Here is a 60,948-nt window from a genome sequence, read left to right on the forward strand (position 1 = left end):
CGGTGCTTACTCAAGGGACGTAACTCGAACTTTATTTCTTTCTTGGGGCGTCTCTAAACCGAGTTTTCTTTTGAGGATTTGACACACGCATGAAATAGGTAAATTCCTCTCGATGGAAAATGTCCACCAGTTCTCATTAATGTTGTGGTCAGGCCGATTCCTACCTAAAACTATAAAGAGCATTTAATCAAGGGATATAGCTCGAACTTTATGTTCTCCCGAGGTCGTCTCAAAACCGAATTTACTTGAGAGTGCGTACAATACACAGGGACCTGACACATATAGAAGTATTCCTAACCGACGGACTATATGCAGACCTAAGTTGGCAATTTTTTCCAGGTCCCTATGGTCAAGTATATAAATTTTGATTTAAATAGAATATTTTAAAACTTTCTCCCATTGCTCCGGTAACTTGAAGATCGATATATACATCCCTGTATGGTTCCAGAGAGAGAGAGAGAGAGAGAGAGAGAGAGAGAGAGAGAGAGAGAGAGAGAGAGAGAGAGAGAGAGAGAGAGAAAACACACACACACACACACAAAAAAGAGACCAATAGTCTCGCAGGTCTCTGGCAAATTGATTTTTATGATTGGAATAGACTCTTCACATTTCATTTTTCTTTATAATGTCAATATACAAATGGACAATAACAACAGAACTAGAGGTCACTCCCAGAAAATTTTCAAAAAACGATGTCGACGGGATGCAAAGAAACACTTCTTTAGCTATCGAATTGTTGATCTCTAGAACAGTCTTCCCCAACATGTTATAAATGCAGAAACTGTTTATCAGTTTGAAATCCTGTTGGACAATTATTGGAAAAATAACCGGTTTATATATAAAGAACAATAATCTCCAAACGCTACATGTACATTGCACCGGACTGATATTATTTAATTATTATTTCTTTGTAATTTACTGGATATGGATATAGAGGCTTTCAGCCTGCGTCCATAATGTTTCCTAATAAAAAATCCTTATAAAACAACTTACAAATATTTAGTCAAATTTTATACTGTATAGCGGCGCAAATTTGCCAGCACAACTTTAACACGTACAGAGAATTTTGTGTATTTGACAAATATTAACAATGCATGCATAACTTTTTTTTTAAATCAAATATTTATATATTTTTGTTTTAATTGAACCCAGAGACAGAAAACTAAAAATACAGGGAAATATAGTTTATACAGGGTAGTCATGTCCGGTAACCAACTCCCAAGGGAGACAAATCTTACAAGCCTTAATGTTTACCTGTTGATACATATTTTGTATCTACATCTTTGCACAATTTGTATTAGTCATCTACTTTTTAATATACATGTATCTTTACTCGTTATAAATAATCGTGCAATTCGCCCGATTTCATTGGTTAATGAGCGAGATACTGTTAGAGAATGAAAATGAAAAAATACGAATGAGGACAAACGAGAACAACATATCTTGATCACATCAAAAACGATACCTTTGTTTAAAACAATTTTTTTTTTAGTTTCAAAATACAACTTTTTAGAACATATTTAGTTTCATAACAAACAAGAAAATAGATAGAATATTCAAAATTAATTCTTAAGCATGTTTTATGTTTGAAAATACAACTTATTCGGGCGGGGGGATGCGATACAACTTTGATTTTTTTTTTAATTTATGGCAAAAGATGACAAGACAAATGCTGACAAAAGCGGAGAAATAATGTCAAAAGAGGACAAGTGATGACAAAGGAGGATAAACGAGGACAAATGACATTTTTTTTTACCTATTCTTTGAACTGGACTTGGCCGAAAGTTGATCTCTATATAATTGATGGTCAATAGTCCAAATTATTCAGACGTTTTACCAACCCTTATTTATTGGTAGGACGCTGATCAGTTTATCGACACCAGGCAGACATTTTTACCTATAATGGTAAATTTTCTACCGACTACAGTACCACGGAGGGCCAGTATAATGTATAGGGCATCGGCCTCACCCCTAAGGGTTTTACTGCCTATCTATGGGTCAATAGTAAGTCAGAAGTACACCAGATAACGAATTTATCGGACCAAGGACTTTTTTATACCATTTTTTTATACACCAGGGACGTATTTTGTCCTATTCCATCAGTCTTCCTAGCGTTCAGGTAGAAATGTGGAAGGGCTTGACCATATAATCTTCAGTTCTCACACTCTACATCCTGTCTATTTTTGACCAAACGAATCTGAAAATTAATTGTTACAGTTCGTAGTGTTCTCTGTGAATCTTATTCCTTTTTTGTCAATGAGACTAATATTATATTTCCCTAACTGTGGATGCGACAAAGAAATTGTAAACCAATCAAGACGCATTTAGAGTTTATTCCACGTGTGGTATAAAACCTTATTACAGTGTCTATTTGAATAAATAAATAAATAAATATTGTGAATTAATTATAGACCTTTGTTTACTTGTTTTTATTGGGATGCATTTTTTGGGGTTGTGAAGGGTATTTTAAATGACAGTGGCGTAGGAAGCGGGGGGGGGGGGGGGGGGGGGGGGGGGGGGGGGGGGGGGGGGGGGGGGGCAATTGCCCCCCCCCCCCCCACTTTTTTCAGTGGGGGGGCAAACATATCTTTTTGCCCCCCCCCCCCCCCCCCCCCCCCCCACTTTTTGACATCCAAAATCTAAAAAAAGGGGATAAAACGCGAATTTATATATTCATTTCGATAAATATCTGTATATTTCCGAACCGATAATGTTTTCTTGAAGGCAACGATAAAAACTTTATCTTGTACATCCGGAACATTCCGACTTTTATACTAGTATATCAATCCTCAGACCTGTGCAACAGCCTGGTAAGTCAATATTTATATCTTTATAAGAAATTTTGCTCAACTTCATCACATAGATTCAATAAGTTGATGATAATTTGTGAAGTTAATTGAGTTCATAATGAGAAAAAAGACAGAAACACAACATGAAGAAGAATGCGCGGTTTTAACGTGAATAGAGTGATACTTATTACCGACAGGTACGAGGAAATACAAAAAAAAAATCGGCTCGCGCCTACGGCGCTCGCTTTATCACTAAATTACTGGCCCCCCCTTTCGATTGCAGATCTACAGGGGGGCTTCGCCACCCTGGGACCCGCTGGGCGGGCCCCCAGACCTCTCGCAAAAAGGAAAAAAAATCGGCTCTCGCGCCTACGGCGCTCGCATGATCATTTAATAACTGGATCCCCCTTTCGAAAACTCCTGGATCCGCGTCTGATCCCGAATTATTGGAAATGTACTATATTCATTTTCATGCTGAGGGCTTATATCCCCTTGACCCCATATCAGGGCGCTGCCCTGGACCCGCTGGGCGGCCCCTCGGAGCCCGCAAAAAAAAAAATCGGCTCGCGCGTACGGCGCTCGCACTATTACTAAATTACTGGACCCCCCCCCCCCCCCCCCCGCCCTGGGCGGGCCTGGTGATTCATGTTTTGCTATATTTAATATATATATTCTGATTTGCGTAAATAACTTATTTTATACTACATAAATTATCAAAACTATCATGGGATGTTGAAATGATACTTATTGGCTAATTTTGCGGAGATGGCATACGATTTGTTTAGTGTGTAAAATTTAAGGTTAAAAAAAATTTTGCCCCCCCACTTTTTGACGACTTCCTAAGCCACTGAATGAGGATATTCATGCGTCGATCACGTGCAATTGTTTGCATCCATAACTTGACCACCAATTCGATATGCAATTGTCTAAAGCAGTAGGAGAAAAATATTCATTCCCTACCTAGGGAGTGTGACCAAGGGTAGAAAGATTGCATGCAAACCTTCTGAACCGGAAGTACTTACGGAAGTACATTTTGAGTGACGTCACTTACAGTTCCTACGTTTTGAGTGACGTCACTAAGGCACCAACCATTTAACTTTAATTTTGAAAAAAAAAGTTTGTTGGCAGTTTTGACAGGAAAAAAATGTTTGTAAATTAGAGATAAAAAACGTTCTTTAAGATTATAAAGAAAGTTTGATGTGATGAATTAAAAGATTGAAAGAATCCAAAATTCAAATACTAGGTTATAATTGTTTTTAATATGTAATGCATGTGTAATTTGTGAATTTCTTCATAATTATAATTATATATTCACACTATTGTGAAATATATTCTTACAATAGCATAATAAAAGTGATTGTGATGTATTAAATTATTTTGTTTCAATCTGCATATATAACAACTAGTATTGCTTTTATTTTAGCAAACTTAACACCAATAACACTTAATTATCTCCCTTTACTAAGTGGGCAATCAAGATATTTTGCTGATATTTGACATATATTAGATCTGTATCCTTATCAATTAAAAGATGGACTACTGTACAGGATGAATGAAAAAAAATTGCTGCTGAAATGTTTTGACAAAAAAAAAAGTTTGCCTTTCTTTCTAGGCAGAAAAAATAAACTGTTTTCAACCGAGTTTGAAAATTCCAGGCCACCCCTGTGAGCCGTTAACATATGAAACCGCAATGAATTCTGGGAGAGATTGAGCTGCTTCGGTATATTTGGCTATAAAAAATATATTTTGCTTTGCTGCTATGTCCATATGCGCTCGTGAAAAATATAAAAAATATTAGCCAAACTCGTGAAACATATTTGGTATTACTGAAGACACTGTTAGATATCCTCTACATATAGTTGTCAATGTTGAAGGAACTGTACCAGTAAGGGTTGTTTTCCGATAAACGTCGACCCATGATATTAGTTCCACTTGTCCAAATCTTACAAATTTATTAAAGACAAGTTGAATGTCTTTGTTGTTTTACCAATCTTCATTTCCCCCAGTCTTCCAGGCCTCATATTATTATTACATTAACGTTGGAGACTGCACAATCTCTCCCATGGTACATGTTGTATTGGAGAAGACGGATTGTAAGTTTTCAGATATTTCGTTTAGACCATCCTTGCAAATGTTATTGCCGTTTATGTAATGTTTACCTTGGTAGATTCTCAACCGGATTTTTCAACATATATATGAAATACAAAATTCACGTCACCATTTTCTGCCAACGTTATAATATGACAACAACAATCGTAAACAATTGTACACGATTGCCACTTTTGTATAATTCATTGCATAAATATACCGAAGCAGGAAATTACCGAAATAAAGGGCAATAACTCTTTCAAAGATCTAAAGATTATCTTGGGATATAATGAATAACAGATTCTTTGATGTTTTCCAAATTATTTATTAACCAGGAACATTTCAAGTCACCTTAAACTTGCATGTAGTTTTGTCTCATAGCCAGATAAATTTCAAGAAATGATCTTGGCCCACAAGTAAATTTTTCACCATCTGGTCAAATTGAAATGTTTTTGTTTCCAGTAAATTTTGAAATATGACCACTGTCCATTTGCGTCTTATCCATCGTCTGCATTGATACTGCGGTCTTCCTCTTGACACTGGTCCTAATCCTTGCGAATTAACTATCACCAACAATGGTACTGTTGTTATCTGAAAGGACGCACCATCAGACAGAGGCAAAATTGAAAAGGCCAAGGGCACATCTAAGTCACAAGGTGAATATATATAATGTGAAGTTTGAGAAATATCAGTACTTCAAGAAATTGAGAGAACATGAAACAAGAGGCCCATGGGCCTTAACGGTCACCGGAGATTTGAAATATTTCAGTTAATTTAATTGACCCTTTTTGGCCCCGCCCATCAGCCCCTGGGGGTCAGTCAGGGCCAAAATGTGCATACCATTAAGCTGTCTTCCAATGCTGATAATATTAACAAAGTAAGAATGAATTCCAATAGAAATCAAACAAATTATAGTCAAAAATGTGATTTCCCAATACAAACTATAGTAAAATTTACCCCCCCCCCCCCCCCCCCCAGGGGCAAATATGTGACCTCAGGGTCATGAAATTCATAATTTTGGTAAAGCACCTTAAGACCCTTCCATCTATAAAGAGTATTTGATTCCACCTTATTTGGGTCTAGAGAAGAAGATTTTTTGAATTTGCAGTCAATATATTGGCCCTTTTAGCACTGCCCATCAGCCCCTGGGGGCCAACGTGTGCATGCCCTCAAACTGTCATCCCATGCTGATAATGTTAATCAAATTAGAATGAACTCCAATAGAAATAAAACAAAATTTAATAAAAGTCAAAAATGTGATTTCCCTATATGATCTATAGTAAAGTTTACCCCCTCCCCAGGGGCAAACGTGAGACCCCTGGGTCATGAAATTTACAATTCTGGTAAAGCACCTTAAGACACTTCCATCTATGAAGAAGAGTGTTTGATTCCACCATACCTGAGAGTATAGAGAAGAAATTTTTTGAAGTTTTAGTCAATTTTACCCTTTTTAGCCCCCCCCCGCCCCATTCCCAGGCCCCTGGGGGTGGGGACCATATAATTTACAATTTTGGTTGACCTTTAGCCATAGAAGCTTCCTGCCAAATTTCATTGAATTTGGTTTAAGGGTTTTGGAGCGGAAGTCGAAAATGTAAATTGTTTACGGACGCACGACGGACAAAAAGGTGATTAGAATAGGTCACTTGAGACTTTGTCTCAGGTGACCTAAAAACAGGAACAGAGATTTTTATTTTTTCAAATACACGATATAAAATGTCACGTTTGGTCCAGGTATAACTGGCTAAGACCAATTAACACACACTTCCGGTAAACACTGATTAAAACACAACTTCCGGCTGACATCATTTCCGGCCTATATCACTTCCGATCTCATTATTGCTGATCGAAACCACATCTGCGCGAAGTCACTTCCGACTGCCACCGACACTGTTTCCAGTTTCCGCTGCCTGATGTGTGTACCGACGACGCCAAATGTAGGAGAGCGGGGTAAATGCAGACAAGCATTTTTGATGTAGTTTTATTATATAATAATAGGAAATGGACATTTAAAAGACAAGCAATACAAAATATTTAAACATAATTCAACAAGATATAATGTATTACAGCGACATAAATGACATAGACATTGAACAAACATGTACATGTAAGCCTCAGGTACAATTGTACTGGGGTCAGAGAAAACTCGGGATATTCTGTATGCAAGCCTATATAGCTAAGGTACTGGGGTCAGAGGAAACTGGAGATATTCTATATGTAAGCCTCAGGTACTGGGGTCAGAGGAAACTCGGGATTTTCTATAGGTAAGCCTCAGGTACTGGGGTCAGAGGAAACTCGGGATTTTCTATAGGTAAGCCTCAGGTACTGGGGTCAGAGGAAACTCGGGATATTCTATATGTAAGCCTCGGGTACTGGGGTCAGAGGAAACTCTGGGTATTCTATATGTAAGCCTCAGGTACTGGGGTCAGAGGAAATTAGGATATTCTATATGTAAGCCTCAGGTACAATTGTACTGGGGTCAGAGGAAACTTGGGATATTCTATATGCAAGCCTATATAGCTAAGGTACTGGGGTCAGAGGGAGCTCAGGATATTCTATAGGTAAGCCTCAGGTACTGGGGTCAGAGGAAACTCGGGATATTCTATATGTAAGCCTCGGATACTGGGGTCAGAGGAAACTCAGGATAATCTATATGTAAGCCTCGGATACTGGGGTCAGAGGAAACTCGGTATATTCTGTATGTAAGCCTCAGGTACTGGGGTCAGAGGAAACTCGGTATATTCTGTATGTAAGCCTCAGGTAATGGAGTCAGAGGAAACTCGGGATATTCTATATGTAAGCCTCAGGTACCGGGGTCAGAGGAAACTTGGGATATTCTGTATGTAAGCCTCAGGTATATACTCAGGTATATATGTATTCCAAATAAAACAATGTGCAAGAAACTAATTCTGACAATACTAAAACTATTATGTATTTATTGTGTTGCACTAAGTTAAATTTAATTATATTGGGATGGGGAACCATGTTCATGTAGTTGAATATTATTTTAATCTCCTGAATTTAAACTTAACTTATTGCTACTAAAAGGTATTATAGAAAATTATTTGACAAATTCAAACAATGAAGAGGAATTAATTATCACAATTCCACAAAATAGTCTTCTTCAAAATGTCATCTGCACACAGGTAAAATACAGTAACACAGGGACTAGTGTAAATGGTTTATGTTTCTAGTTTTAGGCCAACACTGCCAAAGGCAGATATTTACAATACGAAACGTGTTCTAAATTGCTGGATAAAGACCACAGTTAATTTCCCTCTTTGTTCTACTGCAGAAACAAATTCAGAATTTTGAAACTTTACATAAAATCTGGTTTTAATTTCATATTGTAGAATTATTCTCTCAATTTCAAACTATTTTCTCCAATTTTCTTTTTTTTTTTGCAATTGCAACCGTGACAAATAAGAAGAATTAAAAAGTTTACTGAAGAAACAAATTCAGAATTTTGAAACTTTACATAAAAACTGGTTTTAATTTCGTATTGTAGAACTATTCTCTCAATTTCAAACTATTTTCTTCAATTTTCATTTTTTTACAATTGCAACTGTGACAAATAAGAAGAATTAAAACGTTTAAACATTTATTGTAATTGCAGGCCTCAGACCACAAGTAATTACCTTTTATGTTCTACTTAAGAAAAACTTAATTAAAATATTTATGAGACTGCATAAAATATGGTTTCCATTTCAAGTTGTAGAACCTTTTCTCAATTTCAAGCCATTTAGATATTAAGAAACACATTTTTTCATAATATTTACTTCTTTGCAACTATTGCCACTGCGAGATATTTTAATCGCCCTGCGTCTGTGGTCAGTGGTCCGTCCGTCCCTCCGTCCGTCCCTCCGTACTGAAGGGATCTTTTTCAAATTTCATATGTAGGTTTCCCTTGGTGTCTAGTTATGCATATTGCTTTTCGAGACCAATTGGAAACAACATGGCCGACAGGCAGCCATCTTGGATTTTAACAATTGAAGATTGTTATCGCTATTTCTGAGAAAGTCCTGAAGGGATCTTTCTCAAATCTCTACCTCTGGGTTGCGAGTTCGAAATCTATGTGGGGCAGTTGCCAGGTACTGACCTTAGGGTTTTTATCCAGGTACTCCGGCTTTCCTTCAAAACCAGGCACATCCTTAAATGACTCTGGCTGTTAATAGGATGTTAAACCAAATACACCAAGTTTATTAATTTGATATAGAAGAATTATAGAAAAGTTTTAACAGTTATCCTGCAGAAGAAAAGGGAAGCCGACAATCGGGCAGGTATGTGCTGTCGTGGTTGTGTCTTTGGGCAATACCATTTACCCTTATTGCTCTGGATGGCATGAAACAGGCCTCTTGTACATTGTATGTTGTTCAGTGTGGTAGTCACCAACTACTACAAGGAGACCAAGCCTCAGACTAAGAGATGCTACTTATTTTTCAGAAACCGGGCTAATCCTAATTAAGATTAAAGCTGATTCTGTAATAACAAAGCAGCTCACTTGTTCATTTCTTTATTGTGTAGGACAAAGAAGCATCAGTATTTATACACAACGTTTACGTCTGTTCTCTATGTACCGTTTGATGTTTTGTGTTCCAGAAAACACCAACGTATCTGTGCGGTATATCATAACGGCTCCGTGTCAAGTCAAGGTCAGACGTAGTTTCACACAGAGTTAATGATCAATCATCATCATATCAATAATTGATTGGTCCACACTGATACCTTAGAATTCAGTAAAAATGACACCTCCGGTATTCATGATTTCATTTTTACCGAATTTTAATCTCGACCCTCAAGTCCCTGTGATGAAAACCAGAGATAAAATTTTTTGTGTTAATTTAAGTATTATTCAACAACGTCCAGACAGAAAGACATTCAATATTATCTAACATAAAACTCTGTACACATATCATTACATAGACCTTTAAAATGTTACAGAGACTTATGGAATGCATGTGATGGATGAGGTAATAATCATAGAAACAAATTATGGATTTCTACGTTATTTAAACTAGAACTTTTTACAGAAAATTCTTTTTGCAGTAGAAACAAGACGGTATTGTGTACCAAAGTTCCCATTTGATCAACAAGTACATTTGTATGTAATTATTGTACAGGAAATGTGGAAGATGAGAATTTACTCATATTCTATGGTATCCGCTATTTTTACATATCAGTTAATTCGCCAAGCCTTTTAAAAATGTTTACAGGACACATATAACATGTGACAAATATTGTATATTGATATGTTTACCCGTGTCGTTTTTGCGTTTCTCAATAAGATAGGAAAAGGACCAGTCTGTGCTGTTGTGGTTGTATCCTTGGGCAAGACATGTTAACTTACTGCTCTGGATAGCATGCTACACTCCCTACATATGTTCTTCAGTGAGGTAGTCACCAACTACTACAAGGAGATCCTGCCTTCAAATGTCCCTGGCTGTTAACGGGGCGATAAACTCAGCAAACAAACAAAACTAATCAGATGTGACAAGATGTGACTGTGGTATGATATTATGAAAGAAGCCTTAATTACACTTAATTACACATTACACTTAATTACACTTAATTATAATTCTGAGAGAGTTCAGTTTAATTCTCATCATATGGACTTAAAATTAAAGTAGTTGATGTCAATTTTGTCTATACATGCTGGATTTTATTTTAAACTGAAGACAGCAAGGAATTTTATGTGAAAGATATTTACAAAAATAAGTTTTGATAGGGTTTAGTCGAATTCTACGACATATGGAATATTGCACATTATCTTTTTATTAGTTTTCTATAGGGTTACTTTAAAAATAAAATTGCTGTTATGTCAAATTTCCTTCTTTTTTTTTCTCTTTTTTTTTTTTTTAATTTCCACTTTTATTTTTTATCACAATAAACAATTTATATTTACACATAAACGTTTTAAATTTTTCTTAATAAATTAAAACAAATCTTGGTTCATTTGGTTGCCATGAAAATGCACTACGGGTTCTTAATTTTTGTTTCAAAATTAACTCTTACTGTGTTGATTCAATGTTGGAGCACTTCCCAAATTGGAACTTTGGGGATTGTATCGTCACGTTTAAAAATGGTCACCGAAAACATTGAAGTTATCATAGAACAATTGACACTTTAGCATACCAGAAAATGAAAGATCAAAAGTGTCATTATGAGAGTTGCTGTAGATTTTTATTGCTAATGACTTGAATAGAGATGTAAGCACGAGTGCTCCTGCAGACTTTATAATTTTGACAAATTAAGACCGATTAAATTAAAGTCACCTGTGTGACAATTGTGGTATAAGAGTTATCCCCCTTATTTAAAAGTTTTGCTAATGCATAGTCTAGATTTGTTCCTCAATCCCAAGTTTTCCTGGAATGAATGTGGTTTGGCAAACTATACATATATTGTATGGCTTAAAAATAACTTGCCCTTGTCTTAATGAGGTATATGAATACCACATTTTTTTCTTTTTTTTGGGGGGGGGGGGGGGGCTAAATTGATTCAGGTGAGAATTATATCTGAGAAATGACTGCATTGTATGCAGTGACAAACATTTTGATTGTTGTGATATATTTTTTTGGTGCAGAGAAGGACCAGACATTCATTATTCTGTACCAAGAGCGACGTCGGATGGAATACAATACGCCCATCGATAAGTCATGATTTATAGTGTTTAAAGACTTTTGTTTCCATAGCAACACTGATACTTTAATTTAATTAAAATAACATTTGCACTATGCTACTCTCTGTACGAGATGCTGTAGTGCAAATGAACTTCTGATTTTATTCAAATTGTGATACTTGGTGCCTCTTTCATTGCATTTAGACAAATATATATTATATTATCAAATTGTGATTGTAGCATGCTCCCACAAAACTGGTAATGAATTACCGACATAATACGTCATGTTAAGGTCGGTATATTGTTGCCAACGGTCCCTGTTTATGCACCCTTGTCATATATTAAGTTTAATTAGCTCACCATTGAATGGTTCATGAAAGGCCGATCTTTTCTCTTAATTTTCCCCTCTTCCTCTGATAACATGGAAAACCTACATAGTACATATGAACTTTCCAAACTGTATCCATGAATTCTAACTGTCAAAATCCAAGATGGCCGTCTATCGGCCATTATTATTATTATTATTTTTTTTTTTGTGTAATCATTCAAAATTGAACAAGGATATACTAGGAACCTGGACATATCCATCCAGAAATAGCAACAGGAGCTGTTGAAGAACAGCATAGCTCGTCTTGCAAATGTTTGTCAATAAATAATTGAAATATATTATTGGTATGGTTTCACAAATGTTCAGTAAAAATATCTATTTAGTTTACATGATCAGATTGTGTATTTATGGACTTTTCAAAACCATACCAATTTATATCTAAATTATTTATCGAAAAATATTCTGGAGACAAGCTATGCTGTTGTTATTAAATAATTGCTTTTGGACCTATTTCTTTTATTTTTTCATAAAAACTTATCCTAGTGAGAGTTGTCTCCCTTGAATAATGAGGAAACTCTGGAAAGGGATAGTTAAACCTCCACAGGGAACCTAATACCATGTATTACTATGCCTTTCAACACTCGCAACATAAACTTAAACTAATGTTAGTCCAAAGATTAAAAAAGAAATTCCATTTTTTTTAGTTTAACTCCAGGAAGGGAGAGTCTTACTCCTGAGGGACTACTACCAAATATCAGCACCCTAGTACAATTATAAAGTGATGTATAAAACATTTTACCACTTGCATCAAAAAGTTAACACAGAAATATTTTAAGTCCAAAAATTTGAAAAATCTGTTTTTTTTCCCAAAAAATCTTTTAGTTTAACTCAAGCAGGGGATAGTTTAACCCCCACGGGCACCATATCACCATAAATTACTATGGCTTTCAACACTTACACCGGTGGAGTGATAACATAAGCTCTTCTTCGAAGAGACGAGCTAAAATTAAGATTTATTGCCTGTTTGTAGAGTTGGATTGTACAAAAATGGGAGATTTCAAAATATCTTCACATGATAAAAATAGTTTCCATCAGTTATGACTTATTATGAATTTATTAAGGTCAATCATGTTTAACCTTTCGCATTTGACCTCTTACTTGGTAACCCTTCATCCGAAGCTGCTAAAATAGACGTACGGACGATAGACCACAGACGTAGGGCAATTTGAATAGCCGACATTTTGATTGGATTATCTTTGCAGAGTTATTGCCCTTACATGTTTATCTCCATAGATTCTCACCCTCAGGTTTCAACAATTAAATTACATTCTCATTGGAATAGTATTGTTCCAACTCGCGGTAAATTGACTACCAATAAAAGAACCGTAACTGCAGAAAGAAGTCACTTTCGTACAAGTAAAATCAGAGTATATGTCTATAGGTACCGAGATACACGATGGGCAATAACTTTTCAAAAAATATTTTAGAGGTTATCTTAGAAAAGAAATAACATTAACAAATCTTATTATCTTCAATCTATTTATTACCCTGAAAAATTCCAGGGGCACCTTAAGCAATTTTACACCATCTTGTAAAGTCAAGCTGACCAATTTTTTACACTAAATATGCTTCTCCATGGGCCAGTGGAATGGTCTTTACCAAAATGGATTGTTTGGTCTGTAAGGGTGAACAATCAAACAGTCTGGCTCTACTTGGGGACCTATAAAAATAAAATTGTATAATAAAACTGACCAACATGTAAGACACAGTTTCAATATTAAATAAGTTGAATGTTCTTGTTTTTATTAATCTATTCTACTAGACCTAAGTATCCAGATAAGTATCCTGTATTCTATGTATATTGGAACATTTCTGTACTTTTCTTCTCTTTATATCTTATTGACTATTTGTTCCACTGACAAGATAAACTTATAAAATATAACTACCATTTCAAACCTGAACATACAAAAGTGGAAACTGACATTCAAACTAGATATTTGTTTAAAGATAATCATATTTGTTGGGTTTATCGCCTCGTGAACAACCAGGATCATTGAGGCGGGGTCTCCTTGTAGTAGTTGGTGACTACCTCACTGAACAACATACGGGAGGCCCGTCGCATGCCATCCAGAGCAATTAGGGTAAAGTGTCTTGCCCAAGGACACAACCACGACAGTACTAGCTGGCCTGTTTCTCAGCTTCCAAAGAAACATGAACCAACATGGGTAGGGAGTGTCGAACCACGCACCTCGGATCATCACCTCGGATAACATGGCCGGCACTCCGAGCTATCGCAGCCCTAAGATAATCATGACTCCCCCTTGGAAATCTGAAGAACCAATGCAAAGACAATATATTTCCCTACATTTAAAGGGGAGACATGTAAGAGGATGTTAGCCAGCCCACATAAACATACATTTATGCGTGTCGTATTTATCCTTCAATAAATCCCTTCCCATAGTGTTAAAGTTTAGTATCAAAGTTGGAGGAGGTCTAATTTTTTGCTAAAATCAATGGTTATGCAAAAATGAGGGGGCTAATTATTGGGCATGGGTTTATTTGCGGATAAATACGGTAAGCTGTTACCAGTTCTGCCACGTGGAGGCCTCCTCAATAGAACCACCTGAATCAGGAAAAAAGGGGGAACAAATAAAGATTAAATTTAAAAATCTATTTCCTCTATAATGTATATCAAGAATTCAAAAACACATTTTAAAACATCATTTTTGAAAATATCTAAAGCATCAAATCAAAATATTATATGATAAACCAGTAAAAAAAACATCACCGCTCCAGTAGCCCAGGTCTGTTGCTCCTTTCCGGATCTGAAAAATTATCAATCTAAAGAGTGTTATTATTTGGAAATATTAAATATAGTGTCGTTTTACCAAACAATTATTTATTCAAATCAATGATACTAGATTGAAATCGGACTTTGTCGGACAATTAATTTCTAATCATTTATTTTATTTTTTTATTCGATTTTAAGATATTTTTTAAATTGGGTTTTATATCACTTTTTTTTTTTTTTTTTTCGTTTATAAAATCCATAATCTATTTGATTTTTATATCTGTTTTATTTTTTTAATTAGATTTTATGCGGGTTTTTTTAATTGAATTTGTATATTTATTTTCTTTTATTATTTATATAATTGTTTCATGATTGTTAATTTTAAATTTACATATTTTTTTAGACGTTTTAAATCTAGTTAATTTCTTAATTTTATTTTGTTTTTATCTTTGCTTTATTTTTTATGTTTCAGTTTTAAGTTTTATTGGTATTTTTTTCTTTATAATTTAACTGAAACTGAAAATACATTAAAAACTGTTTTGAAAAATATAACTCACAAGCCAACTAGTCCAATCTGCTGCTGGTCTGAAACAAATGAACAGAAAAATTACATTACCAAGTTTGGCCGGAAATTAATGTAGCCTTGTAAGAACTACAACAGCCATTAGACAGAAAAAAAATACATTACCTAGTTCGACCGGATATCCGTCGGCCATATCTCCGTCGTGGTCCAATAGGCGGCTGGTCCTTCCGGGATCTGCAATGTATTGATCTAAGAAGCATTAGAATTTGAAATTATTGAAAGAACGTATCGTTTTACCAAATCGTTTCGGTAAAATCGGCGATACTTTATATACAACGCCGCGATCAAAATCGAAAGATACTTTTGGACAGATTTGTATCACCAGGCCGCGTCACTGATGCTACAAGGCACTATCACTTGTATCAAAAGATACTATTTGTAGGGAAAGGGAAGCAAATGTACAGAAACATCATTCAAACTTGGTGCATTCATAACCACACGTTAAGGTTTGAATATAGCCTTGTAAGAACTTGAATCTGACAAATAATCTGCCTTTAATCCTACAACAGCAAAAAAAAAAAAAAAAAAAATCATTACCTAGACTGGCCGGAAATACCTGACCGGATATCCGTCGGCCATATCTCCGTCGTGGTCCAATGGGCGGCTGGTCCTTCCGGGATCTGCAATGTTTTGATCTAAGAAGCATTAGAATTTGAAATTTTTGAAATAAAGTATCGTTTTACCAAATTATTGGATTGACCATATTGCTGTTGCAGTCATCCATATGTCCAGGATCTGCAATTGATTGATATATGTAAGAAGACTTGGCATTAGTAACTATTGAAATTATCGTTTTATTAATCCGTTGATATTACCTGGATTTATTGTTTTTTTATTTGATTTAATTTCATTGATTTTTATTGAGATTTTTTTATTTCTGATTTAAGTTTTTTCTCCATGTTTTATATTGATCTTTTATACAATTTATTGACTAATTTATGTTAATTATTCATTGATTTGCCTATTTATTTTTGATGAATTTTAGTTTTTATTTATTGATCTTTTTTATTTATTTCATTTTATTTCACTTATTTATTGTTATTGTGTTATTTTAACAGTTTATTGTAGTTCAGTTTTAGGTTGATTTTATTTCATTGTTTTAATTTTATTGCTTTTGCTTTTGTTTAATTGTTGTATCTGTAATTTTTGTCAAGCAAATTTAATTGTTTTATAATTGAGATTTTACGACACCCTTCGAAAAAACAGAAACAGACATTACCTAAGTTTTGAAGGTAGTACATCACCAGGCCATCAATCGCTCATATTGTCACTCCTGTTGTTCAGGCCCTCTGTTTCCATGATCTGCAATTTGCTATTCTAAGAAGTGAAAAAAATGAAAACGGTCAAATTAAAACATATATACAGAATACACATTGCTACAGTAATAAAATATTGAGTTCTTAGTATGAAGGCTCAAGCCCAAGAGCCACAAAATACATATTGAAACAGTAATAAAACTCTCCAGATCTTAGTATACAGCCCACCAGTGATAAAACATTAAACTTCTTAGTATACAGCCCCCCCCCCCCCCCCCCGTACCACCCAAGACTAATAAAACATTAAAGTTCTTACTATACAGGACCCCCTCCCACCTGTAGTAAAACATTCAAGTTCATACAAAGCAGGACCCCCCCCCCCCTCCAACCAGAAATAAACCATTCAAGTTCTTAGTATAAAGAACCCCTTCCCCCAACCAGTAATAAAACATTCAAGTTCTTTGTATACAGACCCCCCCCCCCCCCCCCCCCCCCACCCCCCCATAAGTTAATAGTATACACGACCTACCCAACAACTGTGTAATAAAACATTCAATTTCTTAGTATACAGGATTCTCCTCGCCATCAGTAATAAAACATTCAAGATCTTACTATACAGGACTCCCCTCCAACCATCAGTAGTAAAATATTCAAGTTCATAGTAACCAGGAACCCCCCCCCCCCCCCCCCCCGACAAGTAATAATATATTCAAGTTCTTAGTATACAGGAATCCCCCCCCCCACACACACACACACTCACCAGTAGTAAAATATTCAAATTCATACTAAACAGGACCCCCCCCCCCCCCCCCCCCCCCACACACACACAAGTAATAAAACATTCAAGTTGTTAGTATACAGAACTCCCCTCCCCATCAGTATTAAAACATTCAAGTTCTTAGTATACAGGACCTACCAAACCCAACGTGTAATAAAATATTCAAGTTTTTAGTATAAAGGACCCCACCCCACCCCCCACACACACTCTCCAGTAGTAAAATATTCAAATTCATACTAAACAGGACCCCCCCCCCCCCCCCCCCCCCCCCCCCACACACACACATACAAGTAATAAAACATTCAAGTTGTTAGTATACGGGACTCCCCTCCCCATCAGTATTAAAACATTCAAGTTCTTAGTATACAGGACCTACCAAACCCAACGTGTAATAAAACATTCAAGTTTTTGTATACAGGACCTCCTTCCCACCAGAAATAAAACATTCAAGTTTTTAGCATAAAGAACCCCCCACCACCACCACCACCAGTGATAAAACATTCAAGTTCTTAGTATACAGGACCCCCCCCCCTATCAGTAATAAACATACATTACAGTTGTAAGTATACAGGACGCCCCCCCCCCCCCCCGTCTTCCACCAGTAGTAAAACATTCAAGTTCATACTAACCAGAACCCCCCCCCCCCCCCGCCACAATTAATAAAATTCTTTGTATACAGGACCCCCTCCCCCTAGTGCAGTAATAAAACATTCAAGTTCTTAGTATACAGGACTCCCCTTCCCCATTAGTAATAAAACATTAAAGTTCTTACTATACCGGCCAAACCCCCCCCCCCCCCACCCCCATTAATAAAACATTTCAATTCTTTCTATACAGGACCCCCCCCCCCCCCCCCCCCCCCCCTAGACCAGTAATAAAATATTCAAGTTCTTAATATACAGGACTCCCCCCACGCCAGTAGTAAAATATTCAAGTTCATACTGAACAGGACCCCTCCCCCCACAAGTAATAAAACATTCAAGTTCTTTGTATACAGGACCCCCTTCCCACCAGAAATAAAACATTCAAGTTCTTAGCATAAAGAACCCCCCCCCCCCCCACCACCACCAGTGATAAAACATTCAAGTTCTTAGTATACAGGACCCCCCCCCCCCCCTCTATCAGTAATAAACATACATTACAGTTGTAAGTATAACCCCCCCCCCCCCCCCCCCGTCTTCCACCAGTAGTAAAACATTCAAGTTCATATTAACCAGGACCCCCCCCCCCCCCCCCCCCCCACAAGTAATAAAAGTTCTTTGTATACAGGACCCCCTCCCCCTAGTGCAGTAATAAAACATCCAAGTTCTTAGTATACAGGACTCCCCTTCCCCATTAGTAATAAAACATTCAAGTTCTTAGTATAAAGGACTCCCCTCCCCCATCAGTAATAAAACATTCAAGTTTTTAGTATAAAGGACCCCACCCCAACCCACCCCCAAACCAGTAATAAATATTCAAGTTCTTAATATACAGGACTCCTCCCACACCAGTAGTAAAATATTCAAGTTCATACTGAACAGGACCCCTCCCCCAACAAGTAATAAAACATTCAAGTTCTTTGTATACAGGACTCCCCTTCCCCATTAGTAATAAAACATTAAAGTTTTTACTATACAGGACAACCCCCCCCACCCCCACCACCAGTAATAAAACATTAACGTTGTTAGTATACAGGACCCCCTCCCCCTCCCAACAAGTAATAAAACGTTCCAAGTTGCTAGAATACATTAAAGTTCATACTAAACAGGACCCCCACCCACCCCCAACCCCCACCAGTGATAAAACATTCAAGTTCTTAGTATACAGGACTCCTTCCCACCACCAGTGATAAAACATTCAAGTTCTTACTATACAGGACTCCCCTCCCCCATCAGTAATAAAACATTCAAGCTCTTAGTATAAAGGACCCCACCCCACCCCAAGTAATAAAACATTTAAGTTGTAAGTATACAGTACCCCCCCCCCCCCCCCCCCCCTCCAGTGATAAAACATTCAAGTTATTACTAAACAGGAAGCCCCCACCTCCCACCAGTAATTCAAGTTCTTAATATATAATATACAGGAACCCCACCACACCCCCCTCCCAACAAGTAATAAAACATTCAAGTTGTTAGTATACAGGACCTACCCAGCACAACGAGTAATAAAACATTCAAGTTCTTACTATACAGGACCCCCCTCCCCCTCCAACCAGAAATAAACCATTCAAGTTCTTAGTATAAGAACCCCTTCCCCCACCAGTAGTAAAACATTCAAGTTCTTTGTATACAGGACCCCCCCCCCCCCCCCCCCCAAGCAGTAATAAAACATTAAAATTTTTAGTATAAAGGAAACCCCTCCCCGTACAAGTAATAAAACATCCAAGTTCATATTAAGCAGGATCCCCCCAGACCAGAAATAAAATATTCAAGTTCTTAGTATACAGGAACCCCTCTCCCCTCCGAGACCAGTAATACAATATTCAAAGTTCTTTCTATACAGGACCCCCCCTTCGAACAGTAATAAAACATTCAAGCTGTTAGTATACAGGACCCCCCCCCCCCCCCCATCAGTAATAAAACATTAAAGTTTTAATAATAAAGGAAACCCCCAACCAGTAAAACATTTAAGTTGTAAGTATACAGTACCCCCCCCCCCCCCTCCCCCAATAAAACATTCAAGTTCTTACTAAACAGCAAGCCCCCACCTTCCGCCATTAATAAAACATTCAAGTTGTTAGTATAAAGAACCCCTTCCCCCCACCAGTGGTAAAACATTCAAGTTCATACCCGGACACCAGTAGTAAAATATTCAAATTCATACTAAACAGAACCCCACCCCACAAGTAATAAAACATTCAAGTTCTTTGTATACAGGACCTACCCAACACAATGAGTAATAAAACATTCAAGTTCATACTAAGTAGGACCCCCTCCCCCCCCCCCCCCCCCCCCCCCCGACCAGTTATCAAATATTCAAGTTCTTAGTATACAGGGCTCCCCTCACACGCCAGTAGTAAATTATTCAAGTTCATACTGAACAGGACCCCCCCCCCCCCACCCCACAAGTAATAAAACATTAAAGTTTTTAGTATAAAGGAAACCCCCTCCCCGTACAAGTAATAAAACATCAAAGTTCTTAGTTCAAAATATACAGGATTCCCCTCCCCCAACAAGTAATAAAATATTCAAGTTGTTAGTATACAGGACCTACCCTACACAACGAGTATTAAAACATTCAAGTTCTTACTATACAGAACCCCCTCCCACCAGAAATCAACCATTCAAGTTCTTAGTATAAAGAACCCCCCCCCCCCCCCAACCAGTAGTAAAACATCCAAGTTCATATTAAGCAGGATCCCCCCAGACCAGAAATAAAATATTCAAGTTCTTAGTATACAGGAACCCCCTCCCCTCCGAGACCAGTAATACAATATTCAAAGTTCTTTCTATACAGGACCCCCCCCCCCCCCCCCCCCTTCTACCAGTAATAAAACATTCAAGCTGTTAGTATACAGGACCCCCCCCCCCCCCCCCCCCCATCAGTAATAAAACATTAAAGTTTTAAATTATAAAGGAAACCCCCAACCAGTAATAAAACATTTAAGTTGTAAGTATACAGTACTCCCCCCCCCCCCCCCCCCCCCCCCCCCCCCCGCCCCCTCCAGTAATAAAACATTCAAGTTCTTACTAAACAGGAAGCCCCCACCTCCCACCAGTAATAAACCATTCAAGTTGTTAGTATACAGGACCTACCCAGCACAACGAGTAATAAAACATTCAAGTTCTTACTATACAGGACCCCCTCCCCCTCCAACCAGAAATAAACCATTCAAGTTCTTAGTATAAAGAACCCCTTCCCCCCACCAGTAGTAAAACATTCAAGTTCATACCAGTAATAAAAGTTCTTAGTATACAGGACTCCTTCCCACCACCAGTGATAAAACATTCAAGTTCTTACTATACAGGACTCCCCTCCCCCATCAGTAATAAAACATTCAAGCTCTTAGTATACAGGACCCCCCCCCCCCTAACCAGGACCCCCCCCCCCACAAGTAATAAAAGTTCTTTGTATACAGGACCTCCTCCCCCTAGTGCAGTAATAAAACATTTAAATTATTTCTATACAGGACCCCCCATTCATAAAAAGTTCTTAGTAAACAGATGAGCATGAGAACATGAGAAAGGAGCAGCTGCCAAATTTACCACTAACTACATATCTCGATTAAACTTTTCGTTATAGATTGATACTTATATGATAAAATGTTTGACCCTGAAAATGAAAATATGTTGGTGAAAGAAATTCAAAATCTACAATGGCTTCTACTCAACAAAATACTTACACCCAGCCATGTCTTCTGAACAGCAAGTCTCGTGCAAAAGTGACGCTAAACTTAAAAACGCTGAACAAATTTCAATCTTTTCTTACCGATTGACAGGCATCCAGTGAAAACACTGGTTACATAGGGACAGTTTGTAAGCAACATTTTCACTGGTCAATATGGTCACGCTGGAATGAATTCATACGCAAACACGTGATATCGGCCCCCTGTGTCGCGCATTGTTACAACTGTGAAGACAATACCTATCATAAAGTGCGCACAAAATGCGCCTTAATTGTCTGTTCATAATATACATTTCCTGAAATTTGATGATATGAATAATAGGAAACTTTTCATAGAATGATTATACGTAGGTTTGAAAGACTGAAGCCATGCGTCTGTGAAAAGACCGAGTATTTTCTCTACATTTTTTTATGTTGTATATTTGCACGTGCAGATTGTGCGAGATGGACTTGGCGTCACGTAGTGACGTGTACAGGAACAAATGGCATTTAGGAGATGGGTATTATCCCCCAATGTTTATGGTTTTTGAAGAAATGTAGTTATTTGTCATAGAATCAATTGATACTGTGCGGCCTGTGATTTTAAACTTTTATTGGTATTCAACATCTTGTTTAAATAAATTTTAAAGTATCCAAAGAAATGATATAAAATAACGATTACTGATTTTTTAAGGTTTGAAAATTGTACATGAGTTTATCAGTTGAATTGCACTGCCTCTGTCGTTGTGGAGAAACATTTGTGTGTGTTTGGGTTTTTTTTTCTGTGCAATTTATCACTGGCAAATCAAAATACCTAACCAGCTGGGTACGTTTAATTTTTGACGTAATACATTCCTGAAACTCTAATAAAATCAAACTCGATTTAGAAATGTGCAATGACGAAATGACATCATTTTTCATCGTTATATAAAAAGATAGAAGCTGTCTGTTTCAGTAACCGTGTATGTATCACTGAGTCATTTTCGCATTGTTGAAGGATCCCGGAACTATTCCCTTATTTAGGATTATATTAATCAGTTTCACATATATAGGAATGGCTAGTGTGGAGAATTCTAGAGTACATGGGAAATTCCGTGTGGTCTGGCAGGTGACGCCATACCTTCATGTCCGATCGGGGAATCGAACCCCAGTCGTCTAGGTGAAAGGTAAGTGTATTACCACTGTGTCGCCGACCACGCAACATTCTTGACCAGTAACTAATCGTTCTAGCTTTTATTCCTACATAGACATGTCATGTTTAGCCTGACTATGACACGGACTTCGACGTTTGGGGGATATCTCAAGATATAAACTCAACAAATCTTGATGATAATCAAATCATATTCATATACAGGTTTTGTTGTTCCCAAACGCTGTGTTCATGCATGATAGCACAGGGATTTGACACAAAATCACAATCCATATAAGCCGATGTTTATGCGTTTAAACTTTAGACCCACTCGATAACTAAATGTATATATTTACATCTAATAAATTAGCGTATACGTGTTGAAAAAAAGGCTCAGCGGATTAATAAGTGTGTGAATCGGTACCAGAGTTACGGAAAAGTTAACTAGACGGCCCCATTAATATTTGAAAGGTACCTATCGATATAAATGAATAAATGCATCTGGATTAATACATAGACTAGATCTTTTTAAATTGAGACAGTCTCGACTTTCCAGGTGGGGTTCCCAACCTGTTAATATACCTGATTAGGTTCAACAGTGATATATAATAATGTTTGGTAATGAAGAAAAAAACAACAACATGTAAACGCATTGTTTTATATAATATGCATCAAACGTGTATCGGAGTGCTGAAATTCTTACATAGACTAGCTAGTGTAGGTCCTGATGTTACTACCATTGTCTTGACCTTTGAATTCCTTATACATACCTGCGATGATATGTGCACTGCATAATGACATCAATATTCTATGTCACATTCCATACGCTATGTAAGGGTAGAATAAGACAGACGGTAGAACATGATTTCCATTATAGGACAGAAGGAACAAATCGATTTCCATTATAGGACAGAGGGTACAACATGATTATCATTATAGGACAGACGGTACACCATGACTATCATTATAGGACAGACGGTACAACATGAATTCCATTATAGGACAGACTGTACGACATGAATATCATTATAGGACAGACGATACAACAAGATTTCCATTATAGGACAGACGGTACAACATGAATTCCATTATAGGACAGACGTTACAACATTATTTTCATTATAGGACAGACGGAACAACATGATTTTCATTATAGGACAGACGGTAACCATGATTTTCATTATAGGACAGACGGTACAACATGAATTCCATTATAGGACAGACGTTACAACATTATTTTCATTATAGGACAGACGGAACAACATGATTTTCATTATAGGACAGACGGTAACCATGATTTTCATTATAGGACAGACGGTACAACATGAATTCCATTATAGGACAGACGTTACAACATTATTTTCATTATAGGACAGACGGAACAACATGATTTTCTTTAAAGGACAGACGGTACAACATGAATTCCATTATAGGACAGACGTTACAACATTATTTTCATTATAGGACAGGCGGTACACCATGATTATCATTATAGGACAGACAGTACAACATGATTTTCATTATAGGACAGACGGTACAACATGATTGCCATTATAGGACAGACGGTATAATATGATTATCATATGATGCATTGTTCTGTTGTTTTTGGTTGTAGCACGGACGTTGATTAGAAAAAACAGGAAACAAAATCACTTTGAGTGCATTTTAGACAAGTTTGAAAGAAAAAAAAAAGGTTTCGTTTGGTTGTGTTGAAGTTACCAGTGCCGATATTTGTCGGTACTAGATGGCATGCCAACTAAATACGCCAATAATAACAAACTCTTGACTCATTAAAACGCATAGTGGGGTAATAAGCTGTATTTATATTTAAGTTATGCAGTCAAAAGCGGATCCAGGGGGGGGGGGGGGGGGGGGGGGGGGGTGTCCTGGGGCTTGCATTACCACTAAATGATTGGACCCCCCAAATTCCTGGATCCGCGCCTGCGCACAGTAGTCTCATATAGTGCTATTGTATAGACATATAAATTGTCAAAAGTAGCGACCTTGTGACCTCACTTGACCTTTCAAACTTGAGTTTAGATAAAAAAAATATCTCAGACAGATATAATAACTAAATGTGTATAGACATATTCTCATTTCCAGCATCCAGCATATGATCCAGTCTCCAGGTTTCGGCCCTTATTATCATTCATCAACAACGTTAACCAGTTCAGACGATACGTGGTCCCTAAAAGAGAACTGTGTCGATGAAACGTTAGTTTGAAGTAGAGGTCACAGTGTCATGCGACAGTATATTCCATCTAAAGCATCTAAATATGGCGTTAAGTTCTGAATGTTGTGTGAAGCCGCTACAGGTTACATTATGCAGATGTTCGTCTACAGAGGAAAAGAGTTTAACCCGACACCAAGAGGTGAGATTTAAGGCACTAATGTTGTTCATGACCCGCTGCCCGCGTCAGAACTTCTAAATAAAGGTTACCATGTTTTCTGTGACAGCTTCATTTGCTCCATACATCTAGGAACTGCACTTCTGAGATGTAGAACCTATCTAACAGGTAGGTATATATAACTCACCGTTAACAGTTCTCATCATGTCTATCAAAGGTTGATTTAACAGTATATGTTCACTATTCTTTAATTTAAAATTGAAAAAAAAAAAAAAAAAATCATGCTAGTCAAAATCATCGCAAAGGGCCCAAATATTTTTTGTACAATAAAAACTTGCATATTAAGGTAATAACTATCATCAAATAGTAAATTGAGATACTTAAAGGCACATGTCTACGGCGGCGTATTAGGTCCACTGCAAAATATTTATGATATACTGAGTTGTACATACAATATAATGATATGTGCGTACAAGCTATTAAGTTGTACATGCATGGTACTATGCTGTACGTACAAGATACTAATTTATACGTACAATAGTTATACAGTTGTGCGTACAAGATACTGAGCCTGTACGTACGGGATTCTAAGTAGTACGTAGTACGTATAGAATACTAAGTTGTACGTATATAATACTAAGTTGAACGTACAGAATACTAAGTTGTACGTACAGAATACTAAGTAGTACGTACAGAATACTAAGTTGAACGTACAGAATACTAAGTTGTACGTACAGAATACTAAGTTGTACGTACAGAATAATAAGTTGTACGTACAGAATAATAAGTTGTATGTAAGATACTAAGCTGTACGTACAAGATACTATAAGTTGTGCGTACAAAATACTAACATGTACGTACAAGATAAATATTTTTACAGTGGCCTTGATACTCCAACGTACGTGCCAACCAAGTCATATAAAATATATTGATAGAAATATTTCCATTTCTGTTGTCTTACATGTGGATATTATAAGGAAATTCTTTTACACCAACTTAACAGCTACTCTCAGGAAAAACAGACCGATGCCAGGGACCATTAAAAACGGAAATCCTGATACAGAGACACCCATATACATGAGAAATGGTCACATGTTATGTCTCGTTTATTGAGAAAATGATGACAAGAAACCCACTAGGTTACTAAGTATACTTATCCGAGCTCAGCCGCTACCTGCCGGAAGGCGACGCATTGTCCAAAGTTACAATAATGTACCTACCGGAAGGTCACGCATTGTCCAAAGTTACAACAAGAGGCCCATGGGGCCAGTATCGCTCACCTGGTTGGATTAGACCAAATGCCAAAATAATGTTCATGTTCATGTTCAATTCGTTTTATTTGTCAATCTCAAACAATGCGTACAGTACGTACAGGTTATGGTGTGGGGATCCCAACTGCTTTAAAGAAATGACGAAGTCAAGACTCTCTAAGGGTCTGGAAGACCTCAAGAATTGTTTTTAGAACATCCATTCATAACTTCATTACTAGTAGCGATTTAAAAGAATTACCTCTATATCCCTTATGGGCCCCGCACCTTTGGCCCCTCAGGGGTCAGAAACACCATTTATGCAAAATCTGATCCTCTTCCCCCCAGGATGTTTCTCATCAAATTGGGTTCAAATCCTTTCATAACTTTATGACAAGTAGCGATTTAAAGGAATTACCTCTATTTCCCCTATGGGGCCCCACCCCCTAAGGGGTCAGAATAACCATTTATGCTAAATCTGTTCCTCTTCCCCCAATGATGTTTTTGACCAAATTGGGTTCAAATCCATTCATAACTTTATGACTAGTAGCAATTTGAAGGAATTACCTCTATTTCTCCTATTGGGCCCCGCTCATTTGGCCCCTCAGGAGACAGAGTCACCATTTATGCAAAATCTGTTCCCCTTCCCCCAAGGATGTTTCTCACTAAATTGGGTTTAAATCCATTCATAACTTTAAGACAAGTAGCGATTTGAAGGAATGACCTCTTTTTCCCCTATGGGGCCCCGCCTATTTGGCCCCTCAGGGGTCAGAAACACCATTTATGCAAAATCTGTTCCCCTTCCCCCACGGATGTTTCTCACTAAATTCGGGTTCAAATCCATTCATAACTTTATGACTAGTAGCGATTTAAAGGAATTACCTCTATTTCCCCAATGGGGCCCGCCCCCCCCCCCCCCCCCCCCCCCCCCCCCCCCCCCCCCCGCCCGGGGGGCAAAGTCACCATTTATACAAAATCTGTTCTCCTTCCCCCAATGATGTTTCTGACTAAATTAGGTTCAAATCCTTTCATAACTTTATGACTAGAAGCGATTTAAAGAAATTTCCTCTATTTTCCCTATGGGGCCCCGTCCATTTGGCCCCTCAGGCGTCAGAGTCACCATTTATGCAAAATCTGTTCCCCTTCCCCCAAATGATTCTGACCAAATTGGGTGCAAATCCATTGACAGCTTTGTGACGTGTAGCAATTTGAAGGAATTACCTCAATTTTCTCATTAGGCCCCGCCCCTTTGGCCCCTTGGGGGTCAGAGTCACCATTTATGCAAAATCTGTTCCCCTTCCCCAAAGGATGTTTCTAACCAAATTGGGTTCAAATCCATTCATAACTTTATGACTAGTAGCGGTTTAAAGGAATTGCCCCAATTTCCCCTATTGGGCCCCGCCCCTCAGGCCCCTTGGGGGTCAGAGTCACCATTTATGGGAAATCTGATCCCCTTCCGCCAAGGTTGTTTCTGATGAAATTTGGTCAAAATGCAATAAGAACTTTTTGGCTAGTAGCTATTTGAAGCAAATGTTGACGGACGACGGACGGACGGACAACCTGATTCCAGTATACCCCCCTAACTTCGTTGCGGGGGTATAATTAGTCTTAAAACAGCATCATCCTGTCGAGGAAGCGAGGTGTTGCTAACTCGAATGGAAATTGAAATCATCACGCCGATATAGAACCTTATGATACGTATATCTCACAAACCCGGGGAATAAATCATGTTGTTTAAAGATTTCCCTTGGTCACTATGGCAAGTCATTTTAATATCCAATTAAGCTTAAATTAAATACTTTTTTACTTTAGGTAAAACGAAAATAAAAAAACATTTATTTTACTAAAGATGACATCATTTTAGCTTCAGCTAAATAAACACATGATGCAAAAAAATAGTTTGTCAAAATCTGGTTAGGTTTTAGTTTTAACTAGTTTAACTAGCTGATAAAAACAAAACGGCTTGTCATAGGTTACCTTATCATTATTATCCTGATGACTTCATGCTGGTATTAAAATGTATTTGACCGATAATAACTAATGGCCAAAGTATTGCTCAGCCTGCCAACATTAACTAAACTTGGTACAGTATATAGTTAGATCCGATAGTGGACATCTCAACCCACTCTTCATCTAACGAGTATCATCCAAAACTTATGATCCAGTGACTCTGGAATTACGAATACTGAGAGGTTTTGTGTTTAGCTCATCAGTTTTCAAGCAGTATCTGCAACCAAACCTTTAATATAGTCGTACTGTAGTAGGAGCATCTTAACACATCCTATAGATTGTGGGAAGTTTTATTTTTCAGGTATATTTTGGGTTAAAAACCTTTTTTGACAAATCGATGATTGCTTGCAAATGAGTTTATTGTGAAATACCAATACATTTTTTAATATACCAGATTATTTTACTTTCACTTTTTTCAGGAAATCTCATTTTGGGAGTGAAAATGTTATATTAGGTATGTGAATTGGTATTTTTGGCAATTTTCCGTTTCTTGACAGTATGCTGTTTGTTGGAAATGGACGATATTTTGAGCAGTGAATATTCAAAATCGTATCATTTTAACAAAAATAATCGAATTCTTAAAATAATTGGAATTTATTTACTAATGACATAACTTAGTAAGCACGACAAACAATCAATAACATTATAAAAACGTACAATAGAAAATAACTTAAGACAATGCTCCATGTAACAGTGTTTATAAATCATAAACAATACAAAGAACACTTATGTTATAAAGCAATATTTCACCTAGACTCAAGATCTTGGTGAACATTTGATTCTGAAAGATGCCGACAGTAAAAATTAAATAATTCATACATGTACACTGCAAGGTGTAAGGTACTCTTTAAAACCCCATTTTAATATTCAGTTTATTATTGAAACAAAATATACTTTTAACATTTAAAATCCCTGCAAAATTTCTAAAACACACAATTTTGTACATTATCAATGAGTTTCTTACATTTCATGTACTTTCAATATTCAAGAGTTATTCCAGATGTTGTAAATTTAAAGTAAATTTGGTATTTGAGTATATGCTTGATGACAAATATTTATGTAGACAATACATATCCTTTCTGAATGAGCAACTTCTGTGGTAGAAGCAGTGATAAGATGCATCCAAATGGATTATTTGGAAAAAACTGGGGTGTTGTTTCTGTCCTTTTTATTTTTTGTTACATGCATGTTCTGTTGCACAGTACAATGGCAGGGATGTGACAGGAGATTCAGGAGAAAACTCTAAATAAAAGGAGAGGAGAGAGGTAAAAAAAAGAAACATTTAAAATCATATATATAAAAAAAAAGAGTGAAAATATAGGAATTCCAATGAAAATAGTAAGAATCACATCCCTGAACAGTCTTGTGAGTTTTATAAACTCCTGTCTAATTCAACATGCCGTTCTCAAAATGGAAATAAACTATGACATTGATTGAATATTGCGACTAGATGTCTCTTTCGTAGCAATAGAGGAAGTTCTGAACATGAAAAGCCCAACCATTGGTACTATGATGCTAAATATAGCCAAGTTTAACATTCCCAGGTTTTATTTCAGCATAGTTCATGATTAAAATTAGAGGCACTTCTAACTATGAACTACTCCTAATCGTGCACTAAGGATCCATTTTCTCCCTTCCAGCGTATCTTCAGTTCCACATTGCAGCCTAGATCCCTAAGGGCAGCCTTGGCATCATCCTCACACGATGTATGGTTTTTGAGGGCTTCGTTGATTAAGGCTTCGGCGCCTAACTCCAGTATAGGTTCACAGTATTCTCTTGTTCTGGCTACCAGATTTCGTAGAGCATTACACGCTTGTTTCTGAAACATTTATAACATAACAAATAAGTCTGCATCAAATACTGCATCATACTCTCGCTTTATTTCCTTTGAACAATTTCAAAATTATTTTCAATTTAGTACTTGTTTTGTCTCTCAGCATGCAACACTTATGGTTTAGTTTGGTTTATTTTGTTTAACGTCCTAGCTCAGGGTCATTTAAGGATGTGCCAGGTTTTGGAGGTGGAGGAAAGCCGGAGTACCCGGATAAAAACCACCGGCCTACGGTCAGTACCTGGCAACTGCCCCACAGGTTTCGAACTCGCAACCCAGAGGTGGAGGGCTAGTGATAAAGTGTTGGTACACCTTAACCACTTGGCCACCGTGGCCTCATACGAATACAACACTTATAGCAATTTGATATGAGGGGATAGAGACATAACGTCCCAGAAGGTAGTCAATCATAGAAATCTATATTAATCTGTCATGAATACAGGCGTATACAAGATATCTCGCTGGAAATCCAGGTAATGTGCATAAAAACAACAAACCTAACCAATGAGGTTCTTTTGATGGTCCAATTTTTTAATAGGGAGTGTTGCTTACATGTTTCAGCCATGTAAACAATGCTCTCAATTAAAAATTGAATTATCGAAAGAACCTCAATGGCTGGGCTTACTGTTACACACACTTATATAATATTGTATGATTCTACAATACTACACAGAATGTTTCTCTTGTGGCACATGTTTAGCGTGCATACTGCCATATTAATTCAGTATAAATTTGACATTTATCCAACTTTTTAACAAATGTGTTAGTATTGCTTAACTGATAACTGTTGTCTATGGGTCATTTCTGTTGTCTGTTGATAATTATGAAAAGCAATACCTGTACGCCTCCCTCCTTGGGGTGTATTTTCATAGCCTGGATGATGGACTGGTGGCCAGCTAGATTGATGACGGTAATACAATGAGCGGGATTACGAAGAACCAGGGTTGCTATGGTAGCACAACTCAATTCTGCCACTCCTGAGTTGGCCTGATGTTTAATCATGGCCACCAGGATAATTTCAAATGCACTGATCTTCACAGCCTCGATCTTAACCTCATCATTCCCTGCCAAAGCTTTGATGAGACCAAGAGCTTGCCTCACAACTCCCTGGAAACAAAAACAAACAGAAGTAGGAAAAATAAACCTGTATTTCTGGTATGAAGAAAATAAAATTTATGTTACTTAAGCATTGATGTAATTTTTTTTTAGTTTCATCGGGGTATGAAACAAATTTTGTTTGCAAACTGTATGAATCCGCGTAGCGAAGCAGATTCATACAGTTTGCAAACAAAATTTGTTTCATACCCCGATGAAACTAAAAAATAAATGACATCAACGCTTATAATTAATTTTTGAAAATGATTTTCTAATTTAAAACATGTTTTATGTACAATTTTACTGGTTTTAAATGGGATTCTTTTTCTCAAATCAATACGCAACGTCAATTGTCGTATTGTGACGTCACATTTTTCGCGCCATTCTCGAAATTTCTTTCATAGAAGAATGAAAAGAATTTTTCGACAAATCACATTTGAGTATTTACCATGAAAACAAAGAAAAATTAATTACAATATGCTGAATAAGTGCTTTTTAATTTTTAAGAAAATAGTATGTTTGCTATTTGCCAAAACAGCTTATTTACAAATTGATCAAGGTAATATAAAAAGTAAACTATATTATTCAATCAGCACACAATGAAATGTATATCATATACAAGGTCATTTTTTGCATAACGTTGGTTCCTCCAGATTCTTCTCTAGTTACAGAAACAAGTTAAATAACTCTTACTAACTTTTTTTTCTAATAGCCTGGAAGGAAATTCATAAGAGGCCATAATATATGGTGAAAGTGTAGGACCTCAAAAAACATATTTCATTCTTTACAAGGAATCAATAATTCTATCAGGTACACTAAGTCTTGTGTAAAAGCAATCACTCTCATGATAAAAAAATGCTTGACAGCTTCAATCACTATTTTTGTATGTAATTTTCAGACTTTTGCAACATTCAAGTCAATGTACCTTAATATAACATAAAGATGATACCGCAAAAGTTATCAAACCTCACCTTGTCTTTAACACAGCTCTGTAACGCTCTCAGGATAAAGTCAAGTCCTCCCATATCCATCACCGCCTTACAGAACTCGGACCTCACCACCAACTTGGCCAGTGTGGAGAACAGCTCCTTCAGAACACCAGGGTTGTCAGAGTAATCTGAAAAGTACAGATATATATATATATATATACATAGACATTCACCAGCTATCTATTATGTTTTCCAATATCAAAATTTTTTTTTTTTTTAAATGGTAAAATATGATAGTTGTTAAACTCAATATATAACACAGCTACATTTTGTTTTAGCAAAGGTAACTATGCTAGAAAATACCTGGTTACCTTATAATGTTTGGAATTGTATTTAAAATCAAAGTCAATTTACAAAATCTTAAAACATATCTCTGAAAAGTTAAATTGCTCTATTGAATATAGTTTTGCAAGCATGTACAAAACAGGTATCATTTAATACTTCTGTCACTTTTTGAGGATTTTTTTGTCCAGGAATTTTTTTTATCAAAACATAAAAAAAATAATAATAAATAAATAGATTTAATGAATAAATATGTTAATAGATTAAATGAAGAAATACATAAATGTATTTATTCATTTAATCTATTTTTTTTTATGTTTTGCAATTAATGATTTACCTTTACACAAATTCAGAATTGTTTCTAAAGCATTTCCTTCTGTCACAATGGATTTTGCATTTTCATGCGCCTGGCCAAACGGCACTCTAATATCATCATCTAAGGTGAGCACTCGAAGTGCTCCACATGTCTCTATCACCACTTTTTCACTCCCTTTATGCCTGTTCAACACATCAGATAATTTTGAAATAAGTTTTTTCTTTACAAACATCTGTCTGTTTTCCTCATGCTTTGTACATGTATTCCTTATAAGACCAACTGTCAGATACAAAATATCCTCATTGTCCTTAAAACTGTCCAGCATTTCCATTAATAAAGAACAGCCATGATCATCCAACAAATCTGGCTGACCATTCGTAAGAGACAACAGGGTCAGTAAAGCCTTTTGGAGCATTTTGTCATCTGTAAGAAACTTTTCTAATGCCTGTATCAATGCTGGGTAAGCTTGGTTGTTCCCAGCTAGACATCGCCTCGACAGATCAACATCGCATTCGGCTCGGATCATTACTATACAGTCTGTGATTTCTGCCGTTGTAGATTCTTCGCTGTCAAGAGAGATCTTCAAGTTTTTGATGGCAGATACAACTGGGTGTTCAGCAGCATCTCCTTGTCCAGAAAACAGTCTTGAATCTTGTACAATATTACTGAGGTTGACACCCTGTTGAATGAAAACCATAATATTGACCTAATGATGACAGTTTTATATAATAAGCCAGGCAGTATAAACTATTAATATAATTCTATAATTCAACATTTTCAAAAGGGAAATAAGTATGGGTATATATGAATTCCAGAAGAACAAGAATAAGATGCATTATCTAATTAGAAAACCACTACCCCGTATTAGATATATGCCAAATAATGAATATAGTTCTAAATATATTATATAGCTATTTAATCCTTCTAGAACTAGTTAGTGAAGCTAGGAGCCAAATGACATTTATAAATCTATATTCAAATGAACAATTTAATAGATATTTTTACCTGTGACTCAAATTGTTGAACAGCATCATCTATTGCTTCGTCAGCATCCATTCCAAATTCCTCCATATTCTCTCTCACCACATCATCAAAAGTCTGCTGTGCGATTACCTTAGCCATCTGTGAAAAGTATTATACCATGTCGTTAGGTTTTAGTCTTCTGACACAAAATAGTTATGTTATTCAATGCAAATTAAAACATACACATTTATATAAAATTCCTTCAAAGTTTTATTAAAATATTAAGTTTATTCAAAGTACTTGTCAATCAAGACATATTAAATCCAATCCATTATATTCTCCAGGGGTAGCAGGTATAAATTCAAAAATAGTTTCAAAATAAACAAGAAACAACTTAAATCAAATAATTTCCAGTAGAAGTAAATAGAATGCACTCCAATTCCTTCTTTAGAAGTAATTCCTAAACGAATCACTACACTCCAGAGTTTTCTATAGACTGCACCACAAATGGTTACTACCAGGTAACCAAGCTATGAAACAAAACTAAGCTATAATTACACACATTTTTTCCAAACTCTCTATAGAGAGCATGACTCATAAAACCTTCTAGTCTCCTTATAGATAAGACCTACCTTTAGACTATCAACACCTTCTCAAAGTCTCTAATATAACCATCTTTAAACTCTATTCTCAACTCCCTCTAAAAACTATCTCCTTACTCTAAAAAAAAAATATTCAGCTTTTTACAAAGAGCTCAAAGTGGACATTTTTACCAGGTGGCCTATTTGGCTACCAAGTCATAAAATCTGGGCGTCAATTGGAAAAGTTAGTCACCTGGCCTGCATGTAGTTGTCTTAGATAAAAAAAAAAATCTTAATTCTTTTGATCAGTATAACATCTGTCTGTAATTTTTTCATTGTGAATGTCATTTTAGTATTGACTGCAACCTTTGAAAGATTAACCAAATCACAAATTTACACATTTTTTTAGTGGCCATGCATGCACACAGGTGCCTTATAGGTCAATAACTGGCCACGCTGAATTTAAGGTGCCATGGCCACTAAAATGGGCACCACTTTGAGCCCTCTAGCAGATTCAAAAATTGAAACAATTGGACGAGACTTTTTTGATAAAAGTGGGACAATAAGGTTGTGTAAACTCCATGTTATCTCGCACGCTACGTCCTTACAAACACATACTTGACATAGAGACACTTTCCAATCTTGTATGTACGACCCTGGATAGACAAGGAATTATGTCATAAGTACTAGCTAGTGCCGATATAATAATTTATACCACACGTGTTGAACGTTCTAACAATAAGTATAACAATCTATGTAATGTGACCCTGTACTGTGAGTGGGCCAGTGTAGCTTGTACATAGAGTTAAATACAGTCTCTGTGACTCAGCTGACAGAGCATGCTGCGTACGCGTTGGCTCATGAGCTAGTGTCACCTTTATCACGCATGAGACCCAGGTTCGATTCCTGTCGGGGCACTCGACATGAGTATGTTTCCCCTGCTCTTTCTGACAGGGTATTTCATAAGATGACGAATGAATCTTTTATGTACACGGTTACGGGTAGTAAATATAACCACAGGGACAAGTCTTGTCTTATATGATAAATTAGTCGTGATCAGAAATTTAAATTCCTACTTGTAAGACTAGGCTATGATAATGCACTAACCACAGGCACTTGTATCTGGTTATTAACAGTCCGAAGTTAAGATTATCCTCGATATGTACTATATACAGATAATTTTAACTCTTATGTTAGAGTATCTAATTACCAGATACAAATGTCATTCTAACTCGCTGAAAATAATATAACCATCAGAATTGAATATACCTGGTAAATAGAAATGTTCAGGAACAAAAATCACGCATAAATACCTTTCTGTCAAAATGTCCGTCTACTCAATAGTTGTTTACAGTTGATATGAACAAAAATGATATAGGCCTCCTAGATTATTCTGGAAACTGACTCATGCTTCTGATCTTGGTTCAAACACGTTTCTTCTGTCTGTGAGTAACCAAACAACACCTTACTGGAAGTTTATACGACAAAATAAAGTTCAATATTCAAAGCCATACAATCATAGCTGTTCAAGAACTAAAACAACTGCAAGATTACGGCATTATTGCAATCTAAACATCTATTTTTCTCACTTCTGCTTTAAATTTGTAGGAATCTATATAAGATAACAACAATAATCGCGGAGGAATTTATTTGTTTAGAAAAAGTCAAGGAGATTGTAAATAAAGAACAAATAAAAAACACCGTAACTCTTTATCCGGAATTCAAGTAAATGTACATCGCACCACAGGTACTTGTGGACATGCATATATGATGTTTTTAATTTAAATGTTTATTATAGACGAGTAAATTATTGTATTACAATCGCATGCTTAATTTGTAAAAAATAAATATGTATCGTACCTCGGCCTTATAAATACTAAATTAGTATTAATAAGACCGAGGTACGATATATATTTTTTTTACAAATTACGAACATATTTATTCATGTATGGTGGCTGGAAACGGACATGAAAATATTGTGATCAAACAAAATTATAATTAATTGCATGCAAATAAAATACCATTGCGTGATATAACCATAATATTCAGCTTGATTATCCAAATTATTGTAGGACAACTTTTGAAAGAGTTATTGCCCTTTATTTTTATTTCAGATTTGTAACTGGCAATCGATAAAAAACGAAGCCCTGAATGATATGTAACTACGTTATATTTACATAAAGGCCCTTGATTGAGCAACTGCCTCGCATGGGTTTCGAACTACCAACCCCACCTCTTGGTTGCGAGTTCAAAACCCACGTGGGGCAGTTGCCTGATACTGACCGTAGGCAGGTGATTTTTCTCCGGGTACTGTCCGGTTTTCATCCACCTCCAAAACCTGACACGTCCTTAAATGACCATGGCTGTTGATATTAATAGGACGTTAAACAAAATGAATCAAACCAAACCAAATTAACCAAACCAAAAATGTATTGATTGATTGGTGGATTTATTGATAGATTGATTGACACAGGTTTATGAAAACGAAAAGTATTTGTTTTTTAATACAAAAAAATAAGGAGAAGCAATTAAGAGGATTTATTTTAAAAGCTTCGATGGACGACAAACTCACTTTATTCCGGAATACTTGACATTACAGTTCTTAATTTAGCACGGCCTCAAACCCGGATGTGAAAAAGCAAGGGAGTAGTCATTTTATTGTAAAGTACATTATTATTTTCATTCGAAGTTTTGTGCAACATATATAGGATTTTATAAAATTAAAATACTAGAAATTTAGAAAATCTAAGTACGATGTAAGTAATGTGAAATATATGTCGGCATTGTTCTTTTTAAAACATGTATTTATATTAAGAATGAAAAATAAACGCTCCTATATGACCTTGACCTGATCCAACAACACAAGAGCTATCGAAATATCGACATTTTCATCAAGTAGGACAGCAGTACCGTCAACTGCGTTGTGATGGCAGGGGTTACGTTATGTTGTCGGTGTATTCACCCAATAAGAAATCTAGTTATTGGGAAACTTGGACATTTGGGTAAATAATTATTTAGATTAGATAACAGTAAGATAAATATATATGTATACAAAGAAGTCGGGAGAAACCGAAACATATGTATAAACACGACGGGGACAGTCGATTTCATGTAGAAAAATGGTCTTTGCCTTCGTACTCTGAATTTTAGGAATAACTCAGTATTTCATTAGATGGCATTAATCCATAACGCAGTTTTATTGATGATACCAATACGTTATTAAAAATATTCTGTAGTGAGTACATGTGTCCTTAAATTGGGTTATATACTTATGTAAGTAGTCTCGTTTGTCGATACATCATACAGTAATATACATACCAATTATATACATTGTAATTACATATTGGGGGTATTGACAGTCTAAAGCACGCTTTGAGTCATTAAAAAGACTTACCATCTGCTCCTTTGAGCATATGCCTGTTACCAGGATTTAGTTATATAATTAGTAGTGTATATGTACATTGTACAATGTATGTCTGAAGATAAACTTTTATATCCACTGAGTCACTTAAAGATATTGTAAGCATTAACAGTATCTACATATTGTGAAATAGATGATGTCTGAAACTGCTTTCCATTCAACTGAAATGTCAATCCATTGAATTATAAACTTTGACTGTGTCGACTCGAAGTCCCTTTATTCTGTACATGTATAACTACAACTCATTTTGATTAGCCACTTATAATTATATTCAATTATTTATATTATCATTGATGTATGCGCAGGAGACTGACAAATCACATGCATTGTGATATTTGTTTTGTGTGAGATCAATAATTTAAAGATCTAGTATTTATCCAGATATTTATCATTCATAATTCATAATGCAAAAATTGAAAAAACAAGTAAATCTGCAATGAACTTGGTACAACAAATCTTTGTTCAAAACCAAGAGTGCTTAATAAAACTGTGAATAAAAGCTGTCCCTAGTTAAAGTTAAATAGAGGTAACATTTTCTTTATGTTTGTATTTTGTAGCTACAAAGAATACATTATATGTAATTACGATAACATGTACAGTGTATCTGAAGTACAGTATTGTGCACATATACATGTGTGTTTATGCTTGATGTTGATAACAGGATCAATATATAAACATTTTTTTTAGCAGTGACTGACCAATCAGAACACTCTTCTGTTTGTCGTTTAGAGTGGGCAATCAAATCAAACATAATTCAATTCAAAATGAAGCCACCTATATTTCGGTTATCATGCATTCATTGTAATGAAATCAAAATGTAAAGCTCTTGGTTGAAATTTTAGCTTCCCTGTATTCAGAAATGAGTCACAAATATTTGATTCTTTCTTTACTTTACAGGTATTGCTAATTATAAGTTTATGATAATTGTGGGAAGGTTTTATAGTTGGCATCTTGGTCTCTTAGGAAACTTTTTGCTCTTGTGTGATGTGACGGTTTTGTGGTGTCTGTTATGCCTGGTTCTAAATGTTAAAGTAAAGCATTGATATCACTTATGGATTTTACATACAAATAAAACCACACAGAAAAAACACTAATAAAACAACATAAGAATATCTATATATGTAGAATATTGTAATCATATAACACTGCCAATATTGAAACAAGAACAGCTGGCTGAAGATACATTTGATACAATTTTTGATTTTTGAAAGTTATTTTTTCAGTGATTAATGTTTTGTTTGGTGTTAAACTTAGTGGATTACTTTGCAATAATGGGATAATGCAGTTGTGCTCCCTGCTGGACATACTTTTGGAGTTGATTAGCTTTAACATGAGAGATTGGGGTATAGTCATTCAGGAGCAACAGTACTAGTTAAATCTTGTTTTTATCTGATATCTTCTCTCCCTGTTTGACAAATCTCTTATAAATCAAACTTATAAATGTCATTTATGCATGAAATATCGCAAACAATTTTCATTACACAGTGCGCAATCATGTGTCTTGTATAATTAAAATATAATGAGTAATGACATGTATAGGTATCACCTCATTGGATGACCCCTGACAGGGTCCCTACCTGTATATATGGTGGTTTACTATATTGCAGAGTTGAACAGGTCAGTTCTGTGATAAATGTTCTGTTAAGAATGTAAAAGTGTGCAATTTAAATTTGCAGTCAAATACATGGTGCATAGCCTTTTAATGTTGATAGTCTGACGGCAATCCAATACATAGATATACGCACGAGTGAAAAATATCAAAATATTAGCCACACGAGTGAAATATATTTGGTATTACTGAAGACACTGTTAGATATTCTGTTTATTACATTTTTTATCAATGAAAACCCTACCCCGTATGCTAACTAGGACTACAGCGATAATTTGTAAACAAAAAAAGTAGTTTCCCCTGTCCAGGTGCTGACATATATGTCGGGCTTTCTGATTGGTCAATGATTTTGGTATTTTCTAATCATTGATTTGATTGGTCAAATCAGTAAAAGTGATATTTTTCACTAGTGAAAAATATGATATTTGTCACTAGTGAAAAATATCACTTTTATAGAATGAATAATTTTTGATATTTCACTGGTAAAAATGTAATAAATATATTTTAACTATGATTTCTTTGCAGGCATGAATCTAACTGCCATAAAGGTTGTTCAGGATGTACCGAGGCGAAAGATTACCATGGACCATTATAAATTCAAAGGTGATATTGGAGGTGGGAGGGTTCGAGATGGAGGCTTGGTTGATTGTCCAAAATGTGGGTCAACACTGGAATATTTAGATGCAGGTAAAATAATCACAGATTTGTAAATAAATACCAATACATATATTTGACAGTGTCAATTTAATCCATCCCTACATATGTGGATTTTTTTTTCTTTTATTACATGTACCTGTTATCAATGAAGGACTGAATGTTAGCTTATCATGCTTTTTATTTATTTTCATGAAAAAAAGATTATCGTTTCTCTGACCCATATATTGAGATATGGTTTAGGAATGGGTCATGTGTGATAAGGCACAATACACTTTTATCTTAAATGCAATGTGTACGTGTATCATAACTTAGATGAGCCTTAACATTCTGTGGGCATAAATCTTTCCATCAGAGTTTAATGAAATAATTAGGTAGCTGTTGTGCATATACATATTTTTGTGGTTTGGGATTGGTCATTGTTTTGCCTAATTTTAGGAGCAAAATTGGCAAAGTGGTGTTTATACTTAAATATTAATTAATTTCAATTAGAAATGAGGCCCATTTATTACACAAAAGCGATCAGATAGACAGAAAAAGCTCTGATAGGTTAAAGTTTGAAGATGAGCAGGTGAGATATTATTTTGTTTTCATTTTTAGAGAGTTGTGTCCCTTTTCATGGTATCTGTCCCATGTGTTATTTCAGTGTTAGGACTAACTTGGTGTCAATAGGTTTCAATAAAGTGATTTTTAAAAGCTGTGTATATACACCATAATCAGGTGACATCAAATGTTTTAGTAATTCTGACTCATGGTTTTTAATTTCAGATAGAACATTTGTACGGTGTGTTTCAACAACTTGTAACAGCATGTTCACAGATGGACCTGACTTACATGAAAATATACCAGAAGACACAAAACCTCCAACACCGCGAATGGTAAGCTTCTATACTGAACTGAATTAATACAGAGAAAATGAGATCCAACGTCCGGTGTATGTAGTTCTATACGTCCGATACTAGTCTCCCTAGGATGGATTCTTCATGGAATACACGCGTCCGGTACATTAAAAGTGTGTAAACAATAATTGTCTGGTCATCTTTACTTATTGAACTGAATTAAGTTAGCCTAGGCTCAATTATGGTCAAATAGGTATAAGGAACATTCTACATCCATGGAAGGAAAGAATCATGTCGATGTGCTTAATTTATTCACCATCTAAATTACTTTTGAAATAATAGTTAACCAGTTCCCATCAGAGAATATAGGTGATCAGTATTGATTTTTAGACCTTCATGTGTATTCAGTACCTGGAATGAGTTCTTATGATATGGTCATGATATTGATCCTGTAGCTTGCTCGGATGAAGGGCTATGAAGTTTGTTCAAATGGATGAACTTGACCTTCTTTCTTTCCATGTCACAGGGGTCATATGTGTTAAAATCTTAAAAAAAAAAAAATAATAATGTGCCAGTGACATGTTGCCATGAAGAGTTACCAAGTTTGGGCAAATTATGCCTAATGGTCATGACCTTTCATGGGTCCAATGTGCTGAAATATTTAAATGTATTCCTTTCAATAACCAAGAGGCCTAAGATCATGCTATTAGTCCATTAGCATGCTGGGATGAATGACTATATATATATAAGGTTAATTCAAATGAACCAACCTTGGTCTACTTTCAAGATCACAATGGCAAGATATGTTAAATGTTAGTTTAAAAACAAAATATTGTCTATCGGTATAAGTTTAAAAAAAAAACATTTTCTATCGGTATATATTTGTATATCAGAATTCAGGTAACTGATCAGGCCCATTGGCCTCTTGTTGATGTGTTGTGTGATTCCACAACTACTGCAGTTAGAGATATCTTAGGCCAGGTAGCATAAACCTTTAAAAAGGTATGAAACATTTATGAAATGCTTTCTCCTGAAAAATGATTTCAAATGTATGTACTACATGCATTGAAAACAATCTCCATTTTATTTTTAGATACATGAATACTTAAACAAATATGTGACAGGACAGCATAGAGCCAAGAAAGTGTTAGCTACCCAAACTTACAATCACTACACGAGGATTAAGCATTGCCAGGCCCAGAAAGCCAAGTCTGCTCCAGTACAGCCATTCATGGATTGTTATAACATTGATGCTCAAGGTTCTTTGGGCAAATTAAACCGACCTGGTACGTACATGTATACGTAATCTGTAGTTCATTTTGATCATTACTCAGTAATCAGTATGATTATTAGCCCCCTACTTGTGAAACAAGGGAGGGGGGAGGTTTAACTATATGGTTCCTCCCCGTCTATCTTTCTGTCCATCTGTCAATCCAGTCGCTCATTTTTTCTGCAAATTTCTCAGACATGCTTCAAGGCATGTTGGTGAAATTTGGTATGTAACTTCAGTATGAGTAGCTACATTTTATAAACTCTGCAATGTCTTGGTCAGGGGACAGATCCCAAAGCCTTCCTCACAGGGGCAAATGTTCAACTAAAGGCCAAAAGTGAGGCAGTGTCAAATGAGACATTAGGAAGTTAGAATTGAAAGAAAAGATAGTATCCTAAATTTTTTCGCCTCTTACCATCATGATATTGGGCAGCAGGTACTCTTTTTACAACCTACCTGCAGGGTGAATGTATTTATATGCTATGACATCAATTTATGATATGATGGTAGCTGATCAGGCCCGAGGCAGATAGATAGCATCAACATCACTTTGTCCATACTACATGCGTTTAACAACCTTGGTGTTTTAACAATCATGGAAAGAACGAGTGTCATCTTTGCAGAGTTATGGCCCTGTGCTTGTTTAAATTTGCCAATTCTTGACATGGAGTCACAAAAATATCTAAAGCTAATTGGGGAATAGTACTGTAGTATTCAAAACAATGTCCCTTGTGTCATTCTTTTTGGTACATCGTGTGTTTATTGTCTCTTGTTTTATTTTATTTTACTTATTTCATGAAATATCGCTCTCAGGGTTTGCACTGGGCATTTCATAAATGGGGTCCTTTTCAGATAAAATGGGGTCCCTGTGAATAATTTGAATAGAGCTTCCAGAAAAAAAATGGGGTCCTTTCAATTTTCTATCCTTCAAAAGGCTATGGGGAGACGGCTTCAACGTGAACCCTGGCTCTGTAACAATGTTGTGTATGATAAGGTATTTTTGAGCCTTGTTTTATTTGATAATGAATTGTTTTATTTGATAATGAATTGTTTTATTTGATAATGAATTTTGATCTGGTTGTATAGATGCCCTATTGGCCGTGTCTGGCTCGCCGATGCTGAACAGACAGTCAGCGCCTCTGCCAGCCAAGTCTATGACGCAGCTACAACCCACAATACTTGGGGACGACGAAGAGTCTGTACAGCTCGATAAAAGTAACATTCTTTTACTTGGACCAACAGGAGTAGGTGAGTTGACTTAAAAATAATACATGTACATGTATGTGTTTAGGAAATAGTTACATTTTCTGTATTTAACTTTAATGTTTTACACAATAGAAATTAAAGATAAGTAATTTTTGTATAGGTAAGTGTTGTAACACCAACAGCATGTCTGTATAGAAGCTTGATCACGTGTCTACATCACAGATTATGGCCACACACTGCCCCTTATCACCTTTAGGAGATCTAGACGACAGGACATGAACCACTACTGTCAGCTCATCACTTACAAAATTCACATCGTAAAAATAAAACAAGACCATCATCATGTACAGTTTGTACAATGTGCTCCTTGTTAATCGTAGCAGGCCGTAAGATGTTAACATCCTGTTGCTCATTTACATATACAAATACATGTAGCCAGTAGGTAAATATACTGCTTTAAAAGACATTGACGTGAATTGTAACTCCTGTTTTCATTTTATGTGTATAATGTTTTACAACCACTCGGGTTCTAGGGAAAACCTTGCTGAGCTCCAAGTTGGCCGAGTTTCTAGGAGTGCCGTTTGCAGTGGGTGACTGTACTACTTTGACGTCTGCCGGTTATGTTGGGGAAGATGTAGAAGGCGTCTTATCAAGGCTTTTACTGAATGCCAATAACGATGTGGAAAAGTGTGAAACAGGTAGCATACCTTGTATAAGTATAGCAATGCTTATCGGGCAACATGCTAAAGCCTATAGTATACATTGTACTAGTATATTTGACGTAATGGCATCATATATTGTTTATAATATGTACATGTAGAAATATACATACTTAAATGAAATCACTAAAATTCAGCTTTCAGCTCAGAATTTAAATGTAGAAAAAAGTTATTATCAAAATTTTCAGCGACTCTTGAATGCCCAAGTTATTCTTATATATACATGAGAAATTTTTTAATAGTTAATATTTTAAAAAGCCAAGCATTTTAAATTGACAGACAAAATACAAAAGAGTTAAAAAATTGGCAAAATACATTAAAGTGGCTAATCTATAAATTTAAAGAGTTTCATTAATTAAGTTATGATGTCCGAGTGCATGTATATTGTCTCTTGCATGTATTTATCAATTTTTGATGTTGTCAATTTTTGTAAATTTTTTGTATTTTTTGTGTTCAAAGACTCAAGGTTAATAAAGAACTTGAACTTGAATTTACATGTTTATGTAGATCATGTACATATGACTATGTAAAATATGATAAGAAAACTCAACCCTTACACAATTGACCACAAGAATTCCTTGAAACTCACACCTAATGATTATACATGAACACCAACATTGAGATGATGTTAGCCAATCTGAATGTTTTTATTTTTCATTTTTGTCGATCTCCAGCATTTTAGTGTTGGTAACTGCTGTTGAATTGTGAATAAACGTTGCGATATACATGCATATACATGTACAGAATTAATTATTATTTTGTTTTTGTTTGGCAACGCATTTATTTTGTATTTGCAGTTGGAAGTCATTATTGGTAACATGACGTCCAGATGACATACAACTATAAAAACCAAATTTTTATCGTGACAAATATTTAGAAACTGTATTATCAAAGTGAGATCTAGTGCTCAAATTTTACATGTGTCCAGCTTGACTCTTAGGTTCTCTTATACATGAAATCATCGAGGTACAGTTGTATGTAATATGTATTGATTATTTCAGGTATTATATTCCTGGACGAGATTGACAAGATCAAGGTGCCTAAATACAACATTGGACGAGATGTCGGTGGAGAAGGCGTCCAGCAAGCCTTCCTCAAAACTCTCGAGGGAACCACCACTACTGTATCTCTGAAGAACAAGAAGAACGAGCTCATCCAAATAAACACTAAAAACATTCTCTTCATCGCATCGGGAGCGTTTATGGGTTTAGACAAAATCATTCAGGCTCGGATATCAGACAAGGTAAAACCATGATACTGTCTTTTAAGAATTTCTTTTGCAATTGCTGCTGTTTCTGAATTAATAACCTGAGTATGAGTAACTCTATTTATTTAAGAAAGAATTAACGGTGATTCGTGTATTGTTGCAGGATATACAACTTGGACTCGAATATTTTGCAATTTTAATTGATAACTCAGGCCGTAGTTCTGAGATCTTCCTCTTCCTGATAGAAAACGGGAAATGTGTCGCTACATGGCTGTTACAATTCACACGAAACGATAAGGCACGCGTGCTAATGAATATTCAAAAGCTGACATCAATCCCAAGCCAGTTGATGGCAACGTTACGAGAACTTTTGGGGATGTCGGCCAGCAATTCATGTAGAAATGCTCTCCAAAGGTTTCCTGTGGAAATTAATCTTACAACATATCGTTACCAAAGTTTGCTCTGGGTTGATAGAAATTAACAATCTGGTAAATTTCTCCTTGTAAAATACACGGTCTCCGATGCTCAAACGTTTTGGCGCCGTCATGTTTGTTTACAAATGCACGATTTTGGAGGGGAAAGACTCACAAGCTTGTATTATTGACACAAGAGTGGATTACTGGCAAATCATACATAGTTTTAAACCAATAAAAACTGGCGTTGCATAGCAAACGTGGTAGAATTTTCAATAAATTGAATGTAGAACATGGCCATGTATTAATATTAGATTATATCAATATATGTGGAGCTTTGATGCAGTTTACCTCATGCTCCAATGGATTTATGATCTCATTAACTATACAAAATAATAATAAAACTTTAATTGTCCTAGACTTGGTTATAACCGGAGCAAGGAAATTAAGCCCAATCAATCAGTCATGCTTTAATTGTGGATTGCTTTCTAAAGGTTTCTAGGGAAAATATTTAGGGGCATTCCTTTGTTCAGACATCAGAAACATGAAAGTTATTATTGATGAAATTTTTGTCCTAACGATGATTACATGAGTATTTGTGCCTTCATGTAATGAAATCAATGCCAAAATGTACAAGAAATATGCATATTGTATACAAATATCGTATGTCTTTGCGATGATTAGGGATTCTTAGGGTCAAATTTAGAATTTTCTGGACTTAATACTCCAAGAACTTTGGTTTATCTTGGAAGTAAAACTGCCGTATTAATGTAAAGATTATAACTTTTACTTCTTGGAAAAAATACATATTTTCCAGTAAGTTTGATGTTGATGCCCTAAACTTTATTCAAACGAAGGAATGTCCCTTTAATGGTTATAATATATACTGTATAATAAATGGTGATGAGAAGGAAATTTTCGTGTTGATAGTTGTAAATGTGATGTCAAAGTGACATTGTATAGTCAGTACTCCTTTTCTATTACATGGAAGGACATTGATAACATAATTATCTCCCCTTATGACCAACTTGGCCCGGTTGTCCAAAAGATGATTAAGCTAATCACAGTTTAACAACAATATTAAAATCTTGATAAAATAAATTCTGGTAAAACTTATTGAACAAAATTTTCTGAATCTATAACACCTACCATTCTCTTCATACCTGCTGATTTTGAAGAATATACACACATATAATTTGAAGTAAATGAGAAATGAAGTTTTCAATCATCAAGTGATGAAGTTAATCACCTTTTGAACAACTAGGCCCTGAAGGTTAGTCAAAGACTCAGTTGTAGTATTGACTATATGCCATCTTAAAAGGGCATTCCTTCGTTCGGACATCAGAAACATGCACAATTTCTATTGATGAAATATATGTACGAATAATGATTATTTGAGTGTCTGTGCCTACATGTAATGAAACCAAAGCCGAAATGTACAAGAAAAATGCGTGTCGAATACAAATACTGTATGCCTTTGCTGTAATTTGTGATACTCTGCGTTGAATTAAGAATTTTCAGCGCTTAGTACTCGAAGAACTTTGGTTTATCTTGAGTGTAAAACTGTCTTACTAATGTGAAGATCATAACTTTTACTATTTGGAAAAAATAATATTTTCCAGTAAGTTTAATTTTGACGACCTAAACTTAATTCAAATAAAGGAATGCCCCTTTCACACTGTAGCCTGAATATTACAAGTAATTGTCACAAAGTTTGAAAGTTCACTTGCTATTACTAGTTGGGTGACACCTGAAGGATGTCACAGAAAGAATGAAGCGTAGTGAGGGGCGATAACTCTGTTTCAGCAGTTTTCATAAAAAATCGCTCAATATCTAAATTCCAACCAATGAGAAGACTGTGTTAAAGGTCGGGCCACGGGGCTGAGTGGTTAAGGTGTCCCAACATTTTACCACTAGCTGTCCATCTCAGGGATGCGAGTTCGCAAAGTTTGAAAGTTCACTTCACTTGCTATTATTTGAGTACAGACTTGTCATTAAATGTACATTATTATCTATTAAAGATTGTATTGTTTTTTATCAGGACTTTGGATTTGGAGCACGCTTCAATCAAAAAGACGAAGAAAATGAAATTGATAACAAAGAGGGCTTAGATGAAGAGAGTGCTCAGCTTGATTCCATCTTAGAAAAAGTGGAAGCTGTGGACTTGATGAAGTTTGGAATGATTCCAGAATTGTGTGGTCGTATTCCTATACTGGTATCTCTACACTCTTTAGGTGTTTACAGTCTTGTTAAAATTCTCACAGAGCCAGTGGATGCACCAGTCCGACAGTATAAGAAAATATTTGCTGAAAGTGATGTAAGTAGAACTGTTCACAGGTTGTGTGCAGTAATTAGACTGTTTATCATTGTGAAGACTTAAAGATCTTGACTAGGCTTTTGTACTTTGTTTTTTTTTTTTAATTATTTATTTATTTATTTATTTGTTTACTTAGGTATACTGTATCTTTTCTATTTTGATTATTCATTCATTTGTTTTAATAATTTATTTATCTAGTATTCAGATGTATTCATTAATTTTTTCATGCAATATTCATATTCTTAATAGAATAGGGGCCGCGGTGGCCAAGTGGTTAAGGTGTACCAACACTTTATCACTAGCCCTCCACCACTGGGTTGCGAGTTCGAAACCTACGTGGGGCAGTTGCCAGGTACTGACTGTAGGCCGGTGGTTTTTCTCCGGGTACTCTGGCTTTCCTCCACCTCCAAAACCTGGCACGTCCTTAAATGACCCTGGCTGTTAATAGGACGTTAAACAAAAACAAACCAAACAAACCAAATCATATTCTTAATAGCACTTTTTATGTAAAATGGTAATTAAAGTCCCAAATTATCCTGTCAGACCAGAAATCTACAATATTTCATTGTGTATTTGTGTTGAGAGTGCACCAAGTGCTTGGCCAAGTGCTTGGCCATATCGCTGTCTAGAAAATGCCATTTTTCAGTGTACCATGCATGGGTAGACTATCGAATACTTTTCTAGGTAATTAAATAATTTAATACTATTTTTCTTGTCTGTAAAACTGGTTAAGTCCCTTACACTGAAAGTCCATACCGGTTGTTGTTGACATGCAAATAAATAGGCAAGATGTACTTGATAATAAAAATGAGTGTACAATCTATTGTTTTAGACGGAGATAGAATTTGAAGAAGGAGCTCTTCGTGCAGTAGCAGAAATTGCAATGAAAAAGAAAACAGGGGCTCGTGGTCTTAGGGCAGTACTGGTAAGTTGATGATAACTTGTGTTTACTCCAGCCCGAAAACAATTTGGAGGTGAGGTGGGAGACATGTACTTTTCCATAATATGTGCCAATTTTAATTTCTATTACTGTAGTTCATTTTCATAAAGATCTGTCAGAAGATTAAATATTTAGATCTGGCTGTAGATGAAGACAAAATTTCAATTTGGGAAAAATCTGCCTGTAAATATATCAATATCATTCAATAATAGATGACAATTAAAAATAGAAAGATTGTATAGTGTGCTATAAAAGGTCTTCGTTTTGGAGGTCAAAGGTCAATTTGACAAAATGTCCAAGGTTAAATGTCAGCATAAATTGTTACAGAAGAAAGCCTCTAAAGGTTATTGTCTTATCTAGAAAGCTGACAGTCATTGTATTTTGTCAAAAGCAACATTTATCTGGGATAAACTACTAGTTGTAAATGTTCCTCAGACGAAGGCTTACATTTTCAAGGTCACGGGCCAGGGGTGATTAAAATTAAACAGTTTATGTCCTATTTAACACTTTGCTGCTGATCTGTACTGCACTGTATTGATATAATGATTTAATCTTGTGCTATCTGTAAATTTTATCATAGGCTTACACAAAATTTCCTTGTGATTACTCATAGCCTCTTGTTAATTTACATAGTAAAAATACGTTGTATGTTGCGTTCCTTTAATTCCATCTCGTATACATTGTAGGACAATCTACTATTAACGGCAATGTATGATGTACCAGGGTCCAAAATAGTGAAGGTGACCTTAACGGAGGATTGTGTAAGAAACGGGACTCCTGTTGTTTATACCATGGCAGAGGAGGAAGAGGAATGTGTACGAGTTAACACTACTGCGTAGTGGGTAATCTATTTAACATACCGGTAGACTGCATAGGGTGGTTAGCTAGCTTGTTTGATATCAAGTTGGTCCAAACACAGTGGTTAGCTATAACTAGCTTATCTGATCTCGTTAAAATATATATGATAACTATCTGAACTTTCGTTTTCAATTTAGCTAGTTTTCATATCGGACAGAATGTCCATTTCGATGAGATCATAGCCAAAGTTTCATATTTCCACGCATGTGTCATGCATATTTTCCATACTTTATAAACAAGAGCATATCTGAAGTGCAGAAAAACCTGCAGAGATATTTCAAGCATACAAAAATGATGGCCGCATCGTTTATATAATTCTTTTATGAGTGTTATAACTCTTGTCAGAAATTGAAAGTCAGGTTTATAACTGTGATGGGTTGTCTGTAATATTTAATTGTAGTAGTACACAGTTGTGTCATGTCAGAATGACACAGGATGGTGTAGATATAGCCCTGGCTGACATTGATACGATCATATCAATGTCATTTCCCTAAACAGATGGAATTGTACTTATCGTAGTTACAAAATGCTTTAAAGTAATCCCTGGACAAATTCTTCTGTTCAACAATCGTACATTGTATTTTTCGTTAAATTTCATAATCTTGGACATAACAAAAATAGAGACTTGATCAAAGGTTGAGGTCTTAAGGTCAAAGTTTAATTTCTTGTTAATCTTTTAATCTATTTTTATTACCCAATACACTGTAGTTGTAACAACGCAAGTTATAAGAAATGGCTGCCTAGTCTAATGTTCAGATGACAATAGCCAGTCTGATGACAAAGATTTAAAGTCAGTGGAATGTTTCAGAGATTCCTAAAATAAGATTGTCAATGTTGATTTTGTAAAAAAAAAAAAAAAAAGGTATTAATAATAATGATAATGTAGGATATGATAGTTAAAAAACAGTTTCATATTTTTTAAAATGTGATATTTTGTTATCGATTGTGAATTAACTTGTTACGATGGTATGTAAGATTTGTGTGAATGTGATTTTATATTAAGTTGTAAGCCTGATCTGTCAGTGGAGTTACGAAACATAAATGATGGTTTGTATATTTGAAATTGACATTCTGTTGCTAAAACAGCTTGATTTCATTACATGTACGTTCCTTTTTCAAAATTGAACTTGTGTTTTTATGTAAAACATTTATAACCATAATCAATTTTATAAAATATTTAACTTATTCAATGTCATTCATGTGTTAAAGTGGAAATTTACGCGAGGGGAAATTTACACCAATTACGCGTAGTCCTTTTGATCGTGAAAATTTCCCCCACCCATATTTTTTGGATACCAATTGGCATAAGTTCGAACTACAAATGGGTGGATCGATCACGAGAATTAACCTCATGCGTATAACTTGCATATCGAAATAGCGAAATTAACCCCCCACAAAAATAACCACTTTTACAGTATTTGGATAATGAATTTGTCCAGTGTAAGAAATGGATGTACAGGCTAGCCCTAATTTCAACAATATTCCTTATCTTATGTTATCCATCATAAAGCATTATAGAACTTAAGAAAACTTCTTAACTAAGATTTTTTTCCCTTAAATCTATTAATGTATAGATATGGAAAATATTCAAATTAAGGAATGTTGATGAAACTGACATCTTGTTGTGAGTTTCCTAACCAATTGCACATGCGTGATATCAGCGTGCTTGTGCTTGAAAATTGCCAACAACATAAAATTTTAAAATGATAAAACAGAAATACCTAAGTGAGAAAGATTTAATCTTGATGACCAGTTATATGTAGTTGATGTCCAAAAACTTGAAGTTTATATTCAGATTTTTAACAAGTCAAAGGGCTTTTCGAGGTTTCTGAGTAACATCTAAGAGTGAAAATAAAATTATAGTTTCATACCAAAATAAAAAATATCGCAACCTCAGAACTTCTAATTCATATATACAGTAAAATCTTCAGCAAATCTTAATCTGTATCCAATTAAAAGAAACTTGGGTGGAATTTCACTTAGTCTAAAAGAATATGTAAAACAGGTACATTTAATAGATGATTTATGACTGTATTCGTGGCAAGAATTGCCTTTCAAACACTATTAGCATAACTTGTGTTGTACCATTTAGAATGATTTCATGAATAAATTTTTGTTAAGTTACAGGAAGTTTATGTGTGATGTACATTTGTAAGTTGCCGTGTGACATATGTTTTGGTAGTTTGCATGTATCGATGGATGCGAGTCTCAACCAGTGTGTATTATTTTCTTCAAACATGAACATTGCAGCAACAGTATTATTATTAAGAACGATATTATTTATAACACAAACTATTTCCCTTGGATGTACATGATATGATTGCAGAGGTGATATGATTGCTTCTTAATTTTTTATGTCATATTCTTATATTGTTGGACAGTTACAATTGATTGTCGAATATAAAAACTAAAAATTAATTTGCAAGATACAATTTACAATCTTAAGTAATTTTCAGTACTGAACCGACAAAGGCAACACAATTTTGAGTAGCTTATAGAAATAATTAAATGGTATCACATTTAACTGGTATTTGATAGGCCGATGAATAGTCCATTGAGTTTAGCCTAACATTTAATTTAGTATATATATATCAAAAACCTAACACCACAAATTCTTAGTATGACCTCTCACCTATGATAAAGTATTTCTTTACTGTTTTCTACAATTTCCTGTTTACATTTATAACATTTGTGCACCAGACGTTTGAAAGTTCTAGACTTGCAAATTTAAAAATTTACAACAAATTTGATTGGTTAATCTTTTCAGGAAGGCCATTTGATTGGCCGTCATTGAGCATTAATGACGTATAGAGTGTATGCTATTGGATGTGAGATATACCACGTGCCTTTGTTACTGTGTAGCGTTACATGTTAACTTATTTTGTCTCCAGTAATGTCTAAAATATTACATTATTTTCTTTGAATGACTAATTTTCTACCTTTTTATATAATTATGACAAATTAATACATTACATGTTTGATGGTAAATCTACATTTTCATCAATTTCAGATGAATTGGATTTCCACAAAAAGATTTAAGTTGATGCAATATTTGTATAATGTTGATTCTTCTGATGTGTAATGTTATTTTTGTGTTGGCTTGGTTTGTTTTGTGTAGTTGATCACCTTTTCCACGGAAAAAAAAAAGTTGTCAAAATATTTGTGGATATAGCTTGACAATCTACAATTTACATTCGACCTGTTACATATCATGGGGAAAGCGTTCTACTCGGACTTACTGAGAATTTAGATGACTTTCTATCAATTGGTTTATTGTTTTGTTTACTTGTTAAAAGTACAACATTATCCTACCAGGAAATACTGAACCTGTATATTTCACAATAGAGTTTCCTCTGGCCCTGACACCATGTCTGGTGTAGGCCCCCGATTTTTCTCTGGCCCTGATACCATGTCAGGTGTAGGGTCCCTACACCAGACATGGTGTCAGGGCCAGAGGAAACTTGGGCTTATATCACTATAGGTAGTTATGGGTGACATTGATTTTCATTTGGACGACTCTGATTCTAAATTAGACAGACACAGTCTGACGGAATAAAGGTTCTAATGTTATATCACAATTGCTATCATTGCTGCATAATAGATTCATACTTATATTGATTTAGAGGTATAGAACATGTGCCTGATGTTGAGGTGTATATACAACATAGCCCTCGTTTCTATGTTTGTGTATTATATAAGTCACTATATCTTGGCCCCAAAATTTCCCCTAGAACTACAGATATATTCAGAATTATTTACCCATATAACAAGTTATGTGTAGCAAGATTCATAATTTTGTATTTTTTTTTTTTTTTTTTTTATAATTAATGACTCACAAAACAATAATTTTCAGTGGAATGCATTGATCATAAATGCCAATTGATATTTAATATATAGAATTCAATCGAATCACATACAATTTTACTGTTAACACAATTTAGTATTTGTGTCTATATATATAGTTACTTAAAAGGCATTACCGGGTAAGTAGGAAAAACTGACTAGGCCTAAAAGCAGAGAGTTGACTTTGTTTATATCTAGCCAGTACAAATTGACCAATTTGGTCTCCCGCGAATAAAATGTGGAATAACTATCTTTTTCTTTCATCGTTGGCGCCCATTCCAACATTTTAGATTGAGGAGTTTTAATTTATATACAGTATATTATACATTGTAGCTAAGTTTTCGGAGTATATGTAAGGTACAGTACTGTTGGTACTGGGGCAAACCAAATTTGGCATTTAGTTAGATCATATGTTGTACAACTACGGTTAGAACACAAAATCTGGATTGCTTTTATACATTTTTTATGTGAAAACATGAAATTTGGGTTAAGATAATTTTTGTGACCTCTTTTTTTTTAGAGTAATGATTTAATTTCCTAAATGTTACATGTAACATGCTTTAGGACAGTCATTCTAGAGAGCCGAAGTGCAGACTAGGAAAAACAGAATTCTGCCTTAAATTGTCACAGATATTAAAACCACTTAATGCAAAGGACAGTGGCAGGTAGATATAGATGTATATCTACAATGCACAAGGATTGCTAACTGGTAAACAATCACTCAAAAGTGTGACATCACTTAGAAAATATAAAATGGCATTAAAATCAATGACAATTTTATTTTTTTTTCATAATCACAATTATAGCGTAATATTTGTTTTGGATTTGTTGATTATAAGAATCTCAAAGAAATATTGTGACGTAATAACATCCAAGGCTCGACCTTGATGAAATCTGCGTTGTTTTTATTTTTTGTTGCGATTACATTTCCACGAAATATGACCTAGTTTGTGATCCTCTATAATGAACACATCAAAAGATCTATTTTTAACCATCATATTTTATTTTGCAATCAATAGATCACTTACCCAATGACTATAGTTCCCTAACTTTCGTTGATTTATTTCACTGGATGTCGTATACTAATTTGGTAGCCGATTTTCCCTGAAAATACTGCATTACTCCGATACAAATTGTGATCACATGCCAACTCATTTATGTCTAATACTATATATATGCTAGCTAACTGTTAATGTTGTAAATGTTAAGATTTTTTTTATATTATTAATTTTGAACTTGCTATGGTGGCATGAAATTATAAATGTAGTCCTTTGGTTTGAGAGAGTACATGGGTGAATCCTTGACTGTATGTATGGTGTGAAGGGTATAGTGTGTATTATTGTCGTGTATGGACCGTATTCTCGGGAATGTGGAGTGTTATTATTTCTGTATACATGCAACGAGTGTTGTATACATTATATAGCATTGCTATTTTGTAAATAAACAATAAAGTGAGCACATTTTATCATGAAAACAAACAAAGCTGTTATACTCTTGTTCTTGTATATGCGTATTAAACATTTTCATATACAGTATAACCTCTCTATTAAGACCACCTAGGGGTCTGATTGAAAATGTTCTTAATAGCGGGGCGGTCATAATACACAGGTGGATCACACTGACCTTTGACCATCAAGAACCTTAACTGTGTATGACACCAGCTCTGTATATATATATATATATATAATTAGTTGTTGGTCTAAGATGACTGGGAAAAAAGAACTCTAGAAAAGAACAAGTAGAAAAATTTATATGCAATACTGAGTATTGTTAATTTCGATCTAACCTGCAAAAGGAAATAGACAAGAGGCCCATGGGCCTTAACGATCACCTGAATATTTTAGCATATTTGACCCCTAGGACCTTGAATGAAGGTAAAGGTCATTCATTTGAACAATCATTATAGCCCTTTACTCTTGCATGCCACAAACCCAATATGAGGTCTCTGGGCTTCTTCATAATCAAGAAGAAATTGCTTCAAGATTTTAGCATATTTGACCCCTGTGACCTTAAATTAAGGTCAATGTCAATCACTTGAGCAATCTTTATGGCCCTTTAACCTAGATGGCCACAAACGCAATATCAGGTCTCTGGGCCTCTTGGTTATCAAGAAGAAGCCATTTAAAGATTTGGCATATTTAACCCCTGTGCCCTTGAATAAAGTTAAAGGGGTATCCATTTGAACAAACTTTGTAGCCCTTCATTCCAGCATGCTACAGACCTAATTTTGGGTATCTGGACCTTTTCGTTATTAAGAAGTTGTTTAAATATTTAATCATATTTTAGCCCTGTGACCTTGAATGAATGCCAAGGTCATCCATTTGAACAAACTTGGTAGCCCATCATCTCAGCATAATATTGGGTTTCTGGGCCTTTTGGTTATCAAGAAGAAGTCGTTTAAAGATTTTAGCATATTCGACCTCTGTGGCCTTGAATGAATGCCAAGGTCATCCATTTGAACAAACTTGGTAGTCCTTCATCCCAGCATGCTACAGACCCAATATCTGTAGGTCTCTTGGCCTGTTGGTAACTGAGAAAAAGTTGAAAATGTAAATTGTTTACGACGCCGGACAAAAGGCGATCGCAATATGTCAACTGAGACTTCGTCTAAGGTGATTTCATAATGTCTTCATGACAAAAAAAAATGCATCCAATACTGCCTTATAAGATGATTTTTCTAGCAATCATCAGATTATCAACTTTAGCATCATTCTCTTTATTTGTCTTTATGACCGAGTTTAAACGCTTCTTAATGAGATAGGACAATCACACGCAAGTTCCAAGTTTAATCCATTTAAATCAACAAAAGTAACAGTCTTATTATAATTCAAGCAAAGGCAATATCAACAACAATAACTGAAAAAATGCGAATAGAAAGTACGGAACTGTCACCTGTAATAAATGACTTATATAATATCAGTTGTGACCCGTTTATGTACCGCAGTATATTTACATCACAGGTACTTGTGGACAAGATTATGATGTTTTTAATTTAAATGTTGCATTATAGACGAGTAAATTATTGTTTTACAATCGCATGCTTAATTTAAAAAAAAAATATCGTACCTTGGCCTTATAAAAAACATCATAATCAAGTACCTGTGATTTACATCAGTCTAAATCTATCAATAACAGCTGTCTTCCTTTTATCGTTTCACTGAGGATAAGATGACCGAAAATTAGCCCACCTAAAGGAGTTCGCACACTACATAGTTTATTTAAGCAGCACTAGTTTTAATTGAAATCAGGTCAATAAAGCCGATAAATGGGGTCTTTGACTAAAGAGCATGTAACTCCTTTAGCCGGATATGACATTCTCGGACATCGGTTTCACTGAAAGCGCACCTGGGTGAGTCTGATGTCGCCGGTAACGCTGAGAGTATTGATACGGTTCAATGGTCGCAGGCGATGGCGGTACTCTGCGAAGTGTTTGTTATTAACAGCAATCTAATAAAAAATAAAAAAAATAGATTGAACACATAAAACAAATGTAAATAAATATCTTTAAAAAAGATAAACGGCATAGTTTTAATGCTGGTGGTTATAATGTAAAACTGTTGGTGAAATAAATTAATGAACTAATTAATAAATTCGTTTCAGCACAATTATATCAGTTTGCATCATTTTTGGTGGTAATAAGACTGCATTTGAATCAGGAATATAATTTTATTAATGTGTCATTTGAATAGATACATCCACTTATTCAGCTTGCATTCAATCTTAATTTTGTTTCGTCTTCAACTGCATATCTGCATTTTGCATTTACCGCTACATTGACCAATCACATACTTCATCTTGACCAGTAACGCCACCTGTCGCGTCATATCCGGGTCAAAAGAAAATTATGCGGCTATGCCGAAAAAATGTAAGTAAATAAGTTAAGTTAAAGTTTAGATTGAATGAGACACTAAACTAGGCACTGTACATATTTTCTGGTACATGCTAATTAAGATGCACATAGCATATGACGTAATGATTCAGTGTACGCATGATAAGCTTTAATAATTTCATATTTTTGATAACCTGATTTATATAATATGCAAACGATGATACAAAAGACATACTTTACGACCGCTTATCACGTCCCCTGCATCTGAACTAGCCCAAGTTTCCTCTGGCCCTGACACCATGTCTGGTACAAGAGATGGTGTTAGGGCCGGAGGAAATTCGGGCTATAATTTTAACATACTAATAATACAACTATTCATAGCGTACTTTGAACCTGTCCTGCTCGGCCAGTATCATTATGTCGACGTTTGCATCCGACTTGAAGGGAAAATAAGGAATCTCCCTTTCCTCTCTTCCCCAATGTCCACCGATGTGAGAGTTCCGGACCACCTTATGGTGCTCTCCTAAAATTTTCACCCTGACGTCAAAGTGAAGAGCTATGTCTTCGCCAGTAACTGAACCACACTTCAGATTAACTGTGAACCTGGGCACAAAATCAAACATGAATAAATTCAGGATGAAGTTTAATTAATTATGAGTCACGCGATTAATACATTTCATACTCGTTCAAATTGGTATATGAACATAAAGTAATGTCACGTTTAGTTTATTATGCTTCAAAATTATATTTTATTGTATTGTGACTGCACTTCTGAGTTTATGCGAAATGTTATTACCGTATACGAACACATTTTAGCGGTAATCTTATCTTAGCGGTTTTCGCGTTGGAAACGCTCCGCTAAAATATTGTTGCACTAATTGTTGTTTATCTACATTGGTTTCTATGTCAATTATCATTGATGGGCCAATTTGTTTTAATTGGGTTTTGCGTTATTTTCGTAGTGCGGTAAATTAAGTACGGCTATTGTATTTCGCCTTTATGGATTGAAAAATAGCAATTATTGGTGGATCTTTAAGAGATTTTACGATCTATTCTCCGCCCTCAAACTTTATTCGGAAAGTGACTTTACCTGTGACAAGCGCCGTTTGTAATGCCACTGATGAACACAATTTTTCCCGGAGTCATCCCGCCTTGGATCGTTGTCGTTAAGGGAACAGGCTAAAATAAAATAAATGTTTTAACGCAAAAATCAATGAACATATCCATGCAATAACATGTAAATGTCCAAACGGGTTAAGTATAGCTGGCAAACAGGTTACCTGTAGCTGACCAATGAGTTACCTGTAGCTGACTTGTGAGTTACCTATAGCTGACCAGTAAGTTACCTATAGCTGCCCAGTGAGTTACATGTAGCTGGCCAAAAGGTTACTTATATCTGGTAAACAGGTTACCTGTAGCTGAACAATGAGTTACCTGTAGCTGGCCAGTGAGTTACCTGTAGCTGACCAGTGAGTAACCTGTAGCTGACCAGTGAGTTACCTGTAGCTGACCAGTAAGTTACCTGTAGCTGACCAATTAGATACCTGTAGCTGACCAATTAGATACCTGTAGCTGGCCAAAAGGTTGTACTTATATCTGGTAAACAGGTTACCTATAGCTGCACAATGAGTTACCTGTAGCTGGCCAATGAGTTACGTGTAGCTGACCAATAGGTTACCTGTTGCTGACCGATATGTCACCTGTAGTTGACAAAAGTTTTCATGGAGCTGACCGATAAATGACCTTGGACAGTCCAATAAGTACACAAAAGTTTAAACTTGTTAAGCAGTCGCATAATAGCCATTTACACAAGATTAAACTCGGATACAAAGACTACTGTATGTATAAAGGAAACATCTTACACTAAATACACTTAACAGTATCAGCAATAGATGACGATAAATAAATCAAACACGATAAAACCGCTGGAATACCCAGTATTTATATATTCCCGTTGTCAGGCTTCCTGTCCTCTCTAATTTAACGTCAACAGGAAATGTGATTCATTAAAAATATATATCTATATATAAAACATATGTATATACTCATCCAAACTTCAATTTGAAAGGTCTATTCCCGGCATCCAAATCTATTTTCTTCGAAATCATATATTTGACATTGCTTTTTGTTCAATATTGCGTTTAATATTATTTTTGAGTTGATTTTGAAATCTTGATGTTTTTAACATCTTATACATTGTGTGTGTGTCTGTGTTTTTTGTTTTTGTTGTTGTTTATCCTCTAACAAATAAACAGTCAGAATCAATTATTATTCTACTATGGCTTCATTATATTAAATAAATAAAACAGGGAGGCTGCAGTATGTTTGTGTTATGTCTCCTTGTGGTAGGCCGGAACTTTTGCCGATTTATAGTGCTACCTCACTGAAGTATACTATCGAAGACACCCAGCAGGACACCCCATCCGATATATACTGACAACGGGTGAACCAGTCGTTCCACTCCGAATATGCTGAGCGCTAAGCAGGAGTAGAAACTACCATTTTTAAAGACTCTGGTATGTCTCGGTCAGGGGACAGAACCCAAAGCCTTCCTCACAGGGGCGAACGCTCAACTAAAGGCCAAAAGTGAGGCATTGTCAAGGGAGACATTAGGAAGAAAAAGTTAAGAAAGTACTCGCCTCCTACGATCATGCAATGGGGGCAGCAGGTATAATTCTTACGCCCTACCTGCAGGGCAAGGGTGGGTGGGGTGATTCCTACATAATAAGATTTCCTATATTGAATCTGCTCAGGATATATGCGTTACTCCATTATTATCACAGAGAGCAAATCTCGTTCTGGTATAAATACAAGTATAAACCTAAAACATCATATAAATATGGTTTCCAATATTTCACATCTCAATAAATATATCTGTATTTTTATAAAAAGATCCCGCATCAACTCAACATAATTGATATATATATAATATGAAATACACTTACTGGGTCACTTATGCATTGCTTATCCGCCATCTTTCTGCGTGTTACTAAGAGCTCGAGACGATAATATGTGTATTCCGTATCGCACGAGCGCATGTGGTATCATTATAAATCGACACGGAAGAATCTTCTCGGAAAATATAAAATTTTCACTTCCTTGTTCCCATTATTATAAGCTGACTAACAAAAATGATGTCATTTGAAAATTACCCAATATCCGAAATTCTTATTATATTATGGAGTTTGTTCGATGCTATGATATTTGTGAAGTTAGAATTATATGAAGTTTAGTCGTCTTTAATGTGTTTTCACGCTTCCGTGAAATGTTCTAAAAGGACTAATTAGTTAACAAGCTGTAGGATACAGTGATATATTAAAGGACTAATTAGTTAACAAGCTGTAGGATACAGTGATATATTAAAGGAATTAGTTAACAAGCTGTAGGTTAGTTTCATTAGCTAGTATATCCGGTATTATTTACCGAAAGTTTACATCCCGTGGAATGTTCAGTAAATTATCTAAGGCCGATATTTCTGGATAATAAATCATTGCAGTAATA

At 35.5% G+C, this 60,948-nt stretch overlaps 3 protein-coding genes and 1 long non-coding RNA gene across 8 annotated transcripts; 1 reads left to right on the forward strand and 3 right to left on the reverse strand.

Moving 5' to 3' along the window:
- Positions 1-13,353: 13,353 nt before the first annotated feature.
- On the reverse strand, positions 13,354-21,660 carry LOC117334452. 3 transcript variants are annotated; one of them, XR_004534176.1, is made up of 4 exons: positions 21,551-21,660; positions 16,412-16,509; positions 14,405-14,441; positions 13,354-13,538 (listed from the first exon to the last, which is right to left on the reverse strand). It is a non-coding gene; the product is annotated as an uncharacterized LOC117334452 (long non-coding RNA). The 3 variants fall into 3 exon arrangements; XR_004534175.1 differs by having other exon boundaries at positions 13,354-14,441; XR_004534174.1 differs by lacking the exons at positions 13,354-13,538; positions 14,405-14,441 and having other exon boundaries at positions 16,295-16,509.
- A 7,908-nt stretch (positions 21,661-29,568) lies between these two features.
- Positions 29,569-35,781, reverse strand: LOC117334454 (armadillo repeat-containing protein 6-like). The gene is made up of 6 exons (XM_033894087.1): positions 35,636-35,781; positions 33,784-33,900; positions 32,800-33,457; positions 32,163-32,308; positions 30,934-31,203; positions 29,569-30,084 (listed from the first exon to the last, which is right to left on the reverse strand). The coding sequence occupies exons 2-6, from the start codon at positions 33,898-33,900 to the stop codon at positions 29,869-29,871; spliced, it is 1,407 nt and encodes a 468-aa protein (XP_033749978.1). The 5' UTR covers positions 35,636-35,781; the 3' UTR covers positions 29,569-29,868.
- A 1,296-nt stretch (positions 35,782-37,077) lies between these two features.
- On the forward strand, positions 37,078-55,114 carry LOC117334455 (ATP-dependent Clp protease ATP-binding subunit ClpX-like). The gene is made up of 10 exons (XM_033894088.1): positions 37,078-37,324; positions 39,878-40,039; positions 40,775-40,884; positions 41,939-42,131; positions 43,202-43,363; positions 43,855-44,019; positions 45,042-45,283; positions 47,702-47,977; positions 48,810-48,902; positions 49,604-55,114. The coding sequence occupies exons 1-10, from the start codon at positions 37,249-37,251 to the stop codon at positions 49,754-49,756; spliced, it is 1,632 nt and encodes a 543-aa protein (XP_033749979.1). The 5' UTR covers positions 37,078-37,248; the 3' UTR covers positions 49,757-55,114.
- A 1,275-nt stretch (positions 55,115-56,389) lies between these two features.
- On the reverse strand, positions 56,390-60,521 carry LOC117334457 (galectin-5-like). Of its 3 annotated transcripts, none has more exons than XM_033894091.1 (4): positions 60,393-60,521; positions 58,538-58,626; positions 57,834-58,050; positions 56,390-57,065 (listed from the first exon to the last, which is right to left on the reverse strand). In XM_033894091.1, exons 1-4 carry the CDS (start codon positions 60,483-60,485, stop codon positions 56,949-56,951), a joined length of 516 nt encoding a protein of 171 aa, XP_033749982.1. In that variant the 5' UTR covers positions 60,486-60,521; the 3' UTR covers positions 56,390-56,948. The 3 variants fall into 3 exon arrangements, with proteins under 3 accessions (XP_033749982.1, XP_033749983.1, XP_033749984.1); XM_033894092.1 differs by lacking the exon at positions 60,393-60,521 and adding an exon at positions 59,126-59,238; XM_033894093.1 differs by lacking the exon at positions 60,393-60,521 and adding an exon at positions 59,082-59,231.
- Between the last annotated feature and the right edge of the window lie 427 nt (positions 60,522-60,948).

Source organism: Pecten maximus, chromosome 9, assembly GCF_902652985.1.
Source record: "Pecten maximus chromosome 9, xPecMax1.1, whole genome shotgun sequence".
In the NCBI taxonomy this organism is placed as follows: domain Eukaryota; kingdom Metazoa; phylum Mollusca; class Bivalvia; order Pectinida; family Pectinidae; genus Pecten; species Pecten maximus.

Bases quoted from the DNA above. Each gene is read 5' to 3' on its own strand.
- LOC117334454 (XM_033894087.1), bottom strand. From the start codon at position 33,900: ATGGCTAAGGTAATCGCACAGCAGACTTTTGATGATGTGGTGAGAGAG. The intron at 33,458-33,783 runs GTAAAAATATCT...TTCATTCAACAG, and splicing joins TTCAACAATTTGAGTCACAG to GGTGTCAACCTCAGTAATAT. The intron at 30,085-30,933 runs GTATTGCTTTTC...TAAATGTTTCAG, and splicing joins CCAAGGAGGGAGGCGTACAG to AAACAAGCGTGTAATGCTCT.
- LOC117334457 (XM_033894091.1), bottom strand. From the start codon at position 60,485: ATGCGCTCGTGCGATACGGAATACACATATTATCGTCTCGAGCTCTTA. The intron at 58,627-60,392 runs GTAAGTGTATTT...ATTTTATTTTAG, and splicing joins AGCAATGCATAAGTGACCCA to CCTGTTCCCTTAACGACAAC. The intron at 57,066-57,833 runs GTACGCTATGAA...ATTTTTTATTAG, and splicing joins CCGAGCAGGACAGGTTCAAA to ATTGCTGTTAATAACAAACA.
- LOC117334455 (XM_033894088.1), top strand. From the start codon at position 37,249: ATGGCAGGGGTTACGTTATGTTGTCGGTGTATTCACCCAATAAGAAAT. The intron at 37,325-39,877 runs GTAAATAATTAT...ATTTCTTTGCAG, and splicing joins TGGGAAACTTGGACATTTGG to GCATGAATCTAACTGCCATA. The intron at 44,020-45,041 runs GTAGCATACCTT...TGATTATTTCAG, and splicing joins TGTGGAAAAGTGTGAAACAG to GTATTATATTCCTGGACGAG.